Here is a 69603-nt window from a genome sequence, read left to right as displayed (position 1 = left end):
CAATAAAGCTCCAGAAAATTGGAAGTGGGGCTGTGGCTTAAGTGGTAGAGCACTAGCCTAGAGTTGAAGAACTGAGGGACAGCGCCCAGGCCCAGAGTGCAAGCCCCACAACCAAAAAAAAAGAAAAAAGGAAAGAAACAAGACCTGCCTTGTACTGATGGCTCATGCTACTCAGGAGGCTGATATCTGAGGATCATGGTTCAAACCCAGCCTGGGCAGAAAAGGCCCGGTGAGACTCTTTTTTTGGGGGGTCCGGAGGGCCTGAACTCTGGGCCTGGGTGCTGTCCCTCAGCTCTTCAGCTCAAGGCTAGCACTCTACCACTTGAGCCACAGCACCACTTCTGGGTTTTTTCTTTTTGCTTATGTGGTGCTGAGGAATTGAACCCAGGGCCTCAGGCATACAAGGCAAGCACTCTACCACTGAGCCACCTTCCCAGTCCCTTTGTGAGACTCTTATCTCCAATTAACTACTCAAAAACTGGAAGCGGTGCTGTGGCTCAAGTGGTAGAGTGCTAGCCTTGAGCACAAAGTGGCTCAGGGACAGTACCCAGACCCCACAACCACCAAAAAGAAAAAAGGAAAAAAAGAGCAAGGCCCAGAGCAGTGTATACAACTCATACAACTGCACTCTTTATTGGGAAAGGTGAACTGTATCTCTCCATAAACTTATGCTCTGTGGGCTAAGTGTCTACTTCTGCTTTCTCAGGGTGGGATCACAGTCTAATAAAGAAGGATACAGGCTCAGTCAGGCACCAGTGGCTCACACCTGGAATCCCGCTACTCAAGAGACTGAGATCTGAGGATCCTGGTTTGAAGTCAGCCGGGGTAGATAACTCTAGAAGACTCCATCTCCAATTAAACAGCAAGAAAACTGAGTTGGAGGCATGGCTCAGGTAGTAGAGTGTCAGTCATAAGCAAAAAAAGCCAATCAAGAAACTGGGCTGGGTGCTGGTGACTCACTCCTGTAATCCCAGCTACTAAGGATGCTGAGATCTGAGGATCACAGTGTCCAGCCTGGGCAGGAAACTCCATGAGATTCTTTTTTGTTTTTGTTTTGGTCAGTCATGGAGCTTGAACTCTGGGCCTGAGTGCTGTCCCTAAGCTCTCCAGTTCAAGGCTAGCGCTCTACCACTTGAGCCACAGAGCCATTTCTGGTTTTCTGGTGGTTAATTGGAGATAAAGGTCTCATGGACTTTCCTGACTGGGCTGGCTTTGAACCGCAATCATCAAACCTCAGCCTCCTGAGTAGCTAGGATTATAGGCATGAGCCACTGGTACCTGGCTCTCCGAGAGACGCTTATCTCCAATAAACTACTCAAAAAAGCCAGCTGTAGCTCAAGTGGTAGAGTGCTAGCCTTGAGCACAGAGAGGCTCATGGACAGAGCCTAGGCCCTGAGTTCAAGCCTCAGGAATGTACAAAGCAAAAAGCCAAGCGAGATTGTGAGGCTTTGAGTTGAAGCCTCAGTACTAGCACAAAATTGATTAAATAATAACAATAATTTTTTTTTTCAAAAAAGCTCTGATGGCTTTTCTCTGCTTTTTTTTCTTCAGGGCAACAGGATGTCTTTTGACTGTCTCTTCCTATTGCCAAGTTCTAAGAGGGGAAAGGACTTGCTCCAACCCTAGCAACTGAGCTGTCAGGTCAGTAAGTACTTGTGCAATGGAGTGGATGAGTTGAGCCACCATATGCAAATTGCTAGCTTGGTGCATGACACAAAGATGAGGCTCCGTGGGGGCGATTTCCTGGCTACTGTCACACTCTCTCACCCCCGTTGCTCCAGAAAAACCTCCCACGTGACCCCAGGGGTTCCTCCCCAGGCACCCTCCAGTCCCCTCCCAGCTCTGCTCTCTTTCCCCAGCGACCTTTCCATGTGGCTGTTGACCTTAGGGTGTGACACTTCTCTTCCTCCAGACAATGGCTCCCTGTGGAGGAGCGATGGGAACCCAGCTTCCACCACCTTCTCTTGGCTGGCTCCTTTTTCCCAGAGCTCAGCTTACGGTGCTGCCTATAGGGCATTCCTGACTCTGGGATAGGGAATTCTCCCCTAGGGTCAGTCCCCCCCTACTTTCTGTTATTCAGTCGCCTCTGCCTTCTAACTAGAGCCTGTCTTGCTGCAATAGAGAATGTGCTTTCTCTTTATTTCTGAGGGCCTCTCTGAGCAGCTCGGTGGGTCTCTTGCTGCAGTCTGGTGTTGGTTGGGGGTGGGAATGGAGATTAGAGAGCTTACAGTTCAGGCCCTCAGGGAGATTCACATTGGCCAGATGCATGGCAGTAGAGATCCCCACTTGTGGGAGTGGGGTGCTAGGGCTGGCTGCCACTTGGTGCACATGGTGGCTCCGGCAGCCATGGTCACTGACACTGCCTATAGCCTGTGCTGAAGGGCTATGATGGCCAACATGGAGGTTGGAAGGCTGGACTTGATGGAACCCCTGAAATCTATGAACTGTAGACTGGAGGCTGAGGGAGATTCTCTGGGCAACCTCTGAGGCCATACTGAGAATACTAGCATTCTTGGGCACCTCCATTTTCCAGTCCTCCCCGTTAAAGACCCGCCCCTCGGCCAGTGACTCACTCCTATAATAATCCTAGCTACTCAGGAGTCTGAAATCTGAGGATCATGGTTCAAAGCCAGCCCCGGCAGGAAAGTCTTTGAGACTCTTCTGTTCCAATTAACTACCACAAAAGCTCAAAGTGGAGCTGTGGCTCAAGTGATAGAGTGTTAGCTTTGAGCAAAAAAGCTCAGGGACAGTGCCCAGGTCTTGAGTTCAAGCCCCAGGACCAGCACAAAATGACGACAACAACAGCAAAACAAATTCAGGGACAGCACCCAAGCACTGAGTTCAAGCCCTAGGATTGGCCCTAAATAAAGAAATAACCTTTACATAAAGTTTACAGATTATGAATTCTATTTGGTAGTAATGCCTCTTTCAAATCAGTTATAATATAAACAGCCATCCCACACCTGCCTTTTATTCTTTTTTTTTTTTATGGTGATATCTTTTTTTTTGGGAGGGGGGGTCCGGTTGTGGGGACTGAACTCTGGGCCTGGGCGCTGTCCCTCAGTTCTTCAGCTCAAGGCTAGCACTCTACCACTTGAGCCACAGCGCCACTTCTGACTTTTTTCTTTTTTCTTATATGGTGCTGAGGAATCGAACCCAGGGCCTCATGCATGCAAGGCAAGCGCTCTACCACTGAGCCACCTTCCCAGCCCCGGTGATATCTTTTTAAAGTAAGTAGAACAATTGCCTTCTAGAATGTTCCATGCTATAGATGGGTCTGATGTTTCCCTCAGAGTGTTATTTATCATATTTGTCTAAACACTGCTCTCTCTCGTCACTGGAAGTTAGGTCTTGAACAGAGCTCAGTAAACTTTTTTCAGTCAAAGACTAGAAAGTAAATATTTTTGGTTTTTCTGGCCATACGGCCTTGGCTGCATCTACCCAGCTCTGTCATGGAAACACAAAAGCAGACACGCACTGCACAGAAATGGAGCCTGGCTGCATTCCAGCCTACTTTGTTTATGGACATAGAAATTTAGATTTAATATAATTTTCTTCTGTCATGAAATATTACTTTTTTTCTTAAATTTTTTTTGAATCATTACATAAAATGGGGGAAAAGAAAAAGAAAAAGAAAAGCACACATGAGCCAGGAATGGTGAAGGTGCTGTGTTTCCAGCTAGTGAGGAGGTGAAGGTAGAAGATTTTTTTTTCTTTTTCTTTCACCAGTCATGGGGCCAGAACTCTGGGCCTGGGCTCTTCAGCTCAAGGCTAGCGCTCTACCACTTGAGCCACGGTAGAAGGTTTCTTGAATCTCAGAGTTTGAGGCCAGCCTGAGCAGACTAGCAAGACCCTGTGCCTTAAAAAAAAAGAAAAGAAAAGAAAAGAAAAGAAAAAGAAAGGAAGGAAGGAAGAGACAGAGAGAAAGAAAGAAAGAAAGAAAGAAAGAAAGAAAGAAAGAAAGAAAGAAAGAAAGAAAGAAAGAAAGAAAGAAAGAAAGAAGGAAGGAAGGAAGGAGAGCTGGGAAGGTGGCTCAGTGGTAGAGTGCTTGCCTTGCATGCACGAGGTCCTGGGGTCAATTTCTCAGAACCACATAAACAGAAAAAGCTGGAAGTGGCCCTGTGGCTCAAGTGGTAGAGCACTAGCCTTGAGCTGAAGAGCTCAAGGACAGCACCCAGGCCTAGAGTGCAAACCCCACGACCACCACCACCACCACCAACAAAATAAATTCTAAGCCAAAATCAGACACTAATGACAGATGCCTGAAATCTTAGCTACTCAGTAAGCTGAGATCTGAGGATCATGGTTCGGAATCACCCAAGCAGAAAAGTCTGTGAGATTCCTACCAATTAACTGGTGGAGGTATGGTTCAAATGGCAGAGTGTCAGTCTTGAGTGAAAAAGACAAGCAAAAGAATGTGGCCTTGAGCTCAAGCCCCAGTATTAATAATGCACATGCACATGCGCGCGCGCGCGTACACATACACCACAGAATATTCTTGCCAACAGGAAGCAGGTACAAGGATACCTGCACTTCCATGTTCATTGCTGCACTGTTCACAATAACCAAGATATGGAAACAATCCAGATGTCCACTACAGATGACTGGATACAAAAATTGTGGTACCTATACACAGTGGAATTTTACACAGCCATGACAAAAGATAAAATAGCCGGGCACTGGTGGTTCACGCCTGTAATCCTAGCTACTCAGGAGGCTGAGATCTGAGGATTGTGGTTCAAAGTTAGCACAGGCGAGGAAAGTCCATGAAACTCGAATCACCAATAAACCACCAGAAACTAAAAGTGGCACTGTGGCTCAAGTGGTAGAGCACTAGCCTGGACCTGAAGAACTGCTGGACAGCGCCCAGGCCCAGAGTTCAAGCTCCACGACCAACCAAAGGAAAAAAAAAGGGATAAAATAATGTCATTCATTGGGAAATGGATGGAACTAGAACAAATGTTGAGCGAGATAAGCCAAGATCAGAGACAAACGGCACATGGTCTCCCTGATATGTGGATATTAGATTCAAAATGCAATGAGATATGACAAAGTAAACAGGACTCAAGATACCTATACACAGTGAACCCAAAAGAGGTCAGTCTTGGAAGAATAACACTAAATTGTAATAACTTAAGCACCTCTTCATATATGCATAAAATAATATACAGACTGAAAAGAACCCCAAAGGCAAGGAAACAAAGGACCTCTTCTTAATTTGTCATATCATTTTTAGATGACTTTATATTCTTTTTTTTTTTTTTTTGGTCTGGTCATGGGGCCTGAACTCTGGGCCTGGGCTCTGTCCCTCAGCTCTTCAGCTCAAGGCTAGCACTCTACCCCTTGAGCCACAGCACCACTTCCGGCTTTTTTTCCTTTTTGCTTATGTGGTGCTGAGGAATCAAACCCAGGGCCTCAGGCATGCAAGGCAAGTGCTCTACCACTGAGCCACCTTCCCAGCCCGACTCTATATTCTTTACCTCTCATATGGTGTATACAGGTGCACATCTTAGGGAAGCTGGGAGGAGAGCACAGAATCAGTGAAAAGCAGGTGTAAAAATACAACAGAGGAGCCCATGAGCTGCACTGGACAATGGTGAAAGTGAACTAAGCAACTCAAGGGGGTGATGGGAGGGAGGGAAGGAATAAAAAAAAAATTATGTTTTCTTAGGCTGGGCGCCAGTGGCTCACACCTGTAATCCTAGCTACTCAGGAGGCTGAGATCTGAGGATCCTGGTTCAAAGCCAGTCCAGGCAAGGAAAGTCTGTGAGACTTTTATCTCCAATGAACCACCAGAAAATCAGAAGTGGTGCTGTGGCTCAAGTGGTAGAGCGCTCGCCTTGAGCTGAAACGCTCAGGGACAGCGCCCAGGCCCAGAGTTCAAGCCCCATGACAGACAAAAAAAAAAGCTTTATGGGGGAGAGAGAAACGGACTCTAGAGAGGGTGGAAGAGGACAGACATTGTCCAAATAGATCGTTGGGAAGTATGAAAATAGAACGATGAAATCTTGTGAAATGGGAATTAAGTAAGGGAAAGTGAGATTGAAATGGAAAGGGAGATTGATTGGAATACATGATATACATGTGTGGAACTGTCACCACGAAAGCGCCTTGTATAGCTAATTTATTAGATTATTGCATGTATATGTGTATACTTGTGTATATGCATACATACATATATACATATATGTACATGTATACGCACATATACATATATATACTCTTAGAGACTTTTCTACGTAGGCTGGCTTTGAACGGGAAGCCTTAGATCTCAGCCTCCTGAGTGGCTAGGATTATAGATGTGAGCCACCATCATCCAGCTGAAAGTTGTTTTTTTTTTTTTTTTTTTTTGTCGGTCGTGGGGTTTGAACTCTAGGCCTGGGTGCTGTCCCTCAGCTCTTCAGCTCAAAGCTAATGCTTTACCACTTGAGCCACAGTGCCACTTCCAGCTTTTTCTGTTTATGTGGTGCTGAGGAATGGAACCCAGGGCCTCATGCATGCAGACCAAGCACTCTACCACTGAGCCACCTTCCCAGCCCAGCTGAAAGTACTTTAAAGGAATATGAGCCTGGTCTATAAGAGGAGAGATTTGGTCAGAGAAAGCATACTTTCAACACGATGCCTACCTAAGCCTCAGGCACCCAGTCTGGCACTCAGCAGTGACCCAAGGTTTTGAGGTTTGATTGATTGAGTGAATGAATGATGACATTTATGTGGCATTTTCTATGTGGCATGCACTAGTCCAACCACTCATTGAATTCTCTCAAGACTCCTATAACAGAAGGAAAGGCTACTACAATCCCATTGTACAGATGGGGAAACTGAGGTCCAGAAGGGATGATAATGTGCCCATGACCATGGAGCTGGGAAGGGGCAGAGTTGCTCCACACACCTGGCAGCCTGGGCCCACTGTCTGTTCCTAACCCAAGTTATTCTGATGGGTGGGTGAGTGCTGAGAATCCATCTCTGACCTAAGTAGGGCAGGTGTCTCCTGAGGTCAGAACTCTAGCCTGGTTAAGACAATAAACAGTAAACAGAGGAATGCAGAATTCCAGATTGTGTTGGCCAGGAAGGAGGAAAACTGGGTGCTAAGATCAAGAACAAAAGGACCTCTTTAGATGGATGAGGTGGTCTGGAAAGGCTTCTCAGAGGAGGCGGTACTCCTATGACGGATAGGATAGAAAGAAGCCAGTACTGGAAGAGCAAAGGGAAGAGGAAACAACATTCAAAAAGGTCCTGAGGCCAAAATGCAGTGTATTCTAAGAACTGCAAAGAATTCTAGTGTGAGTAAAGAGAATGGCCCGTGACGGGACTGGAGAGGTGGCAGGGGCCCTGGGAGGTCTAGGGGAGGTCATTAGACCTTATTCTTCTTCATTACTATTGTATTGTTTTTAATTAGTCCAAGCAAAATGAGGGGTAAGGCACTGGGAATTTATAAACAAAGGAATATTATGGGTAAATGTGTATTTTATTATTTATTTGCTTTTATTTTGTAGTACTGGGGCATGACCTCAGGGTCAGTTTTTATTTATTTTTCTTTCATTTGTTTACATTAAAAAATTCTTGAAGCCGGGCGCGGTGGCTCACGCCTGTAATCCTAGCTACTCAGGAGGCTGAGATCTGAGGATCGCAGTTCAAAGCCAGCCCAGGCAGGAGAGACCGTGAGACTCCTATCTCCAATAAACCACCAGGAAACCGGTAGTGGCGCTGTGGCGCAAGTGGTAGAGCGCTCGCCTTGAGCTGAAGAGCTGAGGGACAGCGCCCAGGCCCAGAGTTCAAGCCCCACGACCGACCAAAAAAAAAAAAAAAAAAAAATTCTTGAATCCCATACTAGGGCTTGAACTCAGGAGCTTTACCACTGAGCCACACTTCCAGCCTGAGCTAAGGGTCTTATGATTGCTGGGCAAGTGCTCTATCACTAAGCTATACTCCCATCCCTATCTTGTATTTATTCATTTTATTTTTTTTTTTTTTGCCAATCCTAGGGCTTCAACTCTGGGTCTGGCTCTTGAGCCACAGCTCCATTTCCAGCTTTTGTGTGTGTGTGTGTTTGTGTGTGTGTGTGTGTGTGTGCTTAATTGGAGATAAGAGTCTCATGGACATTCCTGCCCTGGTTGGCTTTGAAGTGTGATTCTCAGATCTTAGATTCTTGAGTAGCTACAATTACAGGTATGAGCCACCAGTACCTGGCCTTATTTACTTATTTATTGTGCCAGTAATAGGGTTTGAACTCAGGACCTTGTGCTCTCACTTGGCATTTTTTGGGGGGAGGAGGGGATAGGCCAGTCATGGGGCTTGAACTCTGGGCCTGGGCGCTGTCCCTCAGCCCTTCAGCTCAAGGCAAGTGCTCTACCACTTGAGCCACAGCGCCACTTCAGGTTTTCTGGTGGTTAATTGGAAATGAGTCTTACTGACTGTTCTGCCAGGGCTAGCTTTGAACTATAGTCCTCAGATCTCAGCCTCCTGAGTAGCTAGGATTATAGGCATGAGCCACCAGGCCCGGTTCAGTTGGCTTTTTGAGTCACACCTCCATTCTTGCCCTTTTGCTCGTTAGAGCTAAGTGTCTCTTGAATATGTCTGCCCAGTCTGACCTTGAACTTTTTTTTTTTTTTTGAGTCCGGTCGTGGGGCCTGAACTCTAGGCCTGGGCGCTGTCCCTCAGCTCTTCAGCTCAAGGCTAGCGCTCTACCACTTGAGCCACAGCACCACTGAGCCACCTTCCCAGTCCCTGACCTTGAACTTTGATGCTCACGTCGTATCCTCTGGAGTAGCTAGGATTATAGGTGTGAGTCACCAGTACCCAGCTCCCACTTTGTGTTTTAAAAAAGCAGAAGGAGTCAGGTCCTGGTGTCTCACTCCTGTAATCCTAGATCAGGCGGCTGAGATCTGAGTATCAGGAATCAAAGCCAGCCTGGGCAGGAAAGACTGTGAGACTTTTTTTTCCCCCTGTGGGGCTTGAACTTGGCTTGAGTGTTGTCCCTAAACTCTTTTGCTCAAGGCTGGCACTGTGCCATTTTTCACATCAGCTCTACTTCTCATTTTTAGGTGCCTGGGCTGGCTTCAAACTGCAATCCTAAAAATACAGATGTGCGCGCCTGGCTTTGTGAGACTCTTATCTCCACTAAACTACAAAAAAAAAAGGCCAGATGTGGAGCTGTTGTTCAAATGGTATAGCAGTAACAACACCACAAAAATAGCGGGGAGGGAGCTGGGAAGGTGGCTTAGTGGTAGAGTGCTTGCCTAGTATGCAAGTATGCATGAAGCCTTGGGTTCCATTCCTCAGTACCACATAAACAGAAAAAGCCATAAGTGGTGCTGTGGCGCAAGTGGTAGAGTGCTAGCTTTGAGCAAAAAAAGCTCAGGGACAGTGCCCAGGCCCTGAGTTCAAGCCCCAGGACTGGCAAAAAGTAAAAAGAAAGAAAGAGAGAGAGGGAGAGAGAAAGAATAAGAAAGGAAGGAAGAAAGAAAGGAAGGAAGGAGGAAGGAAGGAAGGAAGGAAGGAAGGAAGGAAAAGGAATGAAAAAAAGCAAGCAAGCAAGCTAGGATCTGGGCACTAGTGGCTCACACCTGGCAGGTAGCTGTAATCCTAGCTACTTAGGAGGCTGAGATCTGAGGATAACAGTTCAAAGCCAGCCCAGGAAGGAAAGTCTGTATGACTCTTACCTCCAATTAATGAGCAAAAAGCTAGAAGTGGAGCTGTGGCTCAAGTTAAAGTGTGCTAGCCTTGAGCATAAAAGCTTAAAAGCTCATAGACAGCACCTAGGCCCCGAGTTCAAGCCCCAAGACTGGCACATGCACACACACACACACACACACACACACACACACACACACATACACACACACACACACACACACAGCAGAAGGAATTTTGTTCTTTCATTCATCTGGGTATTCAGTCTTTGTTGCTGGAATTCTTCATTCTTATCTTCAAGGATTTTTTTTTCTTACTGGGCTTTTGTTTACTTGTTAATGCTTTTGTTCCTTGGCTGATCCATGCATTTTTATGCCCAGAGAATCTGCTAATTCTGTGCCAGGCCCTGCATGGGGTGCAATAGAGGTATCAACAGGAGCCAAGACCCAGTCTCTGCCTTTGAGAAAAACATCCTCATACCCAGCCCCGTGGAGCCAGTAGCACACAAGGCAGGAGCTTCTATGGGCTTAGGATGGGGGTGGACATTTGCTGGCTGACAGAGCAAGCTTGATTGGGGGATTCTTGACTTTCTCAGTTCTCCTCTCTCCCCCTCCCTCCTTTCCCTCTTTTTTTCCTTCCTTTTTTGTTCCTTCCTTCCATCTTTCTAGCTCTTTCTCCTTTTCCCTCCTTTCTTTGCTCTTCCCTTCCCTTCCTCCCTCCAGACCCTCCTTCCTTCCTCCCTTTTTTTTTTTTTTTTTTTTGAGATAACGTCTCACTGTGTAGTCCAGGCTGGCTTAAAATAATCCTCCTGCTACAGTCCGCTGCTGAGATTACACGTGTGTGTCACCATACCTAGCTTTGTTGTTGTTGTTGTTTTGGTATTGATGGTTGTTTGAGATGGAGACTTGCTATACTACTCAGGCTACCTCCAGCCACTGGGCTCAAGCAACCCTCTCTCAGCCTCCCTAGTGGCTGGGCTGGCTCCAAGGTGGGTTTAGTCTCTTTCATCTCTGTGTTTCTGAGGCTGGCTCCTGACAGGTAATGATTGTTCATTGAAGAACATCAGTGGGTGCTCATGGGGAGGTAATGCCGTCCAGCCAGGGTGAAGCCACCCTCCTGAGTCCTGTACTTCCTCTGCTGTGCTTCCCGGCCTCTCCTCCCCCTCCCTCTCCCCCCACCCATTTTCCTAACAGTATTCTTATTCACACCCACTACTCCTAGTCACCCACAGTGACACTGTGACACTCCTGAACAGGTGCTTGCCCACACACAAAGCCCCACACACCCTCCTGGTACTTAGAACCACACCTGCCTGTGTGTGGAAGTTGTTGATTCCAAAGCCAGAGTCCTCAACAGGCCCCAGACAGAGACCTGTGTTTCCACACCCAAGGGGTGCTCTGCCATGTTTGTACTCCACCCTGTACATACTCCTCCACCACCTGCCACACAAGCCACACACCCAGGGGGTTCCAGGACCCCAACCGAGCCGGAGCTGAGAGCTAAGTTGGGGAGGGGCGCGGGGGTCTCAGCCTCTGGGAGAGGGAAGGCAAGGCATGGTGACAGGGTCCACGGTGGCTCTGGTGACAGCAGGCTGAGGCCAACTAGCTCTGAGAACTCGGTAGGGCGAATGGAGATCTGGCCCCCAGCTTTCCCGGCTGGAAAAGGAACCAGCCAGAGGTGTTGGGGGTCTCCGACTCAGAAAGACCCTCCTGAGCTCTGTTCTGCTGATTCTAAACTTGCAGGGCGGGCCTTCTGGGGGTGAGAAATCTGCCCTTTGGTGGACACTGGTGGGGGGATGATGTGAGCGGGAGAAGCTGGGGTGCAGAGAAGGCCTCCAAAGCCGAATTCCGCCCCCCCTCCAGGGGAGGTGGGAAGTGGCGGGCCTGGGATCTGGGGGCCCCTCCCCGCGGCCCGCTTGGGCTGGGGCGGGACTGGCAGTTCTCACTGTGGCCCGGGCCATCGCAAGTCCGCGGTGGCTTCCTCCTCCCAGCCCCAGGGGGGCGGGCGGCGAGGGGGCGGCACCCCAACTCTGCCCCACATCGGCTCAGGTGGCCGCCTGGAGCCCGCTCCCCCCGGACCAGGTAGGTGGGCGCAGGGGGCGGGGCGGGGAGGCAGGTGGGGCCGCCCCCCCACCCCTGCGGGGCGGGCGCGGGGGAGGGCGGCCAGGGGACCCCCACACTGAAAAGGGCTTTAGGAGGAAAACTAGAGGGGAACCTCGAGAGTGGAACTACTAACACTTGGGGAGCAGGCTGAGGAACAGGGGAGACGTAGAACAAAAGGGTCCCCCGGGTGCGATGGGGAAAACAAGGCACGCTGTGAAGAGGTTGTTAGAACCTGGGAAGGAAACGGGGTGGAGGGAGAGGAATACGGGACCCCCAAAGTGAGAAGCCTGCGGACAGGCTGTGGGGGGACCGGGGAGGGGTGCTGGAGCAGTGGGGAGTTTGGCCTAACGGGGCGGGGGTCATAAGGACGATCCCTGGGCGATGCCCGGTGGGGCGCGGCCGCGGGGGTCCGGGAAGACCCCCCCCACAGCCCGAGTCGGCAGAAGTGGGGTGAAGCTCACACCCGCGCGGGGAGGCCTTCCAGGCGCGGGTCCCGCTTCCTGGGGAAGGCTGGGGGTGCGCCGCCCGCCCGCCCCGCGGCCCGGGCCGTGCCCAGCTCCCCGCGGGATCCGGGAATTGCAGTCCGCCCCGAAGGAAATCCTGCCGGTGCCGGGGAACGCCCGCGGGGCCGTGGCCATGGCAACGCGGCTCGGCGCCGGAGCACCTGGGCGGGAGTCGGGGGTCCTGGGCCGGGTGCGTCCCGGCTCACTGCTGTGTGACTGCCTTCAAGTTTCCGGGCTTCTCTGGGTTTTCTTCCCCCCCCCCCCCTCCCCCTCCTCCCCTTCCCCCTTGAACGATGGGAGAATTAATCCCTCACCCATGCAATTCATGGAAACCGTCTTTGCTGGAGTTCTGAATTACCGTTGATCCAGACGGATCAAAACAAGAAGGGGAACCCCCCCCTCCCCGAACCCGTCTGTCCCCCCCCCCCACGTGGCTCACGCCTGTAATCCTAGCTACTCAGGAAGCTGAGATCTGAGGATCACGGTTCAAAGCCAGCCCAGGCAGGAAAGTCTGTGAGACTCTTTTTTTTTTTTTTTTTTTTTGGGTCCGGTCCTGGGGCCTGAACTCTGGGCCTGGGTGCTGTCCCTCAGCTCTTCAGCTCAAGGCTAGCGCTCTACCACTTGAGCCACACCGCCACTTCCGGCTTTTTTCTTTTTTGCTTATGTGGTGCTGAGGAATCGAACCCAGGGCCTCAGGCATGCAAGGCAAGCGCTCTACCACTGAGCCATCTTCCCAGCCCTCTGTGAGACTCTTATCTCCATTTAACTACTAGAAAACTGGAAGTGGCACTGGGGCTCAAGTGGTAGAGCGCTAGCCTTGAGCTGAAGAACTCAAGGACAGTTCAAGTCCCACGACTGACCAAAATAAATAAATACATACATAAAATATATGTGGATCTATTGAGAGTCCATTCTGGGAGATAAGCAGGATTCAGATCTGTCCCTTACCCTGTGGTGGATGCCACACCCAGTTGGAGGTTTGAGAGTTAGTATGGGGCTGGATGCCCACCTTGATTGCCACAGAGGTACTCAGAGCCAAGGCCCCAGACTCCACCTCCTTCCTGGCCAAGGTCATGTGGCGCTCTGAAGATGGGATTGGAGAAGAGCAAAAAGAGCCTGGAAAAGGCTCAGAAGTTTATTGCCATGTCTTCTTTCTCCCAGTGGGGTGAAGTTGTGAGTATAGTTTGGGCTGGGACTGAATGAATTTGGGATTGATTGGGGGGGAGGGGATTGTGTTTTGCAACCCCTTGAAGCTGAGCTGGCAAAGGAAATGGCCAGACCATGTGGCAGACCATGGCAGGTTGGGTAGGGGATCCCAGGCTGGAAAAGGAAGGAATCAGAGCCCTTTCCATACACAGGAAACTGGCCTGGCCCAAAGTGGATGACAAAAATCCCTTCATCCTATCCCCAAGGACCTCGGAGGGGAATTTGTGTCTGACCACGCCATGGAATTGCTTCCCTCGCCTGAAGATCTAGGGCCTCAGATCAGGTGGACATAAAGATACTACTCTTTTTTTTTTTTCCCCTCCCCTGGGGCTTGAACTCAGGCACTGGGCTCTGTCCCTGAGCTTTTTCACTCAAGGCTAGTGCTCTACCACATTTTGGTGGTTAGCTGCAGTCTCATAGATTCCTGCCTGGGTTGGCTTTGAACTGTGATCCTCAGATCTCAGCCTTCTGAATAGCTAAGATTACAGGCATGAGCCACCAGCACTTGGCCTAAGACCTTCATTTTAGAGACCAGTGGGTGGGTTTTCAGGGACAGATAGAAAGCCACTTTACTTACATAAAGTGGAAAAAAAAAGTCTCAGCTAACACCCTCAAGATTATGTGGAATGCATAGTTAATATGGCATTCTTGAGTACATGAGTATGTGTGTGTATATGTGTGTATGAAGGAGAGACAGAGTCAGAGGTGATCTCACCAGGAGCTGGTGGTCTATGTGTGGAGTTATGTCTTCTTAGCCCCTGGGTGGTCAGGTAGATTGGATTTCAAAGCCTCAAGAAAAACTGGTGTGGGTTTGAAGAGGCCTCCGGCAAGAGATTATAGCTCTTAGCTCAGTGTGGCCCTACAGTCCTAAAGAGTGACTCAAAGGCCATGGGCAGGGACTGGCGCTCGCAGTCCAGGCTTAGGATAAGAAAAGGGGGTGGGGGCAGTGTATGCCTGCAGACCTTAACTTTATTTCCTGCCCCTCCAGCCCAGCCCCACACCCCCACCCCTCCTGTCCAGCCCAGAGCACTGGGGAGAAGCCGGAAGTCTTGCAGGCCGGTGGTTTCCTGCCACTGCCCAAAGTCCCAGTTCCCTTTTGGTGAAATCCCCAGACAGCCTAGGCCCTCTCGCCTAGTCTGAGAACTTCTCTTTCTTCACAAGCCCTGCCCCCTTCCCTGTCCTCCCTCCCTTCTTCGCTGAGAACAGAGGGAAGTGAAAGTTCTCTGAGCACCTACTGTGTGCCTGTTGCTTTCTGGGCCCTTCTCAGTTGATGCTCAGGAGCAGTCTGCAGGGAAGATTTGCATTCCTGTCGTTCACAGGCAAAGAACTGGAACCTCAGAGGGATGAACTCAGAGGGTCAAGCTACTCATCAGGCAAGGGAAGAATTTGAACCCAAATCTGTCTTTAGATCCTCTAGATGCTTGCTAGGAGCTGGGGTGGACAAGACATTCTGTGTCTGAATCTAAGCTTGAACATAACCTTGGCACGTGGAGTCCAGGAGAAGCAATAGCTGGGTCTGGGGCTCCTAGGTCCAGGCGGTGTGGGGAGATAGGAGCAGGGAATTATGAGTGAAAGTCTGTTCCTTGCTGGGTACCCAGCTGTCATAAGACAGGTGCAGATGGCCAGGGGCTGGGTAGAAAGAATGATTCTCACCAGTTGGGGTGAATGTCCAAATGCTGCGTAGGCTTTGGAGAACACAGCCCAATGCCAGGAACAGAATTCTGGACCTGAATAAAGAATCCTGGCTTGGAATCTCCTGCCTCAAGGTGTGTGTGACCTCAGGTGGTCACTCCCCTGCTCCCCAGGAGGCAGGTAAGTGGCCTGAGTAATGTCCCTTGGGGCCGTGCGACTCTGCCTCTTGTGGCTCTCTGCCTTACATGGCCAAAGCACACTGAGCAGGAGTTGGATCTCATGAAGCTGTCACAGCTGTTCTGCACAGAAGGTACGGAAGAGAACACTGAGGCTCAGAGATAAAGCATCGGCTTGTCACTCACCCAAGACCAGAGATGTTGAAGGACAGAGCTGGGAAGCCAGATGTGCTGGTGCATGCTTGGAATTCCAGCACTTGGGAGGCTGAAACAGGAGGATCCCAGGCTTCCAGCCACCCTGGACTATATAGCAAAAACCCTGTCTGAAAGACAAAATAAAAATGAAAGAACAGAGCTAGGGAGGGCCACACTGGGTAGATGTTAAATCCGAAAGTATTGTGGTCCAGGGTTAGATCTCACACAGCTCACATACCTGTAACCTGATTTGAACCCTGGTGGGTCTCTGGGAGCTTATTCCTATCAACCAGATGTTCGAGAGATTTATTTAGGACTGAGGGTGTAGCTTAGTGGTAGAGTACGTGCTTAGCATGTACAAGATCCTGGGTTCAATCACCAGCACACGCACACACACACAAAAAAGACACTGATAAACAGACATAAGTCCCTGCAGTGTTTACAATGCTGTGGATAGCCTTTCTTTCCAGTGTTTATCAGGCAGCCAAGTTCACTGCCTCTGAGAAAAGACAGACAGGACAGATTGCTGTTTCTGGGCTATAATTTAGGATTTAGAGCATGTAGCACTGTGTCTAGCACACAGTGGGCCCTCATAAAGAGACACATATTATTGCTCCTACTAGTGCTGCAAAATAGAACAGTGCTGAGAGTGGGTCTTGGAGCCAGATTGACATTGTGGTTTTGATTCCCTTACTCAAAACAATAGTGTGTGTGAGTGTGTGTGTGTGTGCACGTGTGCCAGTCCTGGGGCTTAAACTTGGGGTCTGCACTTCTGGATTCTTGGTGGTTAATTAGAAATAAAAGTCTCACAGACTTTCCTTCCCAGGCTAGCTTTGAACTTCGATCATCAGATCTCAGCCTCTTGAGTAGCTAGGTTTACAGGTGTGAGCCACCAGTGCCTGACCAGAATACAGACTCTGGTTAATATTTGGTCTGAACTCTGGGCCTCATTTTTTTCTCATCCATCAAATAAGGGTTAAAAATAAAATTTACAAATAATAAAATCTACTCCAGAAAGCTACTTAGCGAGATCACACAGAGAAATTCACTGGCATGAATCTAGCCACTGTACAAATGTTGAATAAATCAGGACATTTTTGGTAATTGTGATGGCTACCCAGACTTCTAGGAAATCCAGTGGTTTCTGAAACAATTGGTCCAACACTTTAAGATCTGAGCAAAGGAAGGACAGAGTCTTGGGGGCTAGTTTCATGAAATGCTTAAGCTGGATTTCCAGCCTGTATATTCTCTCTCCTTCCCTCCCTCCCTCCTTCTCTTTCTCTCTCTCTTGTTTTCTCTTGGTCTTTTTAGTTCTCTGTCTCTGACTCAGACTACTTTTTTTTTTTTTTCCCCTTAGTCATGGGGCTTGAACTGAGGGCCTGGGCCCTCTTTGAGCTTTTTTTGCTCAAAGCTAGTGCTCTACCACTTCCAGCCACAGAGCTACTTCCCGTTTTCTGGTGGTTAATCAAGGTAAGAGTCTCATGGACTTTCTTGTCTAGTCTGGCTTTGAACCTCAGTCCTCAGATCTCAGCCCCCTGAGCAGCTAGGAATACTGGCATGAGCCACAAGTACCCAGCTGACTCTGACTCTTTATCTCTGCCTTTCTCCCCCTCCCCCGTTTTTATTTTTATTTTGTTGTGCTTAAATCCAGGGCCTTGCATATGTTGGACAAGCTAAATGAGCTAAATCTCAGTACTTGGTTTTGTTTTGAGGCAGGGTCTTACTATGTAGTTCAGGCTGGCCTTGAACCATGGTCCTCCTGCCTCTGCCTCCTGAGTGCTGGAATTACAGCCATTCACCACCACACCCAGTTTTTGTTGCTCTTCTTTCTCTTGCACTTCAGTCTCTGCCTGTCTTGCTTTCTCCAGCTGGCACTGGCTCAGGGATATTGGTTCGGGAATTCAGGTGGGTATTAAATCAGCCATGATGGGAATATTTATATCACGGAAATCAGCAAAAGCTGCAAATGAGGGCTTTGGTGTTTTTGGTTCTGCTTTAATTTTCTGAGCACCAGTCTCTTGACACACCATGCTGCTTCTCTGTTTCTCTGCCTTTGCCAGTCTCTTTCTCAGCATCTGCATCTCTCAGTGTCTGCCTTGTTCTAGCTTTCTTGTTTGTCCTCTGATGATCATGGTCGGTGGCATGTAATGTGGCCCTTCCTTGTCTAGGGCCATGCAGACACCATGGTGGGGGAGGGTCACCCTATGTCGCACCCTCTCTCTGAGCGTCTCTGAATACTGTCAGGGCCCTCTGGGGCCTTTGTCTTCTCAAGCCTGCAGGTTGATCAAGCCCTGAGATCTGCCTGCTGGTCACACTGCCAGCCCATAGCTCAGTGTCTCCCACCCAACCCCCACACTAGGCCTGCAGACTCTGGAGCTCCCCTGAGGCTGATAGAGCTCTGTTGTGGCGATGAGCACTTGGCTGTTATTGGAAGTGGCAGCATTGTGGCTATGTGGGGACCCCAGAGTTCTGGATGTCTGTGTTCTGTACAGGAGAGCTCTCGTGGAGGTGTGTGTGGGGGGGGGTGCAGCTCCATCTCAAGGGAGCGCCTTGTGTATCTGTGACCCACTAGGGGCTATGCATTCGCCAGAGCAACTGTCCATGTCTATAACAGACCGGGCAGACATCTCAGATTCTGGGCTCAGTGCCAGGCTACATACATCACCTGTGGGACTTGGGGCAAGTTTCTAAGCCTCTCTGGGCCTTAGCTGCCTCATTAATATGCTTGTGTGGATGTGTGTGTGTGTGTGTGTGTGTGCGCACATCGGTACTAGGGCTTGATCCCAGGTCCTTGGCTCTCGCTTGTCTTCTTTGCTCAAGGCTGGCACTTTACCACTTGGATCACACATCCACTTCCAGCTTGTGGAGATAAGAGTCTCATGGATTTGCCTGCCTAGGCTGGCTTCAAATTTTGGATGGATTTTTTTTTTTTTTTGGGGGTGGGGGGGTCCGGTTGTGGGGCCTGAACTCTGGGCCTGGGCGCTGTCCCTCAGCTCTTCAGCTCAAGGCTAGCACTCTACCAGTTGAGCCACAGCACCACTTCCGGCTTTTTTTTTTTCTTCTTTCTGCTTATGTGGTGCTGAGGAATCGAACCCAGGGCCTCAGGCATGCAAGGCAAGCGCTCTACCACTGAGCCACCTTCCCAGCCCCTGGCTTCAAATTTTGATCCTCAGATCTCGGCCTCTTGAGTAGCCAGGATTATAGGCGTGGGCCGGCCAGCTATTACAATGCTTTTAAAATACGGCTTTTGTATAAAACAAGGTGGACCAGACAAAGGGCTGAGTGCAGCAATAGCACTTAGAGGGGCTACAGGGAGAGGCCGCGTGCGCACAAGGGCCGGAGGTGGCTGTGGGTCCCTTTGCAGAGGTTCAGTTTGCGTCTGTCTGCGTGGCCTGCTATGTGTCTCTCAGACCATTCTTATACCCTAGAGCATGTAAGGTTTGGCAAGCGCAGATCTGGGAGTTAGCTCAGAGCTAGTTTGGGGTGTGCTGGTCTTCCTGAGATGGACTAGAGTTTTCCTCTTGCCTTGTAACCCTTGCTTTCCTCTCCCCTTTACCTTCCCTGAAGCTTCGCAGCTCCTTCCTGGGGTCTGTATCCCCACCACCTTTTTCTCCCCTGGTTCCAAACCATCCTGGCATGTTGGGGTCTTTACACACTGGTTCCCGCCCCCCTCCCCCAGAATTCTGGGGTGAAGATGTCTGCAAGGCCTAGTAAACAGGGGCTATTTTAGGTGAGCCCTCTCACCACAGACCGCTTCACAGTTTGCCACATGGGTGTCACCCCTTCCCGCTCTAACACACATGGGGGGACAGTTCTAGTGACGGCTAAGCAGGGACTGACTGGTGAGGCTAAGATGCCAGTCCTGGCTCTGATATGACAGAAGCAGCCAAGGGCTACCAGAGCTTTTCAATCCAGGAAGGCTTCCTGGAAGAGGTGAGTGTGCTAGTAAGAAGGACAGGATCTGGAGAGAGGAGGATCTCCACAGGGAAACTGGCCCAGGACCGAGAAAGGCAAGTTGGAGGGCCTCCAGATCCTATCCCCAGGATCTTCAAGGGCCTCTCTGGGGGAAATTGGGGTTTGCTGAGTTGGCCCCACCTTACAATTCTTCATTGCTCGCACATCTTAGGAAATCCAGCCTTCTCCCCAGCCAGTTCCTCTCTGGGTGTTGCAATGGTGGCATTTCTGATGGGGGGGAGAGGTGGGGACCCCTTGCTCAATGAGCTGACTGTTGGGTTGTTCAGAGAACTCAGCTGTCAGGGAAGGCTTAGTTGGTCTGGCGAGCATCACAGGAGGCTATGATGGCCCCCAGCTTCTGACTTGGGCCTTTCTCTGCTGTGGGGGATAGGAGCAAAGCTTTGGAGGTAGGTGTTTACTTGCATTCTGCCACCAGAGGTGACCTGGGTCTTGTGGGCTTTACCCAATCCAGACTGGACTCAGAGGCAGGGTGCTAGGAAAGGGTTTGGTTTTAGGAGACAGTAGCTGGGGGCTTGCGAGTGAGCTGACAGGAATCTCGTGCAAGAGATGGATCTAAAGCTGGGCATGGTGGGCCCCGTCGATAATGCCAGCCACTAAGGAAGTGGATTTGGGTGCATTGTGATTTAAGGCTAGCTTAGGTAAAAAGCTAATGAGACCTCATCTCAACTAACAAGCCTCTGAGTTCATACCTGTGGTTTCAGCTACTTGGGAGGCATAAGTAGGAGCAGCTTGGTTTGAGATTTGCCTCAGGCAAAAATATAAACCCCCAAACCAAAAAAGGATGGGAATATGATTCCAGTAGTAGAAGCTGAGGCCCTGGACCTAAACAGAAAACTCTGAGTGTGGAAGTGTACGAGTAGGTGTAGGTGTACGTGTGTGCTCGATTGCAGAGCGGAGCTTGGATCTTTCTCCAGCTGTGCGGGTGTGTGGTGTGCTGGCAAGCTTATGTTGTGTGTGGTGTGGCTGTGTGCTGGTGTGTGTGTGTTCATGGGTTGGTGTCAGGTAGAATGAGAGACAGCTGGTGTGGGTGGTGTGTCCTGGACAAGAGTAGGTGTGTGAGTGTGCCAGGGTGGTAGGAAGGGAAACGAAGGCAGAAGTCGTGCTGGTGGAGCCCAGGCCTCTGGCGTTCTGAAGAGGGCAGGAGCTGGGCAGTTGGCTGCCAGGAACATTGGCAGGCCTTCATCTTCCCTGTTCTCCTGTCTCGCCTCAGGTCTTCTGCCCCTCCTGAGGACCATGCAGCAATCCCACTGACCCAGGAGTAAGAGCCCCGCAGGGTGAGTGGAAGTGAGGGAGGACTGAAGCTTTCAGGGCCAGGAAATGGGGTGGGGTGGCCTTTCTGCGCCCCACAATGCCTGCCTCACAGCCCCCTCCTCCTACAAGGGCTCTGTTGCTAGGTAACGGATGGGGGAGCCAGAATGAGGCAGCTTGAGAGGCCGGAGGCTGGACCCACGACAGGAAATGGCCTTGATCTCCCTCTGTAGGGAATCTCCAGGTGCAGGCTTACGGCGCTGGCTCGCACACTCATACACAGACCCACGCGGATACATGGACCAACATGCACACAGAGACACACAGACACAGACATGCACAGAGGACACGTGCTTCCACACAGAACCGCATACAGTCATAGACAGACCAGACACACCTACCCACACAGACTGCACGCACACACACACACAATTCTGCAGATGTGTGCATGTAACCAAACATATCTGCACATACTTCTGTATACAGACAGTGTGTGCACACCCAAAAGCTGTATACATATACACATATAAGCAAACACATTAATTTCTTCTTTGAGTGTGTGTGTGTGTGTGTGTGTGTGTGCTGGTATTGTTACAGCAACACAGACCAGCAAAGATTAAGACCACTTTTTTTTTTTTTTGTCGGTCGTGGGGCTTGAACTCTGGGCCTGGGCGCTGTCCCTCAGCTCTTCAGCTCAAGGCGAGCGCTCTACCACTTGAGCTACAGTGCCACTTCCGATTTTCTGGTGGTTTATTGGAGATAGGAGTCTCACGGTCTCTCCTGCCTGGGCTGGCTTTGAACCGAGATCCTCAGATCTCAGCCTCCTGAGTAGCTAGGATTACAGGCGTGAGCCACCAGCGCCCGGCTTAAGACCACTTTTTAAAGAGGATAAAGGAGGGACTGGGAAGGTGGCTCAGTGGAAGAGTGCTTGTCTGGCATGCATGAGGTCCTGGGTTCGATTCCTCAGCACCACATAAGCAGAAAAAACTGGAAGTGGCACTGTGGCTCAAGTGGTAAAGCACTAGCCTTGAGCTGAAAAGCTGAGGGACAGCGCCCAAACTCAGAGTTCAAGCCCCATGAACAACAACAACAAAAAAAAAAAGATAAACGAGTTTATTGCTGGTGACATGAACCAGACTAGTGTCAGAAAGAAGTTCACATCCTTAGGAAGTGGGGACTATGATGTTATGTCTGGTGGTTAATTGGAGATAAGAGTCACAGACTTTCCTGCCCAGGCTGACTTCAAACTGCAATCCTCAGACCTCAGCCTCTTGAGTAGGTAGGACTACAGGCATGAGCTACAGTGCCTGGCTTATGAGACTCTTATCAAATTAATCACCAAAAGCCTGAAGCGTATCTGTGGTCCAAGTGGTAGAACACTAGCCTTGAGCAAAAAAGCTAAAGGACAGTGCCCAGGCCCTGAGTTCAAGCCCCAGAATCAGCACCAATCAATCAATCAAACAAACAAATAACACTGCAATATCAGGATGTTAGCACCAGCCTGAGCGGGCACAGAGGCCAGCTCTGAGGGGACACATACTCTCTGTAAGCCTATGAAGGCAGCTGGGAGGCAGGCTCAAGGGCGGCCCTGCCCGCCTTATCCCTCACTAGAGGGATACTCCAGTCCAGGCCCTGGAGTGAATGCATGTGTGCTCAGGATGGCGCCCCTGGTATAGGCCTTCGAGTCAGACATGTTCTCATTCTGCAGCAGGGTACCTGGCATGGGCTGCGTGTTGTGCAAGAAGGTAGAGTCAGCACCCAAGGAGGATGTCGGCCTGGAGGGGGACTTCAGGAGCTACGGGGCTGCAGATCGCTATGGCCCTGACCCCACTCAGGCCCGGCCTGCGTCCTCCTTCACCCACATCCCCAACTACAATAACTTCTCCCCCCAGCTCACCAGCCCTGCCACCCTCGTCGGAAGCACCATTAGGGGCATCTCAGGTGGGTCCACAGGGCTGGAGGCAGGGGTTGCTTGGGCCCTGGGAGAGTGTGGGGCACAGGGAGAATGGATTTGTCCTTAGAAACTTCCAGAGTGATGTGGGCGCCACAGTCCTGCTCTCTACTTGCACAGGCTGAGGGACTGTGTACCCTTGTACCCTGGAACCCCAGTCTAAGGGGACTGGAGCTCTGTTCTCACCTGAGACGGCTCCCATTGGCCAATGCAGGTGGTAAAAGAAGCATCTGGCCTCTTAAGTATAGAGTGGAAAGTCTTCTTAAAGGGGCAGGAGAAAGAGGGGTAGGCAACTTAGGGGATCCCCGGCATGAGAAGGGCATGAAACCCCATGCTTCAAATCCATGGGAGCCAAGCTGGGAAACCCAAAGCAGGAAGCATCAGGAAGGTATGGTGTCTGGCTGGGGCACTGGCACCTAGGGGTGCAGCCCTCTTGGTGCCCCATGCCGTGTCTTACTCTTGCTGAGTAACCCCTGCCTCTGCAGGGGCCGGTGTGACCTTGTTTGTGGCTTTATATGACTATGAGGCCCGAACAGAGGATGACCTGACCTTCAGCAAAGGCGAGAAGTTCCACATCCTGAACAACAAGTAAGTGACTGAGGCGTGGCCTGATCTGGGAGCTGGGCCCAGAAAAGAGTCCCATCCCACCTGGTCCCTGTCCTCAGAAAGTTCCAGCCAAGTTGGGGACACCTCTGCATGACAACATAAACCTTGGGTGAGGACCACGGTTCAGTGGTAAAGCATTTGCCTGGCTTCATAGCACCAACACACCAACAATCAGCTTGATTGATTGCTACATGAGATGGGAAATTGTGAGCACAGAAGGAACACTAAGCCTTGTCTCCAGGAAGGAGGTGACAGGCAGGCTTCCTGGAGGAGATGTTTAGCTGAGATAAGAAAAATGACTAGATCGCCAAGGAAGAAAGAGAGGATGAGAATATTGACAAATGGTCTGTAAGGATGGACCATGAGGGATGGAGGCTGGGCTGGGAGTGTGGCTCAGTCAGTGTTACAGCAAGGCCCTGGGTCCCACTGCAGGAAATGAATGAGATACAGAATGGAGTAGAAGCCATGGAGGTGAGTGGGGAAGAGTCTGGAAGGTTTTTCAGCTGCACTGAGGAATTTAGATTTCATCCAGGAGGAAAGGCATAGCCCTCTGGGGTTTTCAGTGGGGGAGAAATGTCCTCATCAGCTATTTGCTGCTTCTCCCCAAACCTCAGCCTAGCAGAGGAGCAAAGAGCAAGAGGAAGCAGCCAGGAAGCCCAGACATTCTCAACCCTATTCCTTCTTTAAGAACCGAACAGACAAAAGCTCCCCCACCCCCACCCCAGGCTAGATGTCCAAGGTCAGGGTTAGCAGGGTCAGTCTTACCATCCTCGGTGTGGCCTGCTAGCTTCAGAGTGCCCATGGCTTGAGCTGCCCCTGACTAACTCACCCCCCCCATCCCCCATTATGTGCCTGCAGTGAAGGAGACTGGTGGGAGGCTCGGTCCCTCAGCTCTGGAAACAGTGGCTACATTCCCAGCAACTACGTGGCTCCCGTGGACTCCATCCAGGCAGAAGAGTAAGTGGGGATGGGGGGGGGAGGGTGAGGCCTGCCCTATCCACAGGACCCTGGGTTCTAAATGCCAAGACCACTTCTAAGTCACTGCTTTACGCTGAGCTTGCATCCTTCCTTGTCCTTCAATGTGTGAAGTTATGGAGGGAATAAAAGAGGCAATAACAGCTGGATGCCAGTGGCATTCTAGCTACCCAGGAGGCTGAGATCTGAGGATCACTGTTCATAGCCAGCTCAGGCAGAAAAGTCCGTGAGACTCTTACCTCCAATTAACCACTTTTTTTTTGTCTGTCCTAGGCTTTGAACTGAAAGCCTGAGCGCTATCACTGAGCTTTTTTTTTTTTTTTTTTGCTCAGGGTTAGCACTCTACCACTTTGAGCCAAAGATCTACTTCTGGTTTTCAGGTGGTTAATTGGAGATAAGAGTCTTCGGCTCAGGGAAGCTGAGACCTGAGGATTGTGGTTTGAAGCCAACCCAGGCAGGAAAGTCCATGAGAATCTTATCTCCCATTGACCACTAAAACACCAGAAGTGGTGCTGTGGCTCAAAGTGTAGAGTGCTAGCCTTGAGAAAAATACAAACCTCAGAGACAGCACCCAGGCCCTGAGTTCAAGCCCCTGGACCTAAAAAACAAACAAACTAAGAATCTTCTGTTTGGGCTGACTTTGAACTGCAATCCTCAGATCTCAGCCTCAGCCTACTGTGTAGCTAGGATTACAGCATGAGCCCCAGTGCCAGACTGATTTCAGGATTTTTTTCAACTTTTTTTTTTGGGGGGGGTCTGGTTGTGGGGCCTGAACTCAGGGCCTGGGTGCTGTCCCTCAGCTCTTCAGCTCAAAGCTAGCACTCTACCACTTAAGCCACAGTGCCACTTCCGGCTTTTTGCTTATGTGGTGCTGAGGAATCAAACCCAGGGCCTCATGCATGCAAGGCAAGCACTTTACCACTGAGCCACCTTCCCAGCCCTTGACTTCAGGATTTTTGCTGGTTAATTAGAAATAAGAGTTACACAGACTTTTCTGACTGGGCCTCACTTCAAACGGCAATTCTCAAATCTGAGTAGTTAGGATTATAGACACATGGGTTTACAGATTTTCTTTCCTTCCTTCCTTCCTTTTCCTTCCTTCCTTCCTTCCTTCCTTCCTTCCTTCCTTCCTTCCTTCCTTCCTTCCTTCCTTCCTTCCTTCCTTCCTTCTTTTTTGCCACTTGAACTCAGGGCCTGGGCACTGTCTCCAAGCCTCTTTGTGCTCAAAGCTAGTGCTCTACCACTTGAGCCACAGTGCTACTTCTGACTTTTTCTTTATGTGGTACTGAGGAATTGAACCCAGGGCTTCATGCATGCTAGGCAAGCACTTTACCACTATGCCACAGTCCCAGCCCATACATGAGACTCTTATCTACAACTGACCACCAAAAAGCTGGAAGTTGAGCCAACTCAAATGTTAGAGTGGGGCTGGGAAGGTGGCTCAGTGGTAGAGCGCTTGCCTTGCATGCATGAAGCCCTGGGTTTGATTCCTCAGCACCACATAAACAAAAAGAAAAAAGCCGGAAGTGGTGCTGTGGCTCAAGTGGTAGAGTGCTAGCCTTGAGCTGAAGAGCTGAGGGACAGCGCCCAGGCCCAGAGTTCAGGACCCACAACCGGACCCCCCCCCCCCAAAAAAAAAAAATCAAATGTTAGAGTACCAGCCTTGAGCAAAAAGGCTCAGGGACAGTGCTCAGGCCCTGAGCTCAAGCCCCAAGACTGGCATACACACATACAAAACATGGAAGAGGCTTTGCAGGAAGGGACTCCCCAGGATTTGGTGACTGATTTGCTGTTGGGTTTGTGGGTGTAGGTAGCAGTGCTAAATGCTATAGTGGGGGGACACAGGAGCAGGTAGAGACATGTGGGTTTTGTGGGCCTGCTGGATGGAGGTTTGTGGAGATGAATACCTAGGTAGAGGAGGCTGCCAGCCTTTAGACCAAATGGTGCCCACGGCACTGCTGCATTAACCCAGAGGAAGGCATACTTGCTCCTGACACTAAAGCTCTTTAATTTCTTCACTGTGGCCCTGCCAGGTAGTACTGTCAGGGAAATATTGGGACTTGGGTTCCCCAAAAGGAAGAGACATTGGAGAAGGCAGGAAAACCAGGCCAAGCCAGTACAGAAGAGCCAAGGAGAAGAGAGGTGAAAGGAAATTTCAGGGGCGGGCGGGTCAGAGGCTGTCATTAGACTTGGCAATGGGGTGACCTTGTTGAAAAGAAGAAAGACAGCAGAGCTTGCGAGAGAGTGGGAGAGAGGGAGGAAGTAGAACCCGAGTGTGAAGTGCATTTCTCAGTGAAGTGGAGGTGAGAAGACAGCCAGATGGACAGATGGATGGGTAGATGCCAAGGGCAAGATGGCAAGATGGCAGTGGGACCTGTCCTCTGAGGAAGGGAGGAGCTGCTTGTGGGTTGGGGATCCCCGGAGCAGAGGGAAACAGGCAGGGTCCAGAACACAGAGTGTGAGCCCGTAGTCTCAGGAGGTTCATGGGTAGGTGGCTGAGGGAAAGGAGGCGTGAGGGACAGTGCTGGGTCTCAGCACAGACAGCTTGGGGTTCTACTCGGGTATCACAATGGCCTCAGAAGATGCTTAACTATTCAGAAGCTCAAATTCCTCTTCTGCTTAGTAGCATGAGAACAGTTCCTACCTCCCAACCTGGTTATGAGAACTCAATGAATACATGTGCAGAGAAATGATCAGCTGATCCTGACTTGTCCTGGTATAGGTGTGGGCAGAGCACTGGCCTTTCACATTCTTCTCAATGTCTTCCCTTCTTCCCCAAACTATGCCACGTGCCCAGGTGAAGACAGATTGTGTCAGAGTCCACTGAAACTTTAACCTCCCTTGATGGGAAAACCAAGCTCCTTTTTAATTCAGCTCAAACGGTCCCAATCCTATTTAGTGATCAGATGAACCTTCCATAGCACCTGCAGTCACTTTAACTCTGCCAATGGACTTTCCCAGTTGGTAAAGGGTTACAATTCAACCCCAGAAAGAATTGCCAAGAGGGGAAAAAAAAAAAAGGAGTGGGTAGGGGCTGAGGTTAAAATTGAGACTCAGGACAACACCCACGTGGGAGAGAGAGAGAGGGAGTGGGTGGAAAGTGGCAGACACTGCCAGGGCTGGAACAGTCAGAATGAGAGGAAGAGAAGCAAGACGGCTCGCTCTGGAAGCCACAGGAAGGACTCTGGGGCTAAGGGTGGGAGAGGGATCTGGGTGGTGGGGAAAAGCCTAGGATGAGTGGCTGACAAGGTCAGGTGAAACAGTCAGCCAGACTCACAGGCAAGTCACTTCCCCTTCCCAGCTGTAAGCTCCTTATCTGTAATGAGTGTGTGGAGAGAGCTGCTGAGAGATGGACTGAGACTCATGACACCGCGATGAGCTCACTAGTGACTGGGTTCAAGAATGTGGTTTTTTTTGTTTGTTGGTCACGGGGCTTGAACTCAGGGCCTGGATGCTGTCCCTGAGCTCTTTTGCTCAGGGCTAGCACTCTACCACTTTGAGCCACAGCTCCACTTCCATTTTTTCTGGTGGTTAATTGGAGATAAGAGTCTCACACAGACTTTCCTGCACAGGCTGGCTATGAACTGTGATCCTCAGAGTTCAGTCTCCTGAATAGTTAGGATTACATTACAGGCATGAGCCACCAGCGCCGGGCTTAGAGCATTTGTTTTTATGCCAGGGCTGAGGGTTGAACTCAGGGCCTTGTGGTCTCCCTTAGCTTTTTCGCTCAAGGCCAAGCCCTCTACCACTTGAGCCACAGCTCCATTTCCAGCTTTTTTTTTTCTGGCTAATTGGCGAGCAGAGTCTCATGGATTTTCCTGCACAGGCTAGCTTTGTACTGTAACTCTCAGATCTCAACTTCCTCAGTAGGATTACAGAGGTGAGCCTCTGGTGTCCAACAGCTATCTTTCTGGTTGTTATTTTTTGACACAGGGTCTCAGTTATGTAGCCCAGGCTGGCCTTGAACTCTCAGTCTTCCTGTCTCAGACTCCTGAGTGCTGGAATTACAGACATGCACCACTATGCCTGGGTTTTTAGCAATTCTAATTTGAGACCCCTAACCATTATTAGGCAACCCACTGTGTCAGACATTTTCTGCTCCCATTTTCTGGGATCCTCAGGTCTAGGTATATGAACCCCATTTTTTTTCCCTTTGGTCATGGGGCTTGAACTCTGGGCTTGGGTGCTGTCCCTCAGCTCTTCAGCTCATGGCCAGCACTCTACCACTTGAGTCACAGCGCCACTTCCGGTTTTCTGGTGGTTTATTGGAGATAAGAGTCTCACGGACTTTCCTGCCTGGGCTGGCTTTGAATCGCGGTCCTTAGATCTCAGCCTCCTGAGTAGCTAGGATTACAAGCGTGAGCCATCAGTGCCTGGCTATGGGCTCCGTTTTATAGATGAGGACATTGAGTCTTGGCTTGTGGCGTGACTGCTCAGGAGGTGGAGTTGGGGTTTAAGGGAGCATACTTGACTCTTGCCTGTCCTTGCTAACAGGTGGTACTTTGGAAAGATCGGGAGGAAGGATGCAGAGAGGCAGCTGCTCTCACCAGGCAACCCGCAAGGCGCCTTTCTCATTCGGGAGAGTGAGACCACTAAAGGTGGGCGCAGCACTAAGTGTTACTGACCCAGGAAGCCCAGACATTCTGGTCAGTAGAGACTGGGATCAGGTGGAGGGGCAGGGCTAGGCCGGCTGAGCTAGGGCGGCTCTGGGTTCTACAGATGTGGACCTCAAACTTTAGAGTCTCCAGCCTTTGGGGCCTCTTTCTGTTCCCTAACAGGGTAGAGAGGTGTTGAACAGTTCCTAAGTGACCCTTCCTCTCAGGTGCCTACTCCCTGTCCATCCGTGACTGGGACCAGACCAGAGGAGATCACATAAAGCATTACAAGATTCGCAAACTGGACACGGGTGGCTACTACATCACCACGAGGGCACAGTTCGATTCCGTGCAGGAGCTGGTGCGGCACTACATGGGTGAGCTGGTGCTTTGGAAGTGGGAGCCAAGGCAATGATGCATGGCCATGGGTAGACAAAAGCCCAGAAGTAGGAGTGGCCAGGCCAATACTACAACCCAATGATGGAGGAGGTTTCCATGCTGAGATCCTTCATGGGTGTGAAACCACTCATGGCCAAGTAGCGCCTCCTAATGTCTAGGTGGGGAATGGGCTTAATTCTTGCTCGGAGGCCTGAGCCTGTGGAAGGGGCTGGGCTGCACTTCAGTGAGAAACTGTCGTGTTGGGTGGACCTTGGATACCAGGTGGCGAGGCAGAATGAGGATCTATTAAGAAGCAGTGGCCAACGGTACATGGTCTCCCTGATAAGTGGATGCTAAATCCAAAAGGTTAGGTGATACGACAAAACTAACAGGACAAAACAAAGAATTCCTGCTCATCTGGTTGAACCACTACTAAATATCCCCATGCTGCTGATCACAAATATGGTATATAACATGTGAACACTGTTATATATTACAGACTGTGGTAGACAATTTGCTCCAGGGAAGTTAGAATGAACTTGTGACTTTGAAATTATGTAATCATTTAATCACAATCAAAAAAAAAAAAAAAGAACCTCGGGGAAGGGAGGGAGGGAGGGGATGGTAGGGGGAAAACAATGGAGGGGGTAACAATGTTCACGAGGAAGTGTACTCATTACCTCACTCATGTAACTGTAACCCTCTGTATAGTAGCTTTACAATAAAAAAAAAAAAAAAAAAGAAATAACGCAAACATCTAGAGTTGAGATTGGAAAAAAAAAAAAAAAGAAGCAGTGGCCATGATCTGGGAGCGAGGTGGTCATCACCAGATCAAATCGGAGGCAGTGTGTACACAGGAGCAGATGATTCTGAAGCAGGGCAGGAAGGTATGGGCTTCCCTGGATAGCCTGGCTGTGGGGTTGATTAGTTCCACCTTGAATAGTTAGGTCAAGGATGATATCCATAGAAAGGAGAGGGCCTAGCCGGGCACCGGTGGCTCACACCTATAATCCTAGCCACTCATGGGGCTGGGAAGGTGGCTCAGTGGTAGAGCACTTGCCTTGCATGCATGAGGCCCTAGGTTCGATTCCTCAGCACCACATAAGCAAAAAGAAAAAAGCCGGAAGTGGCGCTGTGGCTTAAATGGTAGAGCGCTAGCCTTGAGCTGAAGAGCTGAGGGACAGTGCCCAGGCCCAGTATTCAGGCCCCATGACTGGACCCAAAAACAAAAAAATAAAAAAAAATAAAAATCCTAGCCACTCAGGAGGCTGAGATCTGAGGATCACGGTTCAAAGCCAGCCCGGGCAGGAAAGTCCATGAAACTCTTACTTCCAATAAACCACCAGAAAACCAGAAGTGGCGCTGTGGCTCAAGTGCTAGCCTTAAGCTGAAGAGCTCAGGGACAGCACTCAGGCCCAGAGTTCAAGCCTCATGACTGACCAAAAAGAGAAAAAGAAGAAAAGAAAGAAAGAAAGAAAGGAAGGAAGGAAGGAAGAAAGGAAGGAAGGAAGAGGGGGAAGGAGGGAGGGAAGAAGAGAGGTTGGGAGGGAGGGAGGGAAGGGAGGGCCTTGGCCTGGGAATGTGGCTTAGTGGTATAATGTTTGCCTAGCATGTGAGAAGCCCTGGGTTCGGTTCCTCAGTACTACATAAACATAAAAAGCTGGAATTGACACTGTGGATCAAGTGGTTAAATGCTAGCTTTGAGCAAAAGAAGCTCAGGGACAATGCCCAGGCCCTGAGTTCAAGCCCCAGAACTGACAAAAGAGGGGGGAGAGAGAGAGAGAGAGGGAAAGGGGGAGGGAGGAAAGAGAGAAAGAGGAAAGGGGGAGAGGAAGAGGGAGAGAGGAAAAGAATGGGAGAAAGAGAGAGGGAGAGGGAGGAGAGGGGGTCTTGTGTTTACAGCTTTGCTTCTAACCCCCAATCCTTGTTCCACCTGTCAGAACCTTACTTTATCCTCTGAGATTCCTAGCTACTCAGGTGGCTGAATATCAAGGTTCAAAGCCATCCTGGGCAGACTTCATCTCCAAAATAAACAGAGAAAAGCTATTCTGGAGCAGGGCATCAATGTCTCACTTTTATAATCTTAGCTACTCAGGAGTCTGAGACCTGAAGATTGAGGTTTGAAGCCAGCCTGGGCAGGAAGGTCCGTGAGACTCTTAACTCCAGTTAATCACAGAAAAAGCCAGAAATGGTGCTATGGCTCAAGTCTCAAGTGGTAGAGTGCTAGACTTCAGCAAAAAGGGCTCAGGGACAGCGCCCAGAGTTCAAACCCCAGGACCAACCCAAAAAAAAAAAAAAGAAAAGAAAAAAGAAAAAAAAAGAAAGAAAGAAAAAGAAAAGCTAGGACTGGGAATGTGGCTTAGTGGTAGAGTGCTTAGTTAGGATGCATGAAGCCCTGGGTTCAATTCCTCAGTACCACATAAACAGAAGTCGGAAGTGACTCTGTGGCTCAATTGGTGGAGTTCTAGCCTTGAGCAAAAGAAGCTTAAAGCAAAAGAAGCTTAAAGACAGTGCCCAGGCCTTGAGTTCAAGCCCCTGACAAAAAACAAAAACAAATAGAAAAGAAAAGCTAGGCTGGAGGCGTGACTCAAGTGGACTCAAGCGGTAGAGCGGCCTTGGAGCAAGCATGAGGCCCTGAGTTCAGACCCCAGTACCAGCAAACAAACACACCATAAAGGGCTCCTCTCTCCCCCTGGGTACTACCCCTTGCCTTGAGCACCCACACGTTCACGCACGAAGAAGGCTGATTACCTTCCGTCTTGCCCTGTGACCTCATCTAGGGTCCAGTTAGATCTCCAGGGTCTAGTGCTAGGTTAAAAGGAATGGGCCAAAAGTCCATCTATGACCTCCCTCCCTCCATCACCCCCCAGAGGTGAACGACGGGCTGTGTTACCTGCTCACCGCAGCCTGCACCACCATGAAGCCTCAGACGCTGGGCCTAGCCAAGGACGCCTGGGAGATCAGCCGCAGCTCCATCATACTCCAGCGCAGGCTGGGCACCGGCTGCTTCGGGGACGTGTGGCTGGGTATGGGGGTCCCGGGAGCCAGGGCAAGGGAGGGAGGAGGCGGGGCTGGGCTTGATGAGCCCCTGGCTGCCGGGCAGGCACGTGGAACGGTAGCACCAAGGTGGCGGTGAAGACGCTGAAGCCAGGCACCATGTCCCCGAAGGCCTTCCTGGAGGAGGCGCAGATCATGAAGCTGCTGCGACATGACAAACTGGTGCAGCTGTACGCTGTGGTGTCGGAAGAGCCCATCTACATCGTCACGGAGTTCATGTGTCACGGTGAGGGCGGGGGTCTGGGCAGGTGGAATTGGGAGGGAATTAAGGCTGCCACCGGGGAGGGTTTATGAGCCATAGGCCGAGCCCAGGGGAGGGGCTGGAGTGTGTCAACACTAGGAGGGATAGGGAGGGGCGGGGCCAAGACAGAGGGAGGGGTGGGGCCAGGACAGAGAGGAGGAGCCAAGACCGCTGGGGGCAGGGGGCGGGGCCAGGACAGGGAGGGTGGGGCCAGGACAGCTGGGGCAGGGAGAGTTGGGGCCTGGGGCGGGGCAGAGCCTGTACTCTGGGTTGACTAGCTTACATAAACTCAAGCAGGGTCTGGGGTGAGGGAGAGTCTCTGGCAAATTCCCTTTGGCAAATACCCCTTGGTATATCCAGGGGGCACAGGCAAAAACTAAAGATGTGGTCAGAGCATGGGTGAGATAGAAAGGAGTTGGACATCCCGGCAGGATCCTGAGAGGGGGTGAGATCTAGGTGGGAAGGCAAGACCGGGCCAGGATAACTTAGAAGTACAGGATCAAGGTTAGTCTGGGGAGACAGGGCTGTTCTCTTAGGAATCTAGGAAGTCTCGCTGCTGATTTACAAGCTTCTTCTTCCCCAGGTAGCATGCTGGAATTTCTCAAGAATGCAGAGGGCCAGGTGTTGAAACTGCCCCAATTGGTGGACATGGCAGCCCAGGTAAACTGAGCCAGCAGCCTTCATCTCCTAGACCTCTCTCCTTTTGTCCTCCCACAAATCCCGGTGCCCTCAACCACCTAGAAGTGTGGCCGGCCCACATCAGTTATGAGACCAGGGGCATAGTCACTCTGAGGGAGCTTTGGCATCCCCAACCGGAGTGTGGACTTTTCAAGGGGTCCCTCATCCTCACACAGGCTATACTACTGTTGGAACTCCATGTCTCTTAAACCTCTCCTGCCTCCAGGTAGCTGAAGGCATGGCCTACATGGAGCGTATGAACTACATTCACCGAGACTTGAGGGCAGCTAACATCCTGGTTGGAGAATGGCTGGTGTGCAAGATCGCTGACTTTGGGCTAGCTCGCCTCATTGAGGATGAGGAGTACAACCCCCAACAAGGTGACCTTCCTCACCCTAACTTTACAGATTACAAAGCTCCAAGGGGCTGCTGTGGGTCACATCTTCAGAAGCTCTTCCCCACTCTTAGCCCAGTCATCACTATCCTGAGGTGTGTCAGAACCAGTGGTGGGTTCAAATCCTAGCTTAGCCATTTACCAGTCATGTGTTGTGAGTGACTTACCCAACTTCTGTGAGTTACAATTTCTGGTCTGTAAAATGAAAATATTTACACAGTAGGTCCATAGATACTTACCACATACCTACTAGGTACTGGGCACTGCTCTCCAGTGTGAGGTACCAGGGTGTAACAGTGTGGAAGACCCAGAATGAATCCCAGCTATTTGGCTGTGTAGGCAAGGCAAAGTGCTTACTTAATGCCTCCCCCGACCCCTGTAAGATGAGGTCAGTCGGGCTGGGAATGTGGCTTAGTGGTAGAGTGCTTGCCTAGCATGCATGAAGCCCTGGGTTCAATTCCTCAGTATCACATAAACAGAAAAAGCCAGAAGTGGCACTGTGGCTCAAGTGGTAGAGTGCCAGCCTTGAGCAAAAGAAGCTTGGGCTCAGGGTCAGTGCCCAGGCCCTGAGTTCAAGCCCCAGACTGGCAAAAACAAAGCAAAACAAAATGAGGTCAAACACAGTATTTACTCCAAAAGCTTTTGGAGAGGGTTTAATGAGTTGATGCATCTATATGACCTAAAACAGTACTTGGCACTCGAGGTTCATGCCTGTAACACTAGCTACTCAGGAAACTGGTATCCCAGGAAGAAAAGTCTGTAAGATTCTTTTTTGGGTCCAGTCGTGGGGCCTGAACTCTGGGCCTGGGCGCTGTCCCTCAGCCTTTCAGCTCAAGGATAGTGCTCTACCACTTGAGCGCCACTTCCGGCTTTTTTTTCTACTTATGTGGTGCTGAGGAATCGAACTCAGGGCCTCAAGCATGCAAGGCAAGCGCTCTACCACTGAGCCACCTTCCCAGCCCTGTAAGATTCTTTTTTTGGGGGGGGAGTCCAGTCATGGGGCCTGAACTCTGGGCCTGGGCGCTGTCCCTCAGCTCTTCAGCTCAAGGCTAGCGCTCTACCATTTGAGCCACAGCGCCACTTCTGGCTTTTTTTCTTTTTTGCTTATGTGGTGCTGAGGAAATCAAACCCAGGGCCTCAGGCATGCAAGGCAAGCACTCTACCACTGAGCCACCTTCCCAGCCCCCCTGTAAGATTCTTATGTCCAGCAAAAAGCCCAGAAGTGAAACTGTGGCTGAAGTGGTAGGGCCTCAGCCTTGAGCAAAACAAGTCAAGCAAGAGTTTGAGCCCCAGTACTGGCAGAGAAACAAATTAACTAATTAGCTGATTAATGAAAATAAGTAAATAAATAAGGCAGTCCTGGGTTTGGGGTTATGGCTTAATGGAAACTCATTTGCCTAGGGCATAGGAGGTACTGAGTTTGGTCCGGGCATTAGAAGAAGGGGGGGGATATAGTAAACACTAGATACATCTTAAGTGTTCTTGTTGGAGAAATCTCATAATATTTAGAAAGCGCGCTGCACTATGGTGTGCACTGTGCGGGTAGCAGGACACCCTGTCCTCTCTGCAGTGTCCAGAGGTCTCTCTGCTCAGAGTCACTTGCTCATTCCTAAAGTCCCAGTCTATGAATGCAGCTGTTCTAACAGACCCCCTCACCAATTGCCTCTCCCATCTCCCATGTTTCCAGGGACCAAGTTCCCCATCAAGTGGACAGCCCCAGAGGCCGCCCTCTATGGGAAATTCACCATCAAGTCGGATGTGTGGTCCTATGGGATCCTGCTCACGGAACTCATCAGCAAGGGTCGAGTCCCCTACCCAGGTGTGCTGCTGGCAGGGGAAGGACTTCCTTGGAACTGTTCTTTGGGGCGTGGGGCCAGGCCTCCAGATGAACACAGTCTTACCCCCGCAGGCATGAGCAACCGGGAAGTGTTGGAGCAGGTGGAGCATGGCTACCACATGCCCTGCCCCCCAGGCTGCCCAGTGTCCTTGTACGAAGTCATGGAACAGACCTGGCGTCTGGACCCAGAGGAGAGGCCCACCTTCGAGTACCTGCAGTCTTTCCTGGAAGATTATTTTACCTCCACAGAGCCACAGTATCAACCTGGAGACCAAACATAGCCCCGTCTCTGTGGGTGCCCACCGGCCTTTGCAGTCCCCAGGGCTCTGGTCCCCAAACCCAGGCTTAATACCCTGTAGAGTATTGGCCTATGGGGGGGCTGAAGCTCTGATGCCAGCTAGGGCAACCCTCTTTTAGAGAAGGGGCAAATGGGGGCTAGGATCTCATTGCTCACTTACTCTGACCCCAAGTACCGTTTCTCCCCTTCCCACCCAGGCCCCACTCCTAAATCTAGGGTACCCCACTCATTTCACAGATGGAGGAATGGATGCTCAGAGCTCATCTCACTCACCCTGACATGTCTTAAAGCCCCTCCGTGTCTCGTGTCTGTCCCCTTCTGTCCCCACAAATGTTCATACCTTGTCTAGTTATTTATAAACCACTATTTCCCTTCCCTCACTTTCCTCTTATTATTAGATACCTTCCCATCATCCCACTCTGGTCTAAGCCCTAAGAATTCATGCCCTTTGGACTCATGCCTTGATGGTTGGCTGCTCTGGTCCAGGAGAGAGAGAGAGAGAGAGAGAGAGAATATGAATGAATGTTCCTGAAAGCCACCACCTCTCTGAATAGTCTAAGCATTTATAGATTATCTAAATAATAAAAATGACAACATGAATCCTTAAACTATGAAAAACTATCTGAACCTTTATTCATGTGTTATTTATTTTTGTGCCAGTAACAGGGTTTGAACTCAGGCCTTATGCTCTTGCTTTTCTTTTTTGCTTAACACTGGCATTCTACCACTTGAACTGCATGTCCACTTCTGGCTCTGTGTGTGTGTGTATGTGTGTGTGTGTGTGTACTGGGGCTTGAACTCAGGGTCAGGGAGTTAGTTGTTCTTCAGCTTTTGTGCTCAAGTCTGGCACTCTACCACTTGAGCAAGCTAGCTGTCTTTGTCCCTCCTACTTGCATTGTTGGCTTGCTAGGGGTCCTGTCAGGTGCATGCTGCTGTTTCCTCCAACCAGTTCCTAAGAAAGGGAAGGCCTCCTGTCTACACTGAAGTGAATTGCTTGGTTTGTCTTCCTGTTTATTTAGTTATTTTTTGTGGTGGTACTGGGGTTTGAACTCAGGGTCTCATGCTTGCTTACCTGATGCTCTGCTGCTTGAGCTATTCCTCCAATCCTGACTTTTGCTAGATAGTTTGCAGATGGAATCGCACTGACTTTCCTGCCTGGGCTGGCTTCAAACTCTGAATCTCAGTCATCTGGGGAGCTAGGATTATAGGTATGAGCCTCTGGCACCCAGATTCTTTTCTTTCTTTCTCCTTTTTTTTTTTTTGGCAGTTCTGGGTTTGAACTCAGTGCCTTCAGTTTGCTAGGTAGGTACTCTACCACTTGAGCCACATCTCTCTTCCTTCCTTTCTTTCCTTCCTCCCTCCCCTTCCTTTTTTTTTATTTTTCTCTGTGTCAGTACTGGGGCTGGAACTCAGGGTCTGGGCACTATACCATCGCTATTTTTCTCAAGGCTGGTGCTCTACCACTTGAGCCATACCTCTACTTGTGGGTTTTGCTGGTTAGCTGGAGATAAGAGTCTGATAGACTTTTCTTCCTAGACAGGCTTTGACTGTGGCCCAAACATCTCAGCCTTTTGCCTTCTTTTTTCTTCTGTTTTGTTTTTTGAGACCGGTCTCCTTATGTCACCCAGAATGACCTTGAACTCTCAATCTCCTGCCTCAGCCTCCTGAGTGCTAAGATGACTAACCTCTGACTTTATCAGCTTTTCCTTGGTGTCCAGGGCCTAAGTGGCAGAGCAAGGACTTATACTTAGTCTTCTGGCTCCCCAATCAGTGCTCTTACTCTGTATAGCCTTTTCCTGGAAGCAGATCACTCTGGCCTGCTTCTGGGCTTCTGCCTGGGCCTGGAGGCTCATGTGCTTTCACTGGAGGCCCCGGCAGGGCAGCGAACCATCTGGAGTTCACCAGACCTCTCACTGCTCTCCACAGAACAGAGCCTCCCCATGCCTCCCAGCTCCCCATCTCTCCCTTGGGAGAGAAAGAATGAACCTCCCCTGGTCCCCCATTTCAGTACGGCCTTCTGTTCCCTCCAGATAGAGCACAATACAATTGATTAGGCTTCTGCTTTCTCAATTTCAATCACATCCTCGCCCTGCCTCCCTGAGATTACAGGCGGGTCACCTTGATTGCGGTTAGCACCGCTCACGAAACTCTTCAGTAGTGTACAAAACCATCTCTCGCCTCATTCACTCCCCCACCTGGCTCCTCTCCTCTGCCATGCACGGGTTTCACTGGCTTGAGACTCAGAGGGCAATGTTATCTCCAAGTTCATGCTGGGGGAGGAGGACACCTAATTGACTAATGTTGGGTGTTTCGCATGCATCGTCTAATTTGATCCTCTCGGCAGGGCAGAAGTGAGATTGTCACCATTTTACAAAATAGAGACACACTCAAGGTCATTCAACTAGATGATAGAGCCAGGATTTGAATTTAGAGTCTTTTTGTTGTTGGTGGTGGTGGTAGTAGGGCTTGAATTCAGGGCCTGGGTACTATCCCTGAACTATTTATTTATTGCTCCAGGCTAGTTAGTGCTCTATCACTTTAAGCCACAGCTCCACTTCCAGGTTTCTGGTGGTTAATTGGAGATAAGAGTCTCATGGCCTTTCCTGCCCAGGCTGGCTTTGAATCACAATCCTCAGATCCCAGCTTCCTATGCAGCTAGGATTACAGGCATGAGCCACAGGTGCCTGGCTGAACTCAGAATCCTATGCAGCTCACTCTGTCAGTCCCCTGACCGAGCAGTGGAAGTATAATACTGCATGATGAGCTGGTTGCTGGTGGATCACTCCTGTAATCCTAGCTACCTCAGGAGGCTACAATAATCATTTTGTACAGTTGCTGCTGTCTTCTATGGGCTGGTCCTGTTCATGGAGCAAGAGTAGAACAGAAAACAATTAGAACACTTGAAATCAAGGTCAGTCTGTAAGCTCAGGAAGATTTATTATTATTATTTTTTTTTTTTTAGTATGTGAAAACCTGAGGAAATAACCAGAGTAAAGTCATCTCTGAATAGCATATGCAAAGGCCCAGGAGATATGGCAGAACAATACCCATTCAGACAAGTACAAATAATTATGTACAGGAAGGCCAAGGGTGTAAATGAGGCAGAGAAGGTTGAAGTTACAAGTGTCCAAAATGGTCCAGCAGTGATGTTCATACTCTCTCTAGTGGAAGCTCTGGGCACTACAGTCAAAAGTGCAAGAAACTTTCAGGGATAGGGTGGCGGATAGGAGGTGGCCCTTTAGAACCTTCTCATCCCAGAATAAGGGATGAGGCACAATTCCTACTCTCACAGAGACAAGTTACTGGTGATGAGAGAATTAGTGGATAGACATAGACACAACAGAAATGATAATTCAAGTTGTGTGGCCAAAGGGGAAGAGGAATATTAACTCAGCTGGACAGGGCTCAGTTGGGAAGGCTCCTCAGAGGAGGTGTTGCTTTGCTAGGGACAATTAAAAAAAAAAAAAAAAGAAGAGAGCCAGGCGCTGGTGGCTCATGCCTGTAATCCTAGCTACTCAGGAGGCTGAGATCTGAGGAGTGCTGTTCAAAGCCAGCCCGGGGAAGAAAAGTCAGTGAGACTCTTGTCTCCAATTAACCAGAAAACCAGAAGTGGCACTCTGGCTCAAGTGGTAGAGCGCTTGCCTTGAGCTGAAGAGTTCAGGGACAGAGCCCATGCACAGAGTTCAGACCCCATGACTGACAAAAAAAAAAAAAAAAAAAGAATTTACTTGGTAATAAAAGTCTAGACAAGTTCTAGGCATGGTGGAAATTGCATATGCCATCATTCAGGAGGCTGAGATAGGAGGATTTCAAGTTTAAGGTGAAATTAGGCTACATAGTGAGACCCCCATCTCCAAAAAGAAAAAAGAAAAGCGAAGAACCAGTATTTCATACTTGTAATCCCAATCCTAACTATTCAGCAGGCTGAGATCTGGAGGGTCACCGTTTGAAGCCAACCAGGGCAGAAAAAGCTGCTAGATTCCATCTCTAATTAACCAGCCAAAAGCAGTGCTAGAAGTATGCATGCCTCAAGTGGTAGAGTGCTAGCCAAATAAGCAAGCTGAGCAAGTGTAAGGCCCTGAGTTCAAATCCCATTGTCACCAAAATAAATAAATATTTAAAAATCAAGAGACAGACATTCCAGACTGGATTGAATTAAGCGAGTTCAGAAGGCAGGAAATGGAACTACAGGGCGCTCCCCATGCTGATGACTGGAGTATTAAATGTGAGCGTGGTTAATGGGTAAAATGAGGATGATGAGGCAGGCGGAGCTCTGGTGCAGTATGTACTTGGCTGAGATTCTAAGCCCTGGGCAATAGGAAGCCTCTGCAGGGCTTTGAGCAGAGAGTAACAAGGTCACATTCACTTCTCAGAAGGAACCTTCTGGGTAACCAAGGTGGAAGAAAGATGAGAGAAGTGGCAGGAGCGGGACACCCCTTTGAACACAAAGAAACACACCAGTCACGCTCCTTGCCTTTAAACCCAGCACATCAAGACGCTTGATGACACTGAAAGACGAGTCTGAGGGGTCCCGGCTGAGCACACACACAACCATGTACTTACCATACGATCAGATTTATAACGTCAGTCCACAAAGACACAGCTACCCCTAGAGACAGGCAGAGAGCCACAGGGGAATTCACACACACACACACACACACACACACACACACACACACACACACACACACACACACAGAGTGTGGCTGTCAAGGGCCCAACCCTGCTCACCCCCCCCCCCCCCCCATCTTCCCCAGGTCCCTCACCACCTCTGGCAGGAACAAAGCTGACCTTTGCCCTGTGGCCTCTGGCCTCTCCTCCCACACCCCCTGCCCCAGAGGGAGGAGCTGTTTGAAGTCTGGACTGCAGCTGGGGTTTCCTGTTGCCTGGAGGAATGTGGGAGGAATTGTGCAGGGGAGGGAGCAGCGGCCCAGGAGGAGGGCTAATGGGGGCCTGAGGGCCTTGGTCTCCTCTGTACCACAGTGAGGAGGGCTTCCTGCTTTCCTGGTCTCTTGGGCCTCGGCTCTGAGGGCTTTTTTTTCCATCCAAAAGAGGGCAAACAGGCCTGTAGTGGTTCCTGTCTTGTTCTCGGATCTGCAGCTCGATGGTTTAGAACAAACCTGAAATCTCTCAGGCTCAGTCTCCCTTCCCATGGGCTCTAGAAACCAGCACCTTCCCTGAAGCAACTCCAAGAGTGGAGACCCCCCCCCCCCAACTTCTGTATTCAGGGAGAGTGGCCCCAGGTCCTACCCAAGGTTCATCTGTGTGACCTCTTGGTAATTGTCATTAGTATTCATGACTTGAAAAATCTCTCCCCACCCCCTTTGTCAGTTTCCAGAGCATTTTCACATGGGTATTTTCAGTTATTCTTCTCAATAGTCCCGCTTCCACCCACAGGAAAACTGAGACTCAGACAAGTTAAGGACACAGCACAAGTAAAAGAAGGATCAAATCAGGTGGGTCTGGTTCCCAGTCCTTACCTCTGAATGTGATCTTTGAACTTGCAACAATATTTCCTAGGGTCTGACTGTACCCTTCTGTTTACACTGGAACAAAAGTGGCTGGACAAAATTGAACCCAGAGAGAGGGGGTCGCAGGCTCTTGGAGAACCTGAGACTCCCCTCCCTCAAATGTTTAGCTGAAAACGTTTCAAAGTGCCATGGAGAATGGACACTAGGTGGCAGTAGCAGCCCACAGGAAGACTCAGGTTGCGCTCTGGGGGACCCCGGACAATAACTTGGAGAGGATCCATAAGAAAAGCCAGCCCCCAAATGGCAGGGATACTATGCAACGTTTGGTTTCCAGGGACATTGAGTGTACCCACTCCCACTGGAGAAAGGACAGATGAGGCAGCCTGGGGTATGAGGGGTAAGCTTGGGGGGGGAAAAGTGACCCAACTTGTGTTCCCTTCATACACAGGGACTTGGGCCCCACTGCCCCCTCCCCTACCACTCACCTATCACTTAACTTCTCTCTTTCCATGCCTTTCCGAAGCTCCCCTTTGTCCCTACTTACCCCTAACCCAAGGTCCTTATCTCCTAGAAACTGTCCTGAATGACCCTATCCAACTCTCTCCCCAAACTTGATTCAGACTAGTAGGGTCTTCATAAACCTTCAGTGGAGCCTAAGGTGTATAGGGGGTGAAAGAAGGAGGTATCTGATCTTCTCTCACCCTCTCCAGTACCAAGTCCTGTGGGGTGGCACCTAAGGCAAAATATTTGTACTAACTTCCCAAGTGCATTTGACACTGCAAAGGGCCTCCAGTGACATTTTTGTTGTTGTTGTTAATATCTGACCTCATGGATAAGGATTTGAACCTAGGGCCTATCTGTCCCCAGATGGAGGCCTTGATTGGGTCATGATGCCAAATTAATAGAGCCCTTCACCTCTCCTATTCCTGCTGCACTCCACCCCAGGGCCCCTGTTCAGTCTTGGGGGGGGGTGCGGGGAAGGGTCCAACTGTCCTACAGGAAAGTTTGGGGTGTGGCAGAAGTGGAGAGAAGTCTGTAGAGAGGGAGCTGCAGTTGGCAGACTCACCACTTGCCTTTCACACATGCTGCCCATCACCCTTCAGGGTCAAAGGAAGAGTTAGAAACAAGCAGGCTAAGGACAAAGGCATTGTGGGAGGAACTTGAGGTATGAAGCAAGGTGGACTGGCCCTTTAGGCACGGGACAAAGAAATGTCAGACACACTGGGGAAGTGGAGACCAGCCCAGGACCAGTCAGAGCTGGTGTTGGTAGATATGGAGGACAGGAGACCGACTGCATTATTCACTTCCGTGTCCCCTGCAAACCTCAGTTAACATTTGTGGGACTGAAGAGGCCAGACAGGGAGGGGAAGAGGGGAAATCACAATTTTCCCTGCCCTAGCCCAGTACAGAGGTTAAGTACCGGAGCTTTGGAATTAGACTCTGGTTTAAATCAGACTTTTTTGGTTGTTGTTTTTTTTCTCTACTTCCCAATCGGGGGACCCAGGCCTCAGTTACTCCCATATCTAAAATGGAAATAGTAACACAACTTTCTGGCATTTATGGCCGGGTTCAAGGGTCCTGCAGTGCCCAGGAATCAGCCGCCAGGGCAGGCTTTCCTTCCAGAGCTTTCCAGCCACCTTCCTGGAGCGCGCACGTTTCCATGTGTGGATGGGTCGGGCAGGGGGTCTGGAGCCGGGGACTGCGGAGCAGATGTGACCCGAGGGGAGGACGCGGGTGAAAGTGCTGCGCCCCGTCGTGTCCCCCCCCCCCCCCGCCCCGCTGGCAACAGTCGCGTCTGCCCTCCGTGCTCAGTGGAACCCAGGCGTCGGCGGGACCGAGCCCGGGGCCGGATCTGAGGGGAGGGGGTCATCCCGCGCGGAGGAGGCGCTGGGGCTTCGGACGAGAAGACGCCCCCCCAAAATTGGGAGAGCTGGTCCTCTCCCCTCTGAGGCCCTCCTTCCCTTCTTCACGTGACTGGGACGCCCCAGAAAGTCGCGGACCCTTCCTCCGGCTAGTCGTCGGATTCCCTCCCGCACTCCCGGCCCATTCTCAGGCCCCGCCCACCCCTCCGCGCGCGCCCCGCCCCGAGCCGGCGCCCCTCGGAGAGACCGTGCGACCACCTCGGGGACGTGCCCAGCCCTCGCCGAGCATCGGCATCCTGTGGTGAGCCGGGCCGCGCCCCGGCCGGAGCGTCCAGGGCGCCGGGGTCCCTGTGCACTCCGGGCCGCGCCGTCGGAGCAGCCGGCGCCGCCCCGCCCTCCCCGAGCGCCGCCCGGCCGGGGCGGGGACTACAAGTCCCGGCGTGCCGCGCGCGCCCCCCCTCCGGGGTTCCGGATGGTGAGCGGCGAAGGTAAGGCGAGCTCGCAGAGGCAGCGGCGGCGGCGGCGGCGACGGAGAGAGGCAGGCGGGCGGGCAGGCAGGCAGGCAGGCAGGCAGGCGGGCAGGGCGCGGGCGAGAGACGGAGGGAGGGAGCGAGCGAGGCAGACCAGACAGACAGACAGGCGGGCGGGCGGGCGGGCGGGCGGAGCGAGCGGGCAGAGCGAGCCACCCGCCAGGCTGCGCTCAGCCCCGCTCGCAGCGGAGAGCAGAAGGCAGGAGGAGGGCGGAGAGGAGGGCGGAGGGAGAGAGGGAATCCAGCTTCCACCACCCCGAGCCAGCGTCTGCTTTCTGTCCTCATTTCCTTTTCCCACCCAGCCCGGAGAGCAGAGAAAGGCAGCGCGAGCGAGAGCTAGAGACCTGCAGACAGGCAGACAGACAGACGGACGGACGGACGGACGGAGCGGGGAGCGGGCGGGAGGGGGCGGCGGAGGAGGAGCCGGAGGACGGCGCGGGGCGCGTTCCCTCCCAGGTTTGCGATTGGGGAGGGCCGGGGGCGGGGGTGTCCGGGGTTGTGAGAGTGCGCGGCGGGGGGCGGCCGGGGTGGGGGGCCGCCGCGGGGACCCGGGGGCCGTGTCCGGCGGAGTTAGCGGCGGAGAACGTGAGCCGAGGCGCGAGCCATGCTGTCAGCGACGGCAGGCTGCTCAGGGCTCCTCCGCGACTCCTCTCCCTAGCAGCCGGGCGCCCGCGTCGCTGCCACCGCCGGAAGACAGACGCCCCCCGAAGCCCCTCGCCTGGCTCGGACCCACGGAGCCGGCAGCCCAGCACTCCGGTGAGTGGCGCCCTGCTCCCTGGCCCTAGACCCCCGCAGGGGACCGGCCGTCCGGGCTCTTTTGTGCAGCGCACGGGGTGGGGGGGGCCCGCACCCCCCGGTCCGGTCCGCCGGACCCTGTGGCTGCGGTGCCAGCACTGCGATCGGTCTTTGTTTCCACCGGGGCCCGCGGCTCGGCTGGGCTCGGCTCGAAGCCTGGCAGGCAGCGCCGGGAAGGGGGAGGGGGAGGTGGACGGGGAGGGGGGGCTGGAAGGGGGGGGGTTCTCGGGTTTCCTGGCCGCCCCGCGGCTCCCCGGCTCGGGGGCGAGGTGCGCGCCCAGCGCTGCCGCGCACCCCCTCCTCCTTCCCCCTCCCTCCGCCTTTGGATTTAAAACTGCAATTTGCTCTCCAGCTTGCTGAGAATGTGGGGTGGGGGGGGGCATGAAGGGGGACCGTGGGAGCGGAGAACAAGGCTGGATTTTAGGATCGGCGCTGGGAAACGGGGAGACTGCGGAGGGAAGAGCCCCTCCCCTCCAGCCCCCAAATCCCAAGGTTCCGCTGGCGCCCCGGGAGTTGAGGGGCGGAGACCTAATGACCCGGAGGGGGTGTGGGGTGGAGGAGGGATTTGGGGGCGGCCCGGGCCGGAGGGGTTGGGCCGCGTGCCCGGTTACCTGGCGAACAAAGTCGGCTCACTTTTGCATAAATAAATAAATAACGGCCTATCAATGCGTTTCCTCTAGGGCTTTGATTGAATCGGCCCCCTCTTCCCTGGGGGGGTGGGGTGCTGAGTGACAGCTGTCAGACCCCTCGGTCGGGAGCTAGGGGTAAACTGCTGAATCTCTGCTTTCTGCTGGGTCTGGGTCCGCGGGCAGAGCCAGAGGGGCAGGGGGCTGGCTCGGAGTCTAGGAAATAACCTTGTTTCCTGTTCTACAGCAACCCAGAGTTGGGGGGCTGGGGATGCAGACCGGTGGGAGCTGTGGGGAGGGCCCCCCAGCAGCTTGACCCAGCAGCTTGACCCCCCCCCCAGCCTCCTGCCAGGCAAAGGAGCCAGGCCGAGAGAGGAAGGATGTGGGCCTTGCTGGCCGGAGGCGGGAGCTGGGGCTGTCCCTGAGGCAGGCAGCGGGCACAGAGCACAGGGCGGGAGGAGGGAGAGAGAGAGAGAGAGAGAGAGAGAGAGAGAGAGAGAGAGAAGCGGGGGCGGGAATTCTCTACCGCAGACCCTAGGGGCCAGGGCCAGATGTGGAGGGGTGGGGAGTCTCCCCTCCCTCCAAGCTTGGGGGCCCTGGGGCTAGGCTGGGAGGGGCTGAGCCTGGTGCCCTCAGTTCTGCACCAGTGCCTGACTGGCAGGGCCAGCTGAATTTGGGCCCAGGCGTCACCCTGGGAGGCAGGGCTGGGCTGCACCAGCCTGGTCCCTGAGCACAAGGAGGGACCCTTGGGGGGGCCTGTGCCTGGCTGGCTGGGCAGGCGTTTCCCGCTGGACCAGTTGGTATCAGGCGGGACTTGGCCCCAGCTCCCTGGGCTGAGCTCAGGGTGTGAGGACAAGCTTTGCCTCCGGGTCAGGGTGGCCACATTTTGTCCATTGCTGCTGTTGCCGCTGGCAGGGCAGGGGCATGTGCCCAGGCCTGGGCAGAGTCCTGCCAGGGGCATTTGGGGTGTTTCTATTGTTGGCTTGTTCCTGTTCCTTGTGGCCGAGTGTGTGTGGCTGTCTGAGCTGGGGTTGCAAGTGAAAGGTTACCAGTCTGCTCTCCACTGGGGGTGGGGGGAGTGGGGGGGAGCAGGCAGGCAGGCTGGGCTGTAGTGGTAAGCTGAGGGACCCCCCAGGTGGCATATGCATGCTGCTTGCCATCTCCCTCCTTTGAGCAGATGTATATTTATTTTTATAGTAATGGAAAATCAAACTGGATAGTAAGTTGAATTCATTTTTTTCCCCTGCTGTGTCAATACTTGGAGTAACCCCCAGAGGCTGGTGAACTTCTGGCCCCAGAGCTCCCACCCTTTAGAAAGCACAAAGACCAGTGAGGGCAAGAGTTGGTTTTTTGGGGGGGAGGGGGGGCGGCAGACCCCAGCCCAAACCACCCACCCACACGTCCCCTTCCTGCCCTGGCATTGGGGCAAGTGCCCAGGTGAGCAGGAATTGCCCCCTCCCTGGGCATCCCCCCTCCTACCCCACAGCGTAGTTTGGCTATCCAGCCACCTTTCCTGGTCAGTGCCTAAGTTGTGCCGAAGCCCTCAGGGACATCCTCCTGGTGGGCTTTCTCCCCCGCCTGGGCTCTGGCCCACGTGCTGATATTTATTTTCTGTAGTAAAATCCATTTTTAATGCCGTTACTTTTGAAATAATATAGAGAGAAACAAATGTGATGTGTTTAAGTTGCCCTCTGTGAGTTTTTAATGTGATCTATGGCTGAGGTAGTGATGGAAGGAGCTGTTGGGCTTGGAGAAATTTGGTGTCATAAAGAAAAAGAGCTTGCTGTTTATTACGGTTTCTGGGCTGGGGGGTCTGGAACAAGGTCGTGGGGGCAGAGAGCCCCCAACGCCCCCAAGTGCTATGGAAACATCACTTGTCTTCTCAGTTTTATTGTATGAAGGTTCCAGGATTAATTTGCATTGCTCCCTAGCCTTTGATGGAGTCTTTGGTGGAGGGGCTTGGGAACTGGGGGGCTTTGCTCCCCCCCCCATGCTTAGATCTTGGCAGGGAGACTCCTGGAGCCCCCTGCTATGTTAAGTGGAGGTGTACTGTGGGGAGGTTGGCTGGAGTTTCAAAGGTGACGAAGGGATGGGGGTCTCCACCCAGTTGTTGTGGTTGTGCTGGAGGTTTGGGGGACTGATTGTCCCTAGCAAAAGATGTTTTTTTGGGGGGGGGGGTGTTATTCTGGTAGTGCCCCCAAAGGGACATGGCTTATTCTTGAATCAGCCCTGAGGCACTGGCTTTGAACCACTCCCTCCTGCCTGTGTTCCCCATCGGGCAAGGCTTTCCTGGAGGCAAAGCTGATGAGCTCCTCCTGCACTTCCCTTTCTACCCCCTCTGTGCCACCCCCAGGTCACCATGTGAGTGAGTGTGTGTGTGTGTGTGTGTGTGTGTGTGTGTGTGTGAGAGAGAGAGAGAGAGAGAGAGAGGAGATACAGAGCTCTGTGTCTCATGCCAGCCAGCTAGCTACCCAAGACCAGACCAGGGATGCCATGCCTGGGTAGCAGATGCCCAGGCCCTTCTGGTCTGGCTGGGTGAGGTCAAGCAGACTCACTATTATGGGATGGTGCCAAGCTCTGTCTCTGGGTTCCCTGAGTCTCCTGGGACAGAGGAGGGGGAGGGGCAAAGCCAGGATGGGATGGAGCTGGAGGAGCAAGAGGGAGCAAGGGTAACACTGTTGCTAGTGTCAGCAGATGGGCCCCCCAGGGAGAGAGAATGGAGGGAGGGAGACCCAGACAGCCACATGCTGGTGCTGAGGGGGGAAGATGGAGACTGAAGCCATTGATGAGAGGGAAAAAGGAAACAGGCAAGAGGTAGGGAATCACAGGCCTGGTCAGCGGGCCAGGGGACTCAGCCAGTCTTACACTGAAGCCACAAACAAGAGGCACTAAGGGCTTCTTACCCAGGCTGGTGTGTCGGGATTGTTACTGGAGATATCCTGGGAAGAGGAGGAGGACAGGTGGAGAGAGGAGAGAGAGAAAAAGAGAGAGAGAGGAGAGAAGAATCCCACAGGATGAGAGAAGAGTAGGAGGAATAGAGATTTAAGGGGTCTTGACTAATGGTCCCAGGTCAGGAGTAGCATTTCTTTCTTCTTTCCCGTGTCTAGGAATACAGCTAAGTGCTTCTTAGGACCTGGGGGCAGGGCCTGAGGTAGGCAGAGCACAGGTTGGTAGGTGCCTGCTACCAGGAGGAGCCCATGTTATAAAAGGTGACAGCCCCCCCCCACCTTGGGGGGAGCAGGTGGGGCGGTCATCCCTTTGGAACACCCTCCCCCACAGTTTGACAAGAGGGATCCCAGGAGTCAGGTCACAGATACTGTGCAAGGCCAGGCTGGGGCCCTGGCTCTTGCTCTTCACCTCACTGTAGTTAGAGAATTGGAACAGCTGCAGGGGGCCTCCTGGGTGCAGAGGGGAGCTGGAGCCTGGGGAGAGGAGCAGGCAGGCACCCTTGTGGCCAGAGCCCCCCTCCCCAGGGGAGGGGGAGGAGCCATTGCCGGGAGGGAAAGGGAGGGAGGAGAGAGAGGAGGGGAAACAGTGAGTCAGGCTTCCAAGAGCTAAAGGATGAGAGAGCCAGAGCTGGGAGGGAGAGGGCAGGGAAGGCTGCTCCAACAGTGGGAGAAGGAGGGGCGCAGCCAGGGGCAAGGAGAGCTGGGGGAGGCAGCCAGCCCCTGGCCTTGGCCCAGGGAGCAGAGTTGCAGCCAATATGGACTTTAGCTGCGGTGGGTCAGGAAGGAACCTGATTCTGGATTCTGGGTCTGCACAATCTTCTTTCCTCGTTCCTCATTTCTGACCCTGTGCTTCAATGCCAGGGCCTCAGAAGGAAGACAGTGTCCTCCTATACTGTTTTGGGGGGCCTCAGTTTCCCCATCCACTGTGGGGTTTGGATTGTAAGCTACTGGCAAGGGAATCAGGTAGCAAATTAGGTTGGGAAGTGGGGAAGAGATGTGGTATCAAGCTGATGGCTGTGTGCTGAGGGCATGGTTGGGCCCTGCCTTAGTGCAAGGTAGAGGGCAGGTTTTTGGGGAAACTCTTGAATTCGTGTCATTATAGTGGGGGCTGGCTGTTGGGCAAGCAGTGGGAGTCAGTATGCAGTGTGTGTGTGTGTGTGTGTGTGTGTGTGTGTGGTCTGTTCGTCCATCTGTCTAACTGACTGACTGGCCTGGCAATGGTTAAGTGGGCTGCAAGACATCTCAGAATGGCCAATGCCTTGACTAGGCCAAAGTCTGTACATGACCAGAACCAACCCCACTGTTGCTGAGGAAGCAATCATGTGATTCCTATCATATCCCTGTGGGTAGCTGGGCAGAGAGTCTTATGGTGAACCTGGCAGAAACTGTTATCCAGCCCCTCATGCCTAGAGCTGGGACCAGAGCAGCAGACATCCCCAGAGACTGCCTGGAAGAGAGGAGGAAAGGAGCGTGCGCCCCCCCCCCCCCCCCATTCTGCCTAGCTGACAGGAAGCCCTGGCTCCCAGTCCCTCCTTCCCCAAGGACTACTCCTCCTCCCTCCTGGATCCCAGCTTCTCTCCCATTGGCTAGGGAATAAAGAAGGTGGGCAGAGGAGAGCCCTCTTTTCCAAGGCCTGGCTTTTGGGAGGAATGGTGAAGTGAACCCCCTGTGAACAAACTCAGCTGCATGAGGCCCAAAGTACTTTCCTCTTCTGCTTTGGGGTCTTTGGCCTGGGAGCTCAGGGGAGGGGCTGCATCTGCAGCTGGCTGGCCCCAACTCCCAGTTCAGTCCAGCTGCTACTGAAGCTTCCAGAAGCTACACCCCTTCCTTACCTCCTGGGCCAGGAAAGACCTTTGCTGACCTAAAGGAAGGTTCCTTTGGGAGCGAGTGGGCACCCTTAGAAGGACTAACACAGACAGCCAGACAGATGGGTGATAGAACAGATGGACACTGACACCCACACACAAACAGACAGAGAGACGGACAGATGGACTGGGACAGGGAGAGACGGACAGACAGAGGTGCTGTCAGTAAGAGGAGTCAGAAAATGGAAGGAGAGGGAGAGAGAGTAGACGGGATGAATAAGAAAGAGATAGGGAAGGGAATAATGAGAGACAGGAAGAGATAAAGGAAAAACCTGGGATGGGGGGGAGGTTGGGAGGAGAGAGAGAGGAGGCTACAAACCACAAACAGGGATTTGATGAGAATCTGGAAGGTGTTTTCTGCCTCTTCCCTTCCCAAACCCCCAGGCCAGCCAAGTCTCCATTCCTTCCACCCCCAGCTCAGTTTCCAGCTGCTAAAGAGGTCAGAGAGGAAGAGAGGGAGAAAGTAAAGCCTGGCTGAGCCCCCTCTTCCCTGCTCCTCTGTTGGGGGTAGTGCTGAAGGGCCCCCTTGGCCTGGGGCATGTCTGGAAATGCACCCCCTATATTCACACCTGTGCCAGCACACACATTTTGTGACATTGTAGGTGTCCATGCCTACACTCCTCTTGCCTCTCACAGTACAACTGGGGAACATGTACCTTTGCCTCTGTCCAGGCGGTAACACACAGGTCCTGCCATGAGGCTTCAGGACATATTACAGGACGACACCTGGAATAGATAGAGTAGATAGCTCCCCACCAACCCTCTCTGACCCTGCTGGCAGAGTCGGGGGGAGGCAGGGGGTCCCCATCAACCAGTGTACTTTCTAGGATGGTACAGAGTGGCCTGGTCATGGAGCTGGCTTGGTGGGTTAGGTAGTGGGAAAGAGCTGAGAGTTGGTGAGGGGTATGTGTGTACATGTCTGTCATGGTCTGAGCAAGCATGTGTGAGACGGGCTTTGGGTGTGGATGCTGGTGCCTGTTTATGTGCAGGGGTGGCGGGGTGGGGGGTAAGATGATGAGATGTGAAGTTTTACAGAATGGGGTTGCTGTGATGAGGTGTGCCTGTGTCTGAAGATACAGCGGTGAGCTGTGTGTGAGGGTGTGTGTGTGTGTGTGTGTGTGTGTTTATGTACGGGTGTAGGGAGTGTGCCTGTGGGATGGCAGAGCTGCAGGTGTGAAGCTGGGAGCCTGTTGCCTGGTCTGTAGGGGTGTTTTGCAAGGTCCCAGGTGCTACCTCAAAAGGGACCGTCAGCACAAGCACACGGGAAGGGGCTGTGGGGCGCACAGCTGGGCACTGACCCACAGACACCCAAGGACAGACATGCCCGCCCCTGTCCTCCTGCCTCCTCTTGCCTGGCGTCAGTGGTTTTCAAAGGAGCCTCCATGAAGACTGTGTAGCTCCCCCCCATGCCCAGCCCAGGCCTTTTCAAACATAGTGACGCCCTCCAGGCAGCTTTGTGGAGGCTCCTGCCTGGACCATCTGAAGGCAGATGGGTGGGCTGGGAGCCGTTGCCACCCCCCAGGGAGTGAGGAGGCAGCCTTGTTCCTGGGGCCTGGGCATAGGCAGAGACAGATGGACCTCCTGTCTCGGCGGTCCCGAACCAGCAGAGGGGCTCTAGGGGGTAGCCCCCTGTTGGGCTTCTGGAAGAGCAAAAGCCAGGGACTTTTCTGTAAATATCTGTGAGGGCTTCACCTCTCTGATCACAGGACCCAACTGCAGCACCCCCCCAACACCTCATAAATACACAGCCACCCCACATACACACAGCACTGACACCTCCAAACACATAGCCCCAACACTTCTACACACACAACCACTCCATACGAACACTCTCTTGATATCCAACGGCTTCATATACACACATAGCACACTCTACCATCTCTGGGGAGGGGTCCCCCTTCTTACCATCCCCAATACAGGGTTCTACAGAGGCTCTCCCCACCTCCCATGCCTCACCCTGGTATACTCCCTGGCACCGGGTCTACCAGGTACCTAGTGAAAGTCCTAGGACCCTTTCTAGAGCCATTGCCCCAACTCCTTCCCCAACAACCACCCCATCCCAAACACATGCGCACAGCCCTAAGCATCACACACACACACACAGAGCAACACCCCCCACCCCACCCCAGCCACAACGTTTACCTTATACTCAACAAACCTAGTTTAGTTCTAGTCTATCTCCAGACAGACAGCATCCTCAGTGTCCAATGCCTTCCCCAGTTGGTATGCGCTCTCATATGTCCTCCCCACAGGTCCCCACGCCTCCACAGGCCACCCTGCCTGAGTCCCAGTGACTCCCTGGACGCAGCCCAGCTCTACACTCCATCCCACTGCTCAGCCCAGAAGGGCCAGGGCCTGCTCTACACTGCCCCAAACACCCCTGCTTATCTGCAAGCTACCCAGCCTGGCTAGCCACAGCCCTGACCCACTCATTCCTTCAAGCTCACAAACAGCTCTTCTGCTCCCCCCTGCACCCCTTGACACCTTGTCACATACCCCGCCTCAATTCTTCTGCCACCCTGCTCCTTCCTACCAGCCACACATTCCAGCACACCCTCCCCCTACCCAGCACTGCCTAGACAGCCTAGCCTTTCACATGCCTCTCTCTCTCTCTCCCTCTCTCTGTCTCTCTCTCTCCCCCTCTCTTCCTCTCTTCCCCTCTCCCCCACCCTCCCTCCCTCCTTTCTCCCTTTCGTGCTGCTGCCCCAGACGCCTCCACTTCCCAAAGCCTCCTTTGCCCAGGGAGCCACCTCCACCCCCTCACTGCCCCAGGCCTTTCTCTTGGACAGAGAGAGAGACTGGACATCTGGTTCAAAGCTTCCCCTCCCCTCCCCGACCCTGGGCTGTGAACACTCTGGCCTGGACTTGGGGGCTTGCGGCCCCTTTGGGGGTGGGCAGAGTCCCTTGGCACCTGGTCACTCTGGTCTCTCAGCCAAGAACTCTGAGTACCCAGCCGTGCCTGGGTTGTGGCATGTATATGGGGGCAGGGGAAGTTACCCCCCAGCCTACACTCTTCAGGTGCATGCCAGATCCTCCTCTTTGCTCACCTGAGAGGGACCCGGGCTGGGGCTTCAGGGGAGGGGGTAGGGAGTTGCTGGCTTGCAGGACCCCCCTCCCCAGACCCAGGCTGTGGGTTTTGGTATCCCTGGGAGTCAGTTCCGACAGTGAAGGTTACTTTACTAGATGCATGATTTTAAACGGAATCTCCACCATCTGTTCCACCCCCTAATTACACATGCACAGAATCCGCCTCAGAGGGCAGCGTGAGGGGAGTGATTTAGAGGCTGAGCTGCTTCTGCCTGCATTAGGGCTGGGGAGATGGGGGGGGGGGGAATCTGGTGTTACTCACAGACAGACCCTGTCCCATCGCTTTCCTGGGGGTCCCTGATGCCTCTTTTTCTGATAGGGAAAGCTTATAGAAGGGTTGCCCTGGTTCCTCAGACCCCAAAGAGGAGCAACCGCAATGCTGTGGGAGGGGTCCCCACGACATTGTTTGTGTCCCCGGCCATCAAGTCCTGGGATGCAGGCTCCATTAGGGCCTTAAAAAATTCAGTGGATCGATCTCTTGCTTGCCTTTGGTGCCCTGGGGAGTCGCAGGCACTGGCTTGGCCCGCTGTCTGCCCACCCTGGGGGGCAGTAGGGATTGGTGAGAGAGGGAGGGGGTCAGAGCAGGGGTGAAGCAGCCAAATTCTGGCAGCAGGGGACATGGGCAGGTCTGCCAGGCACCACCAGTTGTGTTTGCACATAGTGCCCACCTGCCTTGTCACAGCTGGCACGTGTCCCCAGTTGGAACTTGTGGTCTGTGGCACTGGTCAGCATCTAGCGCAAGAGGGCTGAGGGATTCAAGGCTGACCCCTGAGGATGGAGCCATCTTTGCCCATGGGTGCAGGGGCCTGGGCCCTGCCTGTTTGGTGGTGGTGCAGGTGTCCTCACATCAGCATGGCAGCAGTGGGCACATTGCAGTAGACTCCGGAGCACTCACTGCAGGGAGAAAGGAAGAGGCTGGGCTGGAGGAATTTTAAAGATTGCTGCAGGCAGGAGGGTCTCTGGAACCCTATGGAGCGGGCAGTCATGCAGAAGTAATCCTATCGAGGCCTGCCTGGAGAAGAGATGGGAGGGGGGACATACTGCTGACCCTCAGCCACCTCAATCCCTACCCGGGTGGCTCTAGGGGGAGCCTGGGATCTCCTCTGAGGAGGCACCTTGTCTTTGCCATCCCACGGTGGCATGTGCCCCTAGAGTGCTAGTGCCACCGCTGTTGCTCAGCACCAAGCTCTGGTTTTATAAATAATGTGGCTCAGAGGTAGGGACCAAGCCAGCCCCTAGTCGCCTTGGGATCACCCAGCGTGGCACCTACAGCTGGCAGTCCTGTGGCAAAGCCCCCTCTCACTTCCAGCTACTCCTCCTGCTGTGTGAGCTTGGGTCAGAGGCCCAGTGTCTCTGGGCGAGGCCTAGAGCAAAGGAGCATGGAAGAGCCCAGAAAGCCCTTTCCTTTAGTCCCGCCCTCCAGCCCTCCCAGGTAACCAGCAGTCAGTTCAACCAATCCAGGCTAGAAATGAATGGACTGTTCTATAAAAGCCTCATCCATTTTGGTCCCTCCATTTTGCAGATGGAGTAACCGAGTCCAAGGGTAGAAGAAGGATGGTCAAGGCCAGCCAGCTGATGAGCCCCCTCCTTCCTGCCCCATTCTGCTGTCACTCAGCCTCTTCTCAGTCTCAGCTCAGCTAAGAGCAGGGCCTGGGGGGGGGGGGCGGGGGGGCGGGGCGGGGGATGTTTGGGAAAGTGGTTGCGGCTGAGAGGTTGCCATGGCGATACTGCAGGATGCGGAGCTGAAGTGGGGGTCCCACAGGGTCTCTGGGGCCCCCAGCTCCACACCCCTGTGGTCTCCTCCTCTCCCCATCTTCTGTCCCCCACCCAGATGCCTGTCAGGCAGCTCCCGTGACAGGCTGGGTGGGTGACAGGTGGTGCAGGTGATGGGCTGGGTGGGTGACGAGCCTGGGTGGGTGACAGGTGGTGCGGGTATGAGGCAGGCAGGTGACAAGTTGGGTGGTGACGGGCTCTGTGGATGACAGGCAAGGGGTATGGTTGGCGAGGATGCTGTCTCCTGGCTGGTGGCCTGTTGCAGCCCCCCTACCCTCGTGTGTGCACACACATAGACTCTGGGCTCAGAGCTTGGGGCTAAGATACTAATGAGGCTTATTACGCATGGAGGGGCAGGTGCCCAGGCTCACTAATGAGAGGCCTTTAACGAATAGGGGAGACAGCTAGGGGGCTTCTAGGAATTTGGATGGCCCTCCCGGACTGAGACCCTGGGGGTCCCAACCTGACTAGGATAAGATGGTCTCATCCTCCAGCCAGGTCTTACCCTTGGCTTCTGTCCACTGGGGTTTATGTTAATGAAGTGCTAACCACAGCCATGATAGCAGCCACTGTGCAAGTGCTCGGTGTGTCAGGACCTGCCAAGCCCTTTACACGCATTTTCTCAGCTCAGTTCAGCAGGCCTAGGAGGAAGGCACTTGAATCACCCCATTATACAGATGAGGAGTTGAGGCCTACAGGAAACAAGGCCCTTCATGTAGCAAATTATTGGTGTAGGTGGGATTTCAGTTCAGGTTCCTCCATCCCCAGAGCTTGTTCTCTTCATCACCCCACCAGGAAGATAAAGTTCCCAAGAGGACTTAGCCTCTCTCAGGGCCTCAGTTTCCCTCTTCAGGAAAATGGATGTGAAGGGGGTGAGGGTGGGGGGTGCTGATCACCCTATGTTTTCAGTTGTGACTTAGGTGACTTCAGGGACTCTTCCAGCTAGCTGCTACAGCCTCACCCTATCTGGCTCAGATTCTGATGACACCCTGCACTGAAGAGAGGGCAAGGCTTCGCGCTGAGGGGGTTGAGCTGAATGAGGGCCACCCTGGCTTATCTGAGCCACTTCCTGCTGTATGCGGTAGAGAGGAGAAGCAGCCACCCAAGGTCACACACCCAGTGAGCTGTCAGGCTTCCTGGGATCCCAGGTCTCCTGGCCTGTTGAAAGGACTGGGCTGGGTGTGGTGCCTGAGCAGGGAGGCCACCTCCCCCAGGCCCCACCCATCAGCCTACTTTCTTCCCTGGAGCTGCTAGCCCCCCAGCTCCTAGGAAGGGGATAGGGTTGTTGGCTGACTCTTTAAGGCCATGCCCCCCTCCCATCTATCTGGGCTCTGGTGTCAGTGGGGCCCCTCCCTTTGGAACCTGCTGGGGTGGAAACTCCCTGGCAATAGCTGATGGATGGGTTAGGGCCTTGACATTGGCCTGGGGCCACAGCATAGCCCTGGAGGGACCAGGCTGGGGGCTGAGGGGCTTAGAGGGGAATTTAAGGGAGAAGAATGAGGCTCATAAATCTTGGAGCGGCTCCTTTCTCCTCGAATTTAATCTCTTACCAAACCTGCTCTCCAGCAGCTCATCCAAGGCTCTGGGGGCTGAAGCAGCCCACCTGCCCACTCTTTTCTCCTTCCTACTGAGATCCACCCTTTGAAATTGCACCCATGGGAAAGAGAAAAGTGTAGCTACAGTCCTGGAGCTGGTCTAAGAGTGTCCAGACTACTGGATCTGCCTCTTGCTTCACTGTGGTAGGTAGGGCAGAGGGCTTTACTGCCTGTCTCCCCAGTTTTGGGTTTGACATTCTTTCCTGGTAAGTCTGGGAGGACAGCTTCCGGATACCAAGAGGGTTTAGCAGATGCAGGACACAGCCTTGCCCTCAGCACCCCCACCAGTCCAAGAGGTGAAGGCACAGCCCTGCCTTGTTGAGCCTGTGGACTGAGGTGAAGTCTAGAACTCCAGCTGGGTGTGTGCTGAGGTCAGGCGGGGTGGAGCTGGGTGGCTGGCCTGGGAAGGCTTTCTCAAGCCAAGGCCAAGGCATGGGGGAGGCCAGAGGAAGGGTGGTGGTTGGCCTGGGGGGCTGGGAAGCCATCTTTGGTTAGAAGCGGGGGAGAGGGCGAGAAGGGTTTGGCTTTCCCACAGGCCCAGGCAACAGTAAGCTGTAGTTCTGGGGCCCTCCCAGCTCCCCAGGGAACCCGTTGCTGCCTGGCCCTGGGGACCCAGGAGTCCTGGCGGGTGAGGGCGGGTCTCCAGCAGGCGCCCTGCCAAACCCCGCAGCCTGCTCACCAGGAATCTTGTTGCTGAGAGATGGAAAATCCCGGCCGGGCCTGCAGCTCATCCCTCCCCTCTGGGAGGAGGAGGGGCCCAAAGATTCCTTCCTGCACCCCCCCCTCCCATCTGGGGCAGGGCCCTCCTCAGCAGTGGGTGGGGCTGGGGGGCCCAGGACAGGCCTCTAAGGCCCAGTCACATGTTCTGGAGCCCTGCCCAGCCCACAGTGGGCACCAGGGCACTCTGGAGGCATGAGTCTAGTGCAGCAGAGGAGAGTGGGGGTGTAGTACTGAAGCTCAAAAGGGACCTGGGTGGGGGCTGGTGCCTGGCCCTGGCCCCTCAGACTCCCCCAGGGTGGAGGGTGAAGAGTTGGTTCTCTCCTTGGACAGGAAGACGAATGATCCCATTATGGGAGCGTGATTTTATTCCACGTGTCACGGAGTCTAAGATTAACTTGCTCACCAGTCTGTGACAAACCCCTCACACCCAACACTCACACACACACACACACACACACACACACACACACACACACACACACACACACACAAACAGGCACAAACACACATCACACAGATAAGCATTTCTATACCACAACATGGCATGGGCTTCCACAGAGACGCTAACACACAGGCACATTTAGCTATCCCAAGATCTAGACCCGCCACAGCTTCAAAAGCACAGTGTGTCTTCACACTGAGGCTGGAGCCCCACAGGTGCAAACAGGCAGCCCAAGGGGTCGCATGCACCCACTACTTAGACAGGCGGAGGCATGGACACATGACATCCCATCGACACAGACACACACAAAACCAGACCCTGCCATGCAGACAGGCATAGACCAACAGTCACACTCTGAGACAAAGGCCCAAATGCATACAGAGACAAAGACAGGCACAGACACACAGCCAGCAGGGCTCACACAAGCACAGACGTGCGCACCCGGACACAGACAAAGACAAATAAATGCCCAGAGGTTTTGCTGTGGACAGATGTGGAGGCACATGCACATCTGGGCCTTCTCTCAACCTCCCGCCTGGGGACATGGTAAGCTGGCGCCTATGGCTCCAGAGAGGCTCTGAGGAATCTTGTGCTCTGTGATAGCTCCCCACCCCAGACCCAGGGCCAGCCCGCACCTCTGGCCCCAAGCCTGTGGCTAGGGCCACAGCAGCCACACCCTCAGAAGAGCTGGGCCACTTCTTCCTTCTTGGCCACCCTCACAGGCCCTCTATCTTCCTGTGCATGCTTTCCACAGCCCTCTACCTAAGTCTCACACACTCCCCCAGCCTGCTGCCTCCCCCCGCCATATTTCTCATTCACTTTCCTTCCCCCAGCAGACTTACACAACCTCCAGCGTGCACACGCGCGCGCGCGCGCGCACGCACACACACACACACAGCACATCCACCCATGCACACACAGCCTTGCTTGCTAATGCATGCCCACAGCCTTCATGGCTTCCATGTGCCGACCCCCATCCACTCCCTCACACATCCCTGCCTTCTCACATGGGCTAATTGACAAATGCAACACACACACACAAGCACACATACGTTCAGAGCCTCCCATCACTTTCCTTCCTCTGTCTCTCACAAACACTCCCTCTGCCAAGAGTGTGGCTCTGCTGCAGAGATTAGCCCCTGGCTGCGTTAGCATTCCTCACTGCTCTTCCCTGTTCTTGGCCAGCCTGGCCTCAATAGTCTCTCCTCCACCTCTGGCCCTGTGGATTGTGACCTTATATTCTTTTGTCTTTTCTCTGTTTAGTCAACAGGTGATGTGGAGCATTCCTTCATGTAGCAAGTATTGATTGAACATTGTTTGGGGTTAGTCTCTGGGGAGACTGGGATGACTAGGACAGAGCTGGGCCCTTCCCTCCCAGAGCTCACAGTTGGGGCAGCAGCCTGGTGGTTTGTTGCCTCTCTCTTCTAACTAGGTTGGAAGGTAACCCTTGATTTGGCTGTTGAGGGATATGTAGGAATTCACAACAGGAAAAGTGTGGGAAGGGTGTTGCAGGCAGAGGGAACAGTATATACAAAGCCTGGCAGTGAATCAGAGCATGCTGTGCTGGGAGAACATGGGATGCCAGAGCAGATCTGTTGAGGGTTGGATGCCAGGCTCAGAGGTTACGGGAAGTCAGCAGTGACAGAATTAGGATAAGGACAGACCAGAACTCGGGGCAAGGTGGGAGTTATGGTGGTCTAACCTAGAATGTGCATGCAGGACTGAGGAGACTCATGTAGACCACATCACTGTGACAGGGGAAACATACACTGCCAGGAGCAAAGCCCATCAGGTGGGGGGGGGAGGCGGTGTGGATGCTGGTCTGTGGTCAGCTGTCAGCTGGACAGGGTAAGGGGCAGGGTACTGTGCCAGGTGCTGGGGCTGAGCAGCCTACCTGGTAACCAGGTATCCAGCAGCGAGGCCTGGGTGGGGGTGGAGGTGAGGCGCCCTGCTTGTTTGAAGAGGGTGAGGCAGCCCAGCCCTGCTTTCGGGGCTCACAAGGAGCTAGTGTTGAGCAGCTGATCAGTGGGAGAATTTGGGCTGCCAGACGTGCAGAGGTTGGGGGAGGATCTTCAGGTGCAGCTCACTGCAGTCTGTGAACAGTAGCCTGATGGGAGGGACCGAAAGGTTGGCTAAGCCTCCATCCCTCTGGGCTAGGGCATGGGAGGGAGAGTTGGGGTTAGTGTTGGCAAGGCCTTGGGCCAGGCTGAGGGGTGGCGGGGGACGTCATGATGGAACCAAGCTGCTCTTGAAGTCTGTTTTGGAATGTGCTCACTGAGGCTTAGCTTCAGCCTCTGCATATGGTCACCTGCCTCAGTTTCCCCATCTGTGTGATGAGTTGTCAGTATAAGGGAAATTCAGGCAGAGTGTAAGCTGCTCTAACCAATGAGGGCAGGCATCTTCTGGCTTGGGATTTTAGGCCTCTGCAGTGCTTTCTTCCTGAACATCCTAAGAAAACTGCCAAGTGAGGGGTCTCCAGACACAGATTTGGGGCACCCTGAAGCGGGGCAAGAACACAGCCCAGAGAATGGGGTCTTTCTTGGGCTAAAGGTGTGGCTCAGTTGGTAGAGTGCTAACCAATGAGCAAAAGCAGCAGGTACTAAGTTCAAGTCCCAGGCTCAGACCTAAAAAAAAAAAAAAAAAGATAGGTGGGGATGGGATCTTTCATTCTTTCTTTTCTTTTTTCTTTTTTTTGTCCGTTGTAGGGCTTGAACTCTGGGCTTGGGCGCTGTCCCTGCGCTCTTCAGCTCAAGGCAAGCGCTGTACCACTTGAGCCACAGCGCCACTTGTGGTTTTCTAGTGGGACATTTGGGGTTGCCAGGAATCAGGGTGTCAGGCAGGTGCTAGTGCTGCCCAGGTTCCGCCTGCAGGGGGCCTGTAAGCCTCTCACCTGTGAGGTGGGGCTGGTGGAGAACTAATTTCCGGTGCTATTTTAATTTTGCTGTATTTAATTTGCTGTTTATTTTAATTAATTAACAGAGGTAATGGCCTCTTCTGACTTGACTTGCTGCCTCAGGCTCCTCTTCCTTTTTGGAGGGGGAAGGCCCAGGCTAAATGACACTGGGTGAAGTGGAGGTGGGGGGGGGCAGAGGGAGAGTCTTAGAGCTACACCCTCTCTCCTCTCCCATTGTAGGGTCTTCCCACTGGCAACTCCCCAGCTGGCGCCCCCCGCCCCCTTTCCTTTCCCAGATCTGCTTCAGGGCCTTAGCTGTAGCAACTGTGGCCTTGAGAAGTTGCTTATTCTAATATTTCTGCATCATAGCTATGGTCATGACAGGCCACCGGTGTTGGGTGGTGCTCTAAGCTGTTGGGGAATCTTTGTGAGGTGTGTGTGTGTGTGTGTGTGTGTGTGTATGTGGAATGTGTGTGTTCATTGGCAGCCCCCCTCCCTACCCCATTGCTCAGCCTGTGGAACACCAGCATGCCCAAGATCCTGTGGAAACATCTATGGTCATGGTTTCAGTTATTAATCCCCAGGGCAAGACCCAGTGAGGAGCAGGATTAGTCCCTTGCCAAGGTGAGGAGAGGGAGACTCAGGGAAGCCACGTGACTGGCTGGAGGTCATAGAGCAACTAAGAGAAGCAGAGTCTTGACTCCAGTTGTCAGGCTGTATGAAGGGGCTAACAGTTGGAGGGAGGGCGGGGGTAGTGGCTTGGGGAGAGGATTGGGTAAGAACTGATCAGGTCAGGAAATGGGGTCCTCTGGCTCTGGAGGATGTTGGGCTGGAGAGTGGGTCCTGTCACAAGGGGTGTCTCAAGGAGGTAAGATCTCTGCCACCTCTTTCTACTCTCTGGTATGTTTTCATTTGTCTGATTTGTTTTGTTTTGTTTTTGGCCAGTTGTGGGTCTTCAACTCTGGGCCTGGGTGCTGTCCCTCAACTCTTCAGCTCAAGGTTAGTGCTCTGCCACTTGAGCCACAGCGCCACTTCCAGTTTTCTGGTGGTTAATTGGGGATAAGAGTCTCACAGAGGGGCCGGGAAGGTGGCTCAGTGGTAGAGCGCTTGCCTTGCATGCATGAGGCCCTGGGTTCGATTCCTCAGCACCACATAAGCAGAAAAAAAAAAGCCGGAAGTGGCGCTGTGGCTCAAGTGGTAGAGCACTCGCCTTGAGCTGAAGAGCTGAGGGACAGCGCCCAGGCCCAGAGTTCAGGCCCCACGACCGGACCCCCCCCCCCCCAAAAAAAAAAAAAGTCTCACAGACTTTCCTGCCTGGGCTGGCTTTGAACCAAGATCCTCAGATCTCAGCCTCCTGAGTAGCTAGGATTACAGGCGTGAGCCACTGGCACCCGGCTTCATTTGTCTGTTTGAACTGGGGTAATCTGCCACAGGGACCTTTCTATGACTGGGTAGCATTACACACCTTTCTGTTTGTCTATCTACAGCAGTATTAGGATTTGAATTCAGGATTTCACACTTACTACATTTGTGTGCTCTACCACTTGAGCCACTTTGTGTGTGTGTGTGTGTGTGTGTGTGTGAGAGAGAGAGAGAGAGAGAGAGAGAGAGAGAGAGTCAGTTTTCTGGAGCTTGAACCCAGGTCTTAGGCGCTATCCCTGAGCTTTTTGGCTCAAGCCTAGTGCTCTACCACTTGAACCACAGCTCTCCTTCTGGCTTTTTGATGGCTAATTAATGAGTCACAGCACAGGGACTTTTCTGCCTAGGCTGAGTTCCAACTGAGATCCTTAGATCTCAGCTTCCTGAGTAGTTGGGATTATAGGCGTGAGCCACTGGTACCTGGCACCAGCCTCAACTTTTATTTACTTAACAGACATCTACCGTGTTCCTCCTGGTTACTCCCATAAATTGATATTCGTCTAATCACCTCACCTTCCATCTTGTGGTCCTTACTTTACATATAGTCATCCCTATGTCTTCTGTTTCATTTTTCACTTTCAGTCAGCTGCAGCCCACTACAGTCTAGAAATATTAATGGGAAGATCAAAGAAATGAACAACTTCCCAGACACCAGTGGGTCATGCCAGTAATTCTAGTTTACTTAGAAAGCTGAAATCTGAGGATGGAGGTTCGAAGCCAGCCCAGGCAGGAAAAGTGTGAAACTTTTATCTCCATCCAATTAACTATCAAAAAGCTGGAAGTGAAGCTGTGATTCAAGTGTAATGTGCCAGCTTTGAGCAAAAAAGGCCAGGGACAGTCTCACACACACACACACACACACACACACACACACACACACACACACCAACTCATTAGTTTTAAGTAACTTTTATTACCATATATTGTAATTGTTCTATTTGGTTATTAATTATTACTGTCTGTGCCTAATTTGTAAATAAAACTTTATTATACGTAGGTGTGTTTAATAGGAAAAAAAAAAACAGCTTAGTATTTATAGGGTTTGCTCTTAGCCAGTCTCATGCACAGTCTTGATGTCTTTTCCTGCAGATAAAAGGGAGGAGTACTGTGTTAGGGAACTGAGGCATAGAAAGGCTAAGGAACATGCTGGGTTACACAAAATTTTGAACTTGGAATACTGACATCCATATTCTTCATTTGGAATCCTAGCTACTCAGGAATCTGAGATCTGAGATCCGAGATCTGAGGTAGAGGTTCAAAACCAGTCCAGGAAGAAAAATCTGTGAGACTTTATCTTCAATTAACCAGCAAAATGTCAGACTGAAGATATGGCTCAAGTGGTAAAGCCCTAAATTCAAGCCCCACTATCAACATACGCGAGTGCGTGCACACACACACACACATACACACACTCACTCCTTATTTTGAACCACTATGTTACCAGGCTCCCTTGGGCACTGCCCTAAGTAGGAGGTAGGGTGGAGCTTTGAACTTGGAGGACATAAGGTATCTTGGGGAGCTTCTGGTCCAGCCCTCACTAGTCCTGTATTTGGAAGGACAGACATGGCCTACACATCAAGACCTGTTCTGGGGAAACTGACAGAGCATCAGGCGTGCAGAGCAGCAGCCCGAGAGCCCTGTGGGGCCCAGCTGCTGCAGTGCTGGCCACTGGTTGGGGGACGTAGAAGGGTTGGCCTCAGAACTCATCTGGCAGGAGAAACATAGTACATGCGTGTGAACAGTTCAAGGGTGGATGGATAAGACCATGGGGAAAACCAAAAACAATGCAGCTAAGAGTTTGGCTTTGGAACCCATGTGTCTTTAGTTACTGATTCTTCTCTAAGACTGTTTTTCTCAGCCGTCAAGGTAAAATCATCATGGTGTACTACTACCATGAGGTATTTATTTATTTAATTTGTTTTGGTGCCAGTAATGGGTCTAACTCAAGGCCTAAGTACTGTCCCATAGGTTTTTCACTCAGAGCTGGCATTCTACCACTGAGCCACAGCTTCACTTCCAGCTTTTTGGTAGTTAGCTAGACTCAGGTTTTTCTGCTGTGGCTGGCTTCAAATTGTGATCTTGGGATCCCAGCCTCCTGTGTAGCTACGATTATAGGTTTGAGCCACTGGCACCCTACTGCCATATGGTTTTGGTGTTAACTGGGGTTTGAACTTGGTAGGTCAGCACCCAATCCCTTGGAACCATGGCCCTAGTTCCTTTTTTGCTTTATTTTTCAGATAGGATCTCATGTTTTTGCTGGTGCCAGTCTGGACCAAGATCCTTCTACTTACATCGTCTACATAGCTGGAATTACAGGCATGTGTCACCACACCCACCCAGTTTATTATCATTTATCAGTAACTTTTTGCCCAGCTGACCTGAAACCATGATTGTCCCAATCTCCTCCTCTTGAGTAGCTGTGATTACAGGTGTAAATCACTGTGCCTGAGCTTGCCATGGGGTTTTGAGAGATCAAATGAGATAAAATATGAAAGGCTAGAACCCTGCAGCTGATGTTCAGTGAATATCCATCTGGATGTTAAGATCCGACACCTAAAGAAAAAGTGCCCAGCCACTGGGAATGGGGCTGAGCAGTGATGGGCCTGGCTTTGGAGTCAGACCTCTGGTGTCTGAATCCTGTCTGTGGGAAGTAGCTTTTCCAACCGTTCCCAGTCTTGATTTCCTTGTCTATAAAATGGTATGATAGTAATTCTCCTTAAAGTGGTGGGCATATATTATTTTATTCATCAACTACTACTCACTACTTGCTAAATGCCAGACCTGTTTCCAGTCAGCACAGAGAGTAAGAGGCCAGTACACTTTAGCAGTCTTACTAGTGTGGTCATCTGGACAAAGAAGGACCATTCAGGAAAAAGGAATTGAGTAGCCAGGCTTTTAGAGCAGAGGGAGCAGCACAATAAAATGTCATGAAGATAATAGTGACCTGGCTCCCCATTTTGCTCATAAAGGATGATAGTCTCAGAGAGAGATAGCTACATCCCCACCGCAGCGCAGTTGGAAGGGGCAGAGTTGTAGTTTGAGAGTGGAAAGCTTTGTGTTCTATTTATTTATTTATTTGGATCTGGTTGTGGGGCTGAACTCTGGGCCTGGGCGCTATCCTTCAGCTCTTCAGCTCAAGGCTAGCGCTCTACCACTTCAGCCACAGCGCCACTTCCGGCATTTTACTTTTTGCTTATGAGGTGCTGAGGAATCAAACCCAGGGCCTCATGCATGCAAGGCAAGCGCTCTACCACTGAGCTACCTTCCCAGCCTCTTATTTATTTTTTATTTATTGTTTTATTTTATTTTTGTTGGTCCTGGGGCTTAACTCAGGGCCTGAGCAATGTCCCTGAACCTCTTTGTGTTCAAAGCTAGAGCTCTACTATGTGAACCACAGTGCCACCTCTGGCTTTTTCTGAGTAGTTTATTGGAGTTAAGAGTCTCACTTTTCTGCCCAGGCTGGCTTCAAACCAGGATCCTTAGATCTCAGCCTCCTGAATGGCTAGGAGGAACCCATCTGAGTCACTGGAACCTGGCTGCTTTGTGTTCTTAAACTGGTTTAGGAGCTGGAATGGGGGTGGGGCTTTGATTCAGTTCACTAACCTGCCCAGGAGGGTTAGTGAGCTCAGGGCAGGAAGAACATGAAGCTGGCTGGAAGGCTTCCCAGAACTAGTGAGGCCAGAGAAATGGGCAAGTTGAAGAAATTAGGGGTGGGGGCATAGCATTCCAGGTAGGGCGCAGGCAAAGGCCCTGAGGTTGACTAAGAAACTTAGCTTAGGGCTGAAAAGTGGGTGGAAATAGCCCAGTGCATGTGAGTTGAGAGAGCTAGTGGCCTCACAGCCACCCTGGTTGACGGATTCAGAAGGCTTACGCTTGTCACCAAGAAAGGAAATAGCATGGTGGTCCACAGGGCAAGAGCCAAGCTGCATCACAGTTACCATTTTGAAAATGGGGGGTAATGGAAGTCACTGGCTCTTTAGTCCAGGACTTGACACAGCCAGTATGCGGCTCATAAATTCACTCAAGCGCATATTGGTATTAGGCACTTTTCTAGTACACACAATAGAAAATTGACTTTAAAAATCAAATTCGGGGCTAGGAAGGTGGCTCAGTGGTAGAGTGCTTGACTCGCATGCATGAGGCCCTGGGTTTGATTCCTCAACACCACATAAGCAGAAAAGGCTAGAAGTGGCACTGTGGCTCAAGTGGTAGAGCGCTAGCCTTGAGCTGAAGAGCTGAGGGACAGCGCCCAGGCCTAGAGTTCAAGCCCCATGACTGACAAAAATAAATAAATAATATTCATAGTCTGACTTATGGAATTAAAACCCTTTTGTACAACTTCTTAAGGGGGAAAAAACATCCCTGCCCTCAACAAGCTTACACTGAGAGAGTGAACAGACAGTTCACTCATGCCCAGTTAGCTAGATGGGCATGGTAGTGTACTCCTATAACCTCAGTGCTCAGGAGACTGAGTCAGAAAGATTGTGAACTCAAGGTAAGCCTGGACTATATAGCCAGACCCTGTATCTAAATTAACTAATTAAAAATACATTCATACACATAGTGGTAAGTGCCAAGGAGGAAAATAAAACAGGCAGGAGCTTAGAGTGTCAAGGTTGAAGAATTATTTTTAATCTTTAATTTTTCTTTTTGTCAGTTATGGGACCTAAACTCTGGGCCTGGGCACTCTCCTTCAGCTTTTCAGCTCAAGGTTAGTGCTCTACCAATTTGAGCCACAGCACCACTTCCGGCTTTTTCTGCTTATGTGGTATTGAGGAATCAAACCCAGGGCCTCATACATGTGAGGCAAGCATTCTACCACTAAGCCACCTTCCCAGCCCCTTTATTTATATTTTTAAGATAGATTCTATGTTGTTCTAAGTGATATCTTCCCCTACCTTGGTCTCCTGCATAGCTAGAACTACAGGTGCACACAACTGAGCCTAGCGCTCTACCACCTGGAATTCTAATTTAAGTTAAAAATGGAGGTGGTTATTATATTGTTTGCAGATTTTAGGGGGAAAAAAAAAACCTTCCAATGCTAGGTACATGTGGCTCGTGGCTATAATCCTAGCTACTCAGGAGGCTGAGATCTGAAGAGCGTGTTTTTATGCCAAGCGGATCCGGAAGGTCTGTGAGACTCCTACCAGGAACTGGTGGCTCCTGTCTGTAATCCTAGCTACTCAAAAGGCTGAGATCGAGGATCACAGTTCAGAACCAACCCGGACAGTAAAGTCCATGAGCTCTCAATGAGACAATCACCAAAAAGCCGGAAGTGGCTCAAGTGGTATAGTGCTAACCTTGAACACCAAAGCTCAGGGACAGTGCCCAGACCTTGAGTTCAAGTCCTAGGATTAGCACCAAAACAAACAAACAAAACCCACCTTCCAGTTTCTGTGTCATTTGTCTTTCATGAGACTCAGGTGATGTATGGCTATTACTGTGAGACTCAGGTGATGTATAGATATTACTGTTTCCATCTTGTAGGTGAGGGAGGACACTGAGACTCAGGAGACTGACACAGAAGTCATGCCTTTGAGGGCAGAACTCTGCCAGCTGACTCCCTGTGGTGAGGGCATAGGAAGAGTCCATGGGAGAGGACGGGCAATGCCAAGGTAGGCCAGTGTCCAGGCACAGAGCTGAGCTGGGGTCAGCTTCCCTTGGCCAGGTCAGCTCCGGGTGAGTGGAGACAGTGGCTGGGCCTGGAAGCAACCCTGAGGGCAGAGCCGGGGGCAGCAGGCTAGGCCCGAGACACTGTGTGATTGAGCGAGGGGCAGAGTCTGTCCAGAACTGCATGAGTGTGTGGGTGGCATGGCCACTGAGAGGAGGGAAAAGAGCAGAGAAGAAGCCAGCGCACTGACCAGATGAGAGGGAACATGGAAGAGGTCAGCAGGGCCAGCCCTGGCTGTGAAGGCCCTTGAGTGTCAGGCCTGAGACCTTGGCCTTCGTGTTGTCGTCAGCAGTGGGGAGCTGTTAAAGGTTTCCAGGCAGAGACCCGGTGTCACAAGAAAGGGATTTGAGAAACATGTATCTGGCACTGGGTGGAGGAGATTCCATGGGAGCTACTGGAGGTGGGAATCCCACTGGGAGGCCTGCGCAGCTGAGCAGGTGAGCGATGACGAGGTCACATCCCCACAGACAGTTTGGACTGGTGGAAGGAGTCAGGTCTGGGACGTTAGTCCTGGGCAGCCTTTGGTCTGCCTAGGTTTTCTGAGGAACACTCAGCTGGTCCTTATCTCCTCCCTTTGAGCTTCTGCTTGAACCCAAGGCACCGGTGCTGCTCCTGAGCTTTTTTGCTCAAAGTAGATGTTCTACCCCTTGAACCCATAGCTCTACTTTTGTTTTTTTTCTTGGTGCTTAATTGGAGATAAGAGTCTTAAGGACTTTTTTAACTAGGCTGGCTTTGAACTGTGATCCTCAAATCTCAGTTTCCTAGGTAGCTAGGATTATAGATGTGAGCCACTGGCTTTTTTTTTTCCTTTTGGGCTACAGTCATTTTGAAAATATGGTAAAGACTACTAGAGCTTTCGCTCCAGAAAGACACAAAAACAAGGTTTTACAAGCTTTACATTTTGTGAGGTTTACATACTTGTCAAAGTCTATCCATACAACCAAGCTAGATGATCAATGTTAAAAACAACAGCTAGCACTAAATGCTTTTTTGGGGGCCAGGTGCTGAGCGAACTGCTCTCTACCTCATGATCTTATTAAAGCTGGTCAACAACCTTAGGAAATAGGTACCGCTGTTTTTATTCTGTTTTATAGATGAGGAAACAGAGGAGCACTAGAGGTGAAGTGACTTGCTCAGTCACAGCAGGAATTTAAGGCTGGGTGGCACAGCCACTAAGGTTAGCCCGGTATTCTAGAATGAAGGAAGGAGAAATGGCACCTGTGGGGAGAATTTTCCAAGAAAGCCCAGGAGAAGGAAGAGCTAGAGGTAAGGGAAAGGTGGAGTGGTGCCAGCTCAGCCTTGTGTTACAACAAAGGCATCACGCAATGAGGGGAGGGCTGCTGATATTTCATCTCGAGCCCCCATCCTAACTTCCAGAGGGGTTGGTGTCGGCCCCGTGTCCCTCAGCTAAGGAATATGCTTGGGAGTCTGCTGGGAAGAGAGGAGTGTGGGCTACTCTAGCTTTGAAGCCGGATTGTGCTCAGCCCCTTGGCAGGGAAGGCTTATTATCCCTGACCCTTTGACTTAGCCTTCAGTGCTGTCTCTGGAATCTAGCCTCCCTCTCCACCCCAAGGCCACTGAGAAAGGCCAGCAGGCCTTGATCTCTCTAGAGGAGTTCAGAAGTAGAGACACTCTTTCCATTCCAGAGAGGAGCTCTAGAGCTCATCTGCTGAGCTCAGCAGTCCCAGGTTGCGTGGGAGCCACGTAGGGCTCTGGTTTAGATCCCGGTTGGCAGGACTGTCTAGAAGCATAGCAGAAGATGATCTGCATTTGGCTGGACCATGTTCTCAGACTGGAATCTAGATTCACTGGGGTTGGGCTTGTTGGTCATCAGGAACAGGAACTTTCTATAAAGATCCAGATGGGAACCTCATTCCTCCTGAGGGTGTATGGATTTTAAACCTCACTGGGCACATTGAGGTGTCAGGCCAAGTTCTTGATCTGTGTCAGGTTAACATGGAAGTTGACCTGGAGCCACAGTTGCTGAAAGCAAACTACTAGGAATTGGTGAATAAGCAATGTACTAAGTAGTGGATTAAAACAGACGTTAGTCAAAATCTTTGGCTGAGCCTGAATTCACAGAAAGCTGGAGTCGGGTGGGGTTGGGCAGTGAGATTTAGACCCACACCTAAGGCTGTGGTCTGGATATGGGGAAGTAGGTACGCTAAGCCACACAGATACCAATCTAGAGCAGGCAAAGCTTTGGTTCTAGGCAAGGGTACCATA

The 69603-nt window shown here is 52.0% G+C and overlaps 1 protein-coding gene and 1 long non-coding RNA gene across 7 annotated transcripts; both read left to right on the top strand.

The window, feature by feature from the left end:
* Nucleotides 1–11582: 11582 nt before the first annotated feature.
* Nucleotides 11583–36298, top strand: Fgr (FGR proto-oncogene, Src family tyrosine kinase). 6 transcript variants are annotated; one of them, XM_042688607.1, is made up of 13 exons: nt 11583–11714; nt 20633–20696; nt 22382–22611; nt 23107–23209; nt 24086–24184; nt 28697–28800; nt 29025–29174; nt 32046–32201; nt 32279–32458; nt 33057–33133; nt 33378–33531; nt 35233–35364; nt 35455–36298. In XM_042688607.1, exons 3-13 carry the CDS (start codon nt 22392–22394, stop codon nt 35661–35663), a joined length of 1584 nt encoding a protein of 527 aa, XP_042544541.1. In that variant the 5' UTR covers nt 11583–11714; nt 20633–20696; nt 22382–22391; the 3' UTR covers nt 35664–36298. The 6 variants fall into 6 exon arrangements, with proteins under 6 accessions (XP_042544541.1, XP_042544538.1, XP_042544543.1 ...); XM_042688604.1 differs by having other exon boundaries at nt 22379–22611; XM_042688605.1 differs by lacking the exon at nt 11583–11714 and adding an exon at nt 19277–19380 and having other exon boundaries at nt 22379–22611.
* Nucleotides 36299–43956: 7658 nt separating this feature from the next.
* LOC122115196 lies at nt 43957–64184 on the top strand. Its single transcript, XR_006148733.1, has 3 exons — nt 43957–43999; nt 44202–44299; nt 63944–64184. It is a non-coding gene; the product is annotated as an uncharacterized LOC122115196 (long non-coding RNA).
* Nucleotides 64185–69603: the final 5419 nt, after the last annotated feature.

Source organism: Dipodomys spectabilis, unplaced genomic scaffold (assembly GCF_019054845.1).
Source record: "Dipodomys spectabilis isolate Male_0828 unplaced genomic scaffold, ASM1905484v1 ptg000118l, whole genome shotgun sequence".
NCBI classification, from domain to species: Eukaryota; Metazoa; Chordata; class Mammalia; order Rodentia; family Heteromyidae; genus Dipodomys; species Dipodomys spectabilis.
The sequence above is the reverse complement of the archived record's forward strand: the minus strand, read 5'-3'. Positions and strand labels throughout refer to the sequence as shown.

Coding starts and splice junctions, on each gene's coding strand:
- Fgr (XM_042688609.1), top strand. CDS start 22,392: ATGGGCTGCGTGTTGTGCAAGAAGGTAGAGTCAGCACCCAAGGAGGAT. Junction 29,175..32,045: donor GCTGGTGCGGCACTACATGG/GTGAGCTGGTGC, acceptor ATCACCCCCCAG/AGGTGAACGACGGGCTGTGT. Junction 32,459..33,056: donor CACGGAGTTCATGTGTCACG/GTGAGGGCGGGG, acceptor CTTCTTCCCCAG/GTAGCATGCTGGAATTTCTC.